The following is a 72,089-nucleotide window of genomic DNA, read 5'->3' on the forward strand; positions in this document are numbered from 1 at the left end:
AGAAAAGCAAAATCAACAAGAGATTGAAATTCAGGCTAAGCAGATGGAGGTGGCGGTAATGGAAAAACAACAAGTTACAGAGGCCTTTTTGGACGAGCCGCTTTTGGATTCTCCTTCAGAGGTTATAGTTGGATTACCTATAAATACAAGAGAGGCGGCTTTGGATTCTAATGTGATGATTTATCAAGTTACAGACCAGTATGGAAATCAATCAGCTGATATACAAGTCCTAGAAAGGCAACCAGGATGGAGATCTAAGCCACAAAAAGTTAAGAAAAGAAGAAGCAGGTTCTACAAAACTAAAAAATCTTAGACTAAACAACAGTCTAATGCCAGTTACTTAAGAGACGATTAAATACATGAAAATATAGTTGAGGCAAAGTATTGGTTGATACTATTTTGAGGAGAGTGACAGATCTCTGCAGTGCTGTGCTTTTGGGATGTGGAAGATGGCCTTTAATTGAGTGGATTGGATCTTTCTATTTTGGACTCTTTGACAAATGGATTACGTTTATGCTGAGCTACAAGGCAAGAGAACTATGGGATTGGGGCATGCAGAAGATCTGGTGGTTACCCTAACACGGTGGTTGGAATTAATAATCTAGATGAAAGACATTACAGAAGACACTATATGGAATATAAATATAAAGTCACTCGGGTGGTTTTTTATATACGAAAATATTTATTATTGATGGGGGCAGATGGTAATTGAAGATACTGAACATACTGTTGGAACTAGAATGTGATGTTACCCTAACATGGGTGATCGAATTAACAATCCAGTTGAAAGACATTATAGAAGATATCATATGGAATACAAGCTTAAAGTCATTTGAGGATTTTATTTACATATGGAAATATTTTTTTAGTGGTGTGGGCAGAAGAACAAAAATATTAAAAATATTATGTATGGTAGACCTGTAGGAAAATGGGTGGAGTTGGGTTAGTTTACTGATTGTTTAGTTTAGGAAAAGGGATGTTATGTTATATTAATATACGTAAAAGACTTGAATTAAGAGATATATGTATGGGGGAGGAGGAAATGGGTAGATTATGAGTTGAAATTGCCAAATTAGGATTTATTATATAATTTTACAGCTGAATGTCGTTCTGAAATGTATAGTATGGGGGGATATAATAATATTGTTAGAAAGAAAGGGTCAGTATATGGGGGGTGGTGTAAAAGGATGGTAAAGTATTACACAATGTGATATCAATTTGGATTTTATTTTGGAGAAGCCATGGGGGGAGGGGAGGGGGAGGGGGGTTAGGGAGGAGGGGGGAAGAAAAGGGGGAAAAAATTGTATTTGAAAAACTTTTTCAATAAAAAAAAAAGAAGAAATGATATAAAGTAAAAATGAACGTCAAATAAGTTAATACTTAATTATCTGTAAATATTGATGTATAGAAAGAATAGACCGCTGTATATAGCTGAAAAGAAAATGATTTTTTTTGTTGTGTTACTTCTTGTTGTTTGTACATGTTTGATTTTAATGTTGTTTTAATGTGTTTAAAATAAAAAACTTTTTAATAAAAAAAAAAAGAATTTTTGTCCAAAGCCCATGCGTTCTAATTGTAATAGTATGAACTCCCAACTGACCCTGTCAAATGCTTTCTGGGTGTCAATAAAAACTAAAGCGACCTGTTTACCTGGATGGTTTTCATAGTATTCGAGTACATTTAGCATAACTCTCAGATTATCTCGTAATTGTCTCGACGGTAAAAACCTGTTTTGATTGATATGTATAAATTCATTTAGGAAACCTTTTAACCTATTTGCTAAAATTGCTGTAAATATTTTATAATCTGAGTTCAGGAGGGATATTGGTCTATAATTTTTTATATCTTTCGGAGGAGGATCTTCTTTAGGTATTAAACTAATATTGGCCTCCCTCCATGAATGGGGAATTTCTGCTTTTCCAAGCACCTCATTATATAAATCCTTCATATGTTCCTCCATTACTTCAAACAATGCTTTATATAACTCAGCCGGGAGAGTCCATCTGTGCCTGGTGTTTTTGAATTCTCCTGCTTCTTTACTGCTTTTTCAATCTCTGTCAAAGTTATTTCTTCTTCTAAAATTTGTTTTGTCAAATTAGATATCCTAGGTAAATCCGAATTCTCTATATACTTTTTCGTCTCTCCTGCCGAAATTTCCTCCCTCCTATATAATTCCTTATAGAAATCCACCGCAATTCTTTCTTTCCCTCCCTTATCTCTTATTAGGTTCCCATCCTTATCTTCTAGTTGTTCGATTCTTCTGCTCTGTTTCTCCTTTTTTAATCTAAATGTTAGCCATCTTCCTAATTTATTGGCTGACTCAAAATGTTTCTGCTTTGCCACCTTTATCTTATCCTTCATCACATCAAGATCCAAAAGATTAAGTTGGTGTTTCAACAATATTATCTGTGTTAGGATATGGTATAAGTCTAACAAGTTGTCCAGGCAATATACAGGTGAAACTCGAAAAATTAGAATATCGTGCAAAAGTTCATTTATTTCAGTAATGCAACTTAAAAGGTGAAACTAATATATGAGATAGACTCATTACATGCAAAACGAGATAGTTCAAGCCTTGATTTGTCATACTTTTGATGATTATGGCTTACAGCTCATGAAAACCCCAAATTCACAATCTCAGAAAATTAGAATATTGTGAAAAGGTTCCATATTCTAGGCTCAAAGGGTCCCACTCTAATCAGCTAATTAAGCCATAACACCTGCAAAGGGTTCCTGAGCCTTTAAATGGTCTCTCAGTCTGGTTCAGTAGGAATCACAATCATGGGAAAGACTGCTGACCTGACAGTTGTGCAGAAAACCATCATTGACACTCTCCATAAGGAGGGAAAGCCTCAAAAGGTAATTGCAAAAGAAGTTGGATGTTCCCAAAGTGCTGTATCAAAGCACATTAATAGAAAGTTATGTGGAAGGGAAAAGTGTGGAAGAAAAAAGTGCACAAGCAGCAGGGATGACCGCAGCCTGGAGAGGATTGTCAGGAAAAGGCCATTCAAAAGTGTTGGGGACTTTCACAAGGAGTGGACTGAGGCTGGAGTCAGTGTATCAAGAGCCACCACACACAGACAGATCCTGGACATGGGCTTCAAATGTCGTATTCCTCTTGTCAAGCCGCTCCTGAACAACAAACAACGTCAGAAGCATCTTACCTGGGCTAAAGAAAAAAAGAATTGGTCTGTTGCTCAGTGGTCCAAAGTCCTCTTTTCTGATGAGAGCAACTTTTGCATCTCATTTGGAAACCAAGGACCCAGAGTCTGGAGGAAGAATGGAGAGGCACACACTGCAAGATGCTTGAAGTCCAGTGTGAAGTTTCCACAGTCTGTGTTGATTTGGTGAGCCATGTCATCTGCTGGTGTTGGTCCACTGTGCTTCATTAAGTCCAGGGTCAACGCAGCCGTCTACCAGGAGATTTTGGAGCACTTCATGCTTCCTTCCGCAGATGAGCTTTATGGGGATGCTGACTTCATTTTCCAGCAGGACTTGGCACCTGCCCACACTGCCAAAAGTACCAAAACCTGGTTCAATGACCATGGGATTACTGTGCTTGATTGGCCAGCAAACTCGCCTGACCTGAACCCCATAGAGAATCCATGGGGCATTGCCAAGAGAAAGATGAGAGACATGAGACCGAACAATGCAGAAGAGCTGAAGGCCGCTATTGAAGCATCCTGGTCTTCCATAACACCTTAGCAGTACCACAGGCTGATAGCATCCATGCCACGCCGCATTGAGGCAGTAATTGATGCAAAAGGGGCCCAAACCAAGTACTGAGTACATATGCATACTTATACTTTTCAGAGGTCCGATATTGTTCTATGTACAATCCTTGTTTTATTGATTTCATGTAATATTCTAATTTTCTGAGATTGTGAATTTGGGGTTTTCATGAGCTGTAAACCATAATCATCAAAAGTATGACAAATCAAGGCTTGAACTATCTCGCTTTGCATGTAATGAGTCTATCTCATATATTAGTTTCACCTTTTAAGTTGCATTACTGAAATAAATGAACTTTTGCACGATATTCTAATTTTTCGAGTTTCACCTGTATGTGAACTTTAAATGTATTCTGTAACTGTAAGATGTAATGCTGAGTAATTGTACTGCTGAGTCATTGTAATGACTAATGACTGCTGACTGAATGCTGACTGCAATTATCATAATTGTACTGTTGAGTCATTGCCCTGCTGACTTCACTTATCTTAAGTGGATAATTACTAGTGTAAACTGTATATAAGGAGGAAGCCGAGCTATAGTCATTGTTGGACCTGCTCTCATCATTGCTTGACTTGCTGCTTGACTGGAACTGTTGATTGGAACTGTTACTGTCGTGTGTGAAGACGTGGATGGATCTGCTATCATCGTGGTTTGTTACCAGAGTGAACTTGTTATTCTAACCAACTACTGTTTGTATGGTAAGAAGATTTTTGTATCACTGGACTGATTTAACTGGCAAAGACTTGGATTGTTTAAAGACTATGAGATTGTTTTTTCACTATAAAGTAAACTTTTGATAAACCAGTTTGCACATCTCTTATTCATTGCTCTCAGCAACATTTCTCTGTGTTCTACACTCTGCTGGTTGGTAACACAACAATATCCTTAACAATCTGTTCTTTTGCTTCAGTGGTCAATGGGTTATGTTGCAATTGTTCCTCAGCCTTTGTTAATTGATTTAATATCTCACCCCTATTTTGTTCTTCTCTTTTACGTTTAATAGCCATGTGTTTAATGATAAGACCCCTTATGAAGGCTTTGGCAGCATCCCACACTATTTGAAGGGTCATTCCTGGTGTCCTATTTTCTTGAAAAAAGAAAGTCACTTCTGTCTTAAACTTTTGCATAAATTCAGATTCTTTCAAAATCTCCGGTCTCATCATCCATCTCTTCCTATTCTTCCCTTCCTTCTTTAAAACAGCTAATACTGGGTTGTGGTCAGCCCAATCATTCGGCGTGATCTTAACCTCCATCACTTGAGTGCTAAGCTCTTGCGACAACCAAATCATGTCCAGCCTGGACCACGATTTGTGCCTGAGATAATAATAAGTAAATTGTTCAACCATCGAATTATGCTCACGTCAAATATCTTTCAGTCACAATTCATCCCTCATTTCATTACAAATGGCTGGTAAAATCCTCTTATCTTGTCCTCTATTTTCCCCTTTTGGATTTTTCCCAGTTTTATAATCCCGTGTCCTGCTAATTATTGCATTGAAATCGCCTAAGAGACATACTTGCTCGTATTCCAGATCTCGAATTTTCCGTCGCACTTTCCGAAAGAAAGTTCCCTGTCTAGGAGCGTAGATTCCTATTAATAATACCTTACTCTGTAGTAATTCGACTTCCAATATTAACATTCTTCCTTCATCATCTGAGAATAGTTATTTCAGTGAGAGATATTCTTTTACATAAATTGCTACTCCTCTTTTTCTCTCCTCCGTGGCTGCTACAAATAATTTCCCTGCTTTTGGACATTTCAATAAATTCGATTGAGATAGCTTAATATGAGTTTCTTGCAAACATGCTATATCTACTTTAGTTTTAACAATTTTCGATAAGACACATCTTCTCTTTGTCGGAGCATTGAGGCCATTGACATTCACCGTCAATAGTCTCACTCCTTGGTCCATTTTTATCTATTAATCCCTTTAGGTTTGGCTGTCAGGTGAGTCTCTATTCCGTACTCTTCTACTCCTCCTTCCCCCTTCCTCCCATCTCGTTTCCCTTTCCCATAATATACTCGTACTCCTCCCTCAGTTCTCCAATCATCCTTCTGGTCCCTCTGGTCCTCCTTTACTAATTCTTTATCTCTTTCATGTTCACTAGATCCAAAGACGTTTTCACAGAAGTCCTGTGCATCTTGTAGATTCTCAATTTTAACCTTCCGATCTTGCCACATCACCAGAAGCCCTTCAGGGAGCAGCCATCTATATGGTGCATTATGTTTCCTCAATTGTGAGGTTATAAATTGATAATTCTGTCTCTGCTCCCGCACCCTTCTAGGTATCTGTTTTAAGATTGTAATCTGGCGACCTTTATAGGTAACATTCTGGTCCCTAGCCTTATGGAGAGTTTCATCCCTAAGCGCCTTTTTAGTAAGCCTCACATGAATTTCCCTAGGTAGATTGTGGCGTCTCGCGTAGTTAGTATAAACGCGGTAAGCTTCATCTATATCACAATAGACCGTTGGATTGGATTCTAATCACTTTAAACTCCACCTACCGGATTGGAATCCTCCCACCGGATTAGAATCCTCCCACCGGAAGCATCAAAGACACTCCAACAAAACACAAAGAACAGCAGAAACTACATGAGGAAGTAAAAGTCAATCTTTCATCCTACCCTTACTACTTTACATCATTACTCATTGATTAAATTATAGAATTTTTAATATTAATGATTTATTAATTACTTGATTAACAATGCTTAACTAATTGACTGTCTAGATCAGGCTAACTGAAAAAAATAAACGACCTTTGCGATCATATTATAAGCAACTGCATTCTCTTTGCTGATGATGTAAAACTATTCAACACCACCGACAATGCTGCTACCCTACAAAAAGACCTTGACTATCTATCAGAATGGTCAAACACTTGGCAACTCCAAATCTCAACCAACAAATGTTCTGTCCTACATATTGGCAAAAAAAATCAAAACACTAAGGTCCGCTGGGCGGATACGACCTTGTAGATGACCCTCACTCTGTTAAGGACCTTGGAGTACTCATCTCAAATGATCTAAGTGCCAGAGCTCACTGTAACAACATTGCCAAAAAAGCATTAAAAGTTGTTAACCTAATCTTGCGTAGCTTCTTCTCTGGTAATATTGAAAACCAGGGCATACAAAACTTTTGCTAGACCAATTCTTGAATACAGCTCATCTATCTGGAACCCGCACTGCATATCGGACATTAATACAATTGAACGAGTCCAGAGATATTTCACAAGAAGAGTCCTCCACTCCTCTGCTCACAACAGAATACCTTATGCCACCAGACTTCAAATTTTGGGATTAGACAATTTAGAACTTCGCTGTCTTCGGTCAGACCTAAGCGTAGCACATAAAATTATCTGCTACAATGTCCTACCTGTCAATGACTACTTCAGCTTCAACCACAACAATACACGAGCACACAATAGATACAAACTTGTGGTAAACCGCGCTAAACTTGATTGCAGAAAATACGACTTCAGTAACAGAGTCATTAATGCCTGGAATGCACTACCTGACTCTGTGGTTTCTTCCCCTAACCCCCAAAACTTTAACCTTAGACTGTCTACTGTCGACCTCACCCCATTCCTAAGAGGTCTCAAAGCGGCGTGCATAAGCACACCAGCGTGCCTACCATCCCTGTCCTAATGTTCCCTTTTATATGTATCCATTTCATGTATTCATAATTATGTTTATACTTATATCTGTTAACTATTACATGCTTGATGAAATAAACAAACAAACAAACAAACAAACAAATAAATAAAACCACTCACTTCATGATGGATCTGCCAAAAAAGCACAACATCCAAAATACAGGAACATTTCATTACAGAAAAAACACCAGACCAAAATATCCCCCCTCAAGAGAGGCAGATTTCTTTTCCAACCCATAGTTTGGATAACCAACGTTAAAAGTTGTTCAAGATGAAGAGATCACTGTTGCCTGTAACAATTATTTCTTAGTCTAAGGCAGGGGTGTCAAATTCGCATCGTCACAGCAGCATCATGTCACGTATTGTCAGAATATTCATGAACTGGAATGGAGACACGGTAACAAGGTCAGCCAATGAATAGGCATAGCAACTAAGTCAGCCAATGGGAGCTGATTGGTGATTGAAACCAGTGGTGGGTTTCAAATTTTTTTACTACCGGTTCTGTGGGTGTGGCTTGGTGGGCATTGCATGGCTTAGTTATTATGTATATAAAGAAGTTAATGAATCCTGCTGAATCAGTTTACCTGTGTGTGCTTTCTGGATTTGATTTTGCAACAAACTCTGACACGTATCGGGACTTTTTTCCCCTTCGCTAAACCAGGTGTGGGCAGTGTGTGACGCGGGCCAGGAGTTTGACAGCCCTGGTCTAAACCATCAAGCAACAATCCTGAATTTACAAATCCCCATACAGTATCTTATTCAGTGGTGGGATTCAATTTTTTTAACAACAGGTTCTGTGGGTGTGGCTTATTTGGGTGGGTGTGGCTTGGTGGTCATGTGACCGGGTGGGCGTGGCTTGGTGGTCATGTTACCGGGTGGCCATGGCTAGCTGATCATGTGACCGGGTGGCCGTGGCTATGTGTATAGGGACTACTCAGAGGGCTGAAAAAAGTCATTTCTGACCAGTCCTCGCACTTTTGACTGGTCCTCACACTTATGACCATCCTCACATTTATGCCCTTTGCAGCATTCTTAACAGCCGTGTCACTCATTTCACAACTGTTTCTCTTTACCATGGTGACAAGATAGGCCGAAAAACGTAAAATGTGAGGACAGACGTAAGTGCGAGGACCAGTCAAAAATAGCTTTTTCAGCCCTCTGAGTAGTCCATATGCCCAAAAGGACTACCCAGAGGGCTGAAAAAAGTCATTTCTGACCGGTCCTTGCACTTTTGACCGGTCCTCGCACTTATGACTGGTCATCATTTATGCCCATTGCAGCATTCTTAACAACCGTGTCACTCATTTCACAACTGCGGTGCTTCATGTGACCGGGTGGCCGTGGCCAGGTGGTCATGTGACATCGCTTCTTTGCCCTAGTGACAATTTGCTGCAATGGTCATAAGTGTGAAAAACGGTAATAAATCACTTTTTCCAGTGCCATTGTAACTGTTGTAAATCAAGGATTACCTGTACAAAAATAAAAAAAGCTTCTTTGCTTGCAAAGCAAAGAATACCAATCCCTAAATACCAATTAGATTAGAAATACCTGCAAACTGGAGTTACAAATCAGGGAGGGTGCCAGAGCACCTTGAGGAATTAAAATAGTTAAAATGCAATGATAACTATCAGCAGCCTACTCTTGCTCATAAAGTGAAACCCTTTAGCAAAGAGGTCATTTAAGCTCTCCAGAATGAAGCAAAGGAGCAAACAGAGTATCTGTTGCTTGTTAAACCAATTACCAGAACAAATAGACACAGAACTAGTCAGATTTCCAAAGCTGCTTCTTTTCAGGAACAGAGATTAACATTTTTCCTTCCAAACAAAGCTGAATAGGGAAAATTATCTCATCACTAAAAACATTACCAAGCACAGAATTAAACTTCACCAAAAACCAGTTTTAGACCAAAAGTCAAAAAGGGTATGTAAACTCACGTTTGAATGTCAATCTTTCTAGCTAGCCAAGAAGCCTTGCTGAATGTCACTCATCTTGGTTCCTTGTCATTAAAAGCTTCTGCTCCATTATTCAATTATTTCTTCAAAGTGCTGGTCATTGCATCCCGGCTGGAAGAACTCCAACAGGGGAGTATTTCCTCCCAACAACGGTGTAAAAAGCTTAAAACAACCATTCCCCTTTAAGAAAGTCAAGCAAAAAAAAAAAAATCTCCGAGAACCTCTGGAACCGGAAGTGACAGTAAGTCTAGGCATACTGCCGGAGAGGCAGTTTCTGTAAGCAGGGCAATAAAGATTAGGCTAGGAAACAACACCGAATGTTGTAATTCCTTACAGGATTAACCCTGTAAAGTGGAAAAAAACAAAAGGAGATTTCTTTTAACAACCGGTTCTCCGAACTGCTTAACTACTTAACTACTTAACAACCGGTTCTACCGAACTGGTGCAAACTGGTAGAATCCCACCACTGCATGGCTCCCCAAATCAACAGAGACTGTGGAAACTTCACACTGGACTTCAAGCATCTTGCAGTGTGTGCCTCTCCATTCTTCCTCCAGACTCTGGGTCCTTGGTTTCCAAATGAGATGCAAAAGTTGCTCTCATCAGAAAAGAGGACTTTGGACCACTGAGCAACAGACCAGTTCTTTTTTTCTTTAGCCCAGGTAAGACGCTTCTGACATTGTTTGTTGTTCAGGAGCGGCTTGACAAGAGGAATACGACATTTGAAGCCCATGTCCAGGATCCGTCTGTGTGTGGTGGCTCTTGATGCATTTACTCCAGCCTCAGTCCACTCTTTGTGAAAGTCCCCAACACTTTTGAATGGCCTTTTCCTGACAATCCTCTCCAGGCTGCGGTCATCCCTGCTCCTTGTGCACCTTTTTCTTCCACACTTTTCCCTTCCACATAACTTTCTATTAATGTGCTTTGATACAGCACTTTGGGAACATCCAACTTCTTTTGCAATTACCTTTTGAGGCTTTCCCTCCTTATGGAGGGTGTCAATGATGGTTTTCTGCACAACTGTCAGGTCAGCAGTCTTTCCCATGATTGTGATTCCTACTGAACCAGACTGAGAGACCATTTAAAGGCTCAGGAACCCTTTGCAGGTGTTATGGCTTAATTAGCTGATTAGAGTGGGACACTTTGAGCCTAGAATATGGAACCTTTTCACAATATTCTAATTTTCTGAGATTGTGAATTTGGGGTTTTCATGAGTTGTAAGCCATAATCATCAAAAGTATGACAAATCAAGGCTTGAACTATCTCGCTTTGCATGTAATGAGTCTATCTCATATATTAGTTTCACCTTTTAAGTTGCATTACTGAAATAAATGAACTTTTGCATGATATCCTAATTTTTTGAGTTTCACCTGTATACTGGCACATCTGGGAAAACCCGAATCTGAGAGTTCCGGGATTTCCCTCAGTAAATCAAAACCCCAAATCCAGTCCCTGCAACTATCAGTCCATCACATGGCCCAATCATCATCATGAATATAAGACTGTCATCTAGGTAAACTAGGACTCCCTTATACAGGTGTTCATGCAGCACCTCATTGATCAGCTGCATGAATACTGCAGGGGCCCCCTGAAGCCCAAAAGGCATGACTCTGAATTGGAAGCTACCCAGCGGGCAGTTAAATGCTGTTTTCCATTTGTCTCCCTCCTTTATGTGGACTCGGTAGTAGGCTTCCCTTAGATCTAGCTTGGTAAAGTTTTTGCCTTTTGATAAGTGGTTCAGCAAGTCCTTCATTAGGGGTAGGGGGTAGGTGTTTTGTATGCAAATTGCATTGACATTGTGAAAATCAACACATAAACTCAGCCCCCCCCCCCATCTTTCTTCTCTTTAAACAAAATAGGGGCTGCCACTCTGGATTTTGCAGTCTCAATGAATCCTCTGACTAAGTTGGTATCGATGTACTTCCTCAACTCAGTCATTTCTGCAGGCATCATGGAGTACATTCTAGGTTTTGGTAACTTGGCCCCAGGTTCTAATTCGATGGCACAATCAGTGGCTCAATGAGGGGGAAGTATATTACATTCCTCCTCACTAAATGCCTTGGCCAGGTCTTTATATTCCTTAGGAATCTGGGGCTCGCCTGGAGGGCAGTCTGAAGCTGCTGCTGTGGCTTCTGGCATTTGGCTCCTATAGTTTGGCAGTCTCTTGGGAGGAGGGACGGGGAGCAGTGGGCAAATGCCAATTATCATCTTCTGGGACCCATCTTCCTATTTGATGGTAGGAGCCCATTTGTCAAGCCACACAAGGCCTAATATGACGGATTCTGACATCTTTGGTGCTACTATAAATCGTATAAGTTCATGATGTAACCCCATTTCTAATTTCACCAGTTCTGTAATTTGGGTGGCTGGAACCCCTCCAATTAATGTTCCATCCACCTGTTCAAACTTAATTGGGCATTTTAGGGCGTTAGTTTTTATTCCCAGTTGTTCAACAATTAGATGTCCAATTAAACATCTAGTGCAGCCTGTATCTATCACTGCTGATACTTCTTCTTCCTCCCCAGTCTCAGGCACCACTAATTTCACTTTAACTGAAAAAAGGGGGTGGTGGCTGCACTCACCATTGGGTCATCATCATCGTTTGGCTCACTGGGAGGGGCTCCTTTGGCCGGAGGTTCCCACTGTCTTTGGTGGGGAGGGGAACCTCTATGGCTTGTCGGGCAAATCAGCTGGTGACTGGGGGCTTTTCTGAAGTCCTTCTGCCTCTGGTGGCCATGGAAGGACATGGTTGAGGAACTGGCACAGGAGCCAGACACTCAGAAGCTCGATGCCCTGTTTGGCCACAATGGTAGCACTTGATAGCCCCATAGGTTGAGAAGGAGGGGCCTCAGTAGGTTTCAAAAGAGGACATCTAGCCAAAGCCCTCCAGGGTGGCTTCTCTGCTGAGGGCTTGCGGTGTGGGTTGATTTCTCTATCCAAAGCTATGGACATAGTATACCAGTCCTGCAGCTGCTCTGGCACCCCTCGGACTCCACATGCTTTCCTGACTTCCTGATCAATGGCTTCTTTAAAATAGTGTATGAGTATGTGGTCTGGCCAATGGGCAAGGTTCCCCATGACCCATCCAGAACATTGAGGAGGAAAAAGGGGAAAATCTTGCAGAAATAATGGCAGAATTATTGGTAGAAGCCGTGGTGGGGGACAAGCAAAAGGTACTTGCTGGAATGGATGAAATATTTAGAGTATATACAAGATATGCGTCAAGAAATAAACTACCTAGAGAGGTACATGTGAAATTTACCAAGAAAACATTAAGAACAGAGATACTTCAAAGAGCAAAAGATAACCCACTGAAATGCAAAGGAAGAGAAATAATAGTTCTGAAACAAGTTCCTAGAAGAGTAAGAGATACCAGAAGACAATACCAATTTTTGACAAGACAACTACCATATTTTTCGGAGTATAAGACACACTTTCCCCCCAAAAAAATTGGGTGGAAAAGTATGTGTGTCTTATATAGTGAATATTGCAGCGGGGGGAGGGGGGATGGTGGGGCTGTTCTAGAATGGGGCACTAGAATCAGCTGTTCTAGAATGGGGTGCAGTGGGGGCGGTGAATGGGCCACGGCGGCGGCGAATGGGTTACAGCAGCAGCGAATGGGTTACAGCAGCAGCGAATGGGCTGCGGCAGTGGCAGCAAATGGGCCATGATGAACGGGCCATGATGAACAGGCTGCTGCGACAGATGGGCTGCAGCGAACAGGCCGCAGTGAACAGGCCGTGCTGAACAGGCAGCATCAAATGGGCATCGGCGAATGGGCTATGCCAAATGGGCCACACCGAATGGGCGGCAGTAAACAGGCTGCGGTGAATGGGCTGCGCTGAACGGGCAGCAGCGAACGGGCATTGGCGAACAGGCCGCACCAAACAGGTGGCAGCAGTGAATGGGTGGCGGCAAATGGGCTGCGGCGAACGGGCTGCAGCAAATGGGCCAGATGAATACTGGATGGATGCTGGGAGGCAGAGACAGATTTTTTTTCCTTGTTTTCCTCCCCAAAAGCTAGGTGTGTCTTATACTCTGGTGCATCTTATAGTCTGAAAAATATGGTAATTAAACAGGAAGTAAACTTCAGATGGTTGATACCTGAGGGAATCTTGTTGACTGGGATGGACATAGATTGGATACTATAGAGAAAGCAGAGCAATTTATGACGAGCAATTTGGATCATATGAGGAAAAGAAAAAGAGAGAGGAGATAGAGGATAAGAAACAAGAAGAAGCATCAGGAGGAGGAAATGTACAACAAAAAGATGAAACAGAATTAAAGGAGAGAGCAGAACGAGAAGGTGCAAGGATTAAAGAACAGAGAGCAATAAGAGTGACTAGAACAACAAGACCTATCTACAAGTAAAACTATGGAAGAGGAAATCAAACTACTGTTGATTAATATAAATGGACTGAACTCTCCTACGAAAAGGAAAAGGACTTTTAATAAACTAGGAAAGTTAAAATTAGTTTTTGTCTCCAAGAGGTTCACATCAAAAAACAAGACAATAAATTATTGGAATATCCTAAAATTGGGAAACTATACTCCTCATTAGCACAACAAAAGAAAAGAGGTGTGGCCTTACATATTAAAGAAACAATAAAAGCAAGACAAATTTTTGCAGATGAAGAGGGGAGAATATTGATGGTGGAGGTAACCAGGGGTGGGATTCAGCTGGTTGGGACAGGTTCGGGTGAACTGGTAGCTACGACGATCAGCTGAGAGCGAACTGGTTTGCTCCGATGATCAGCTTGGCCTGCCCACCTGCCCCTGCAGTATACTGACCTATATTTCCTTTGTTTGAAGCCCATCTGATTGGCGCGGCAGAGTGGATTGCTGCGCCTCAGCTGTTTTACTCACTGGGACTGCAGTAGAAGAGCTGTTTTCAAATGCACTGCATGTGCGCGGAGCACATGTTTGACGCGCATGTGCTCAGCGAACCGGTTGTTACACCGGTTGAATCCCACCACTGGAGGTAACAATGAACTACAAATACTTTTGGTAGCAATATATGCACCAAATAATAAACAAGAAATTTTTTATGAAAAATTGCATAAGAAAATTATGGAATTGGAATATGAAAATATTAGTGTGGTAGGAGATTTCAATGCAATTGTAGATGCAGAATTGGATTATAAAAGTAGTAAAGTAAGTAAAAAAGCTAGAAAAAAACTTCCAAAAATGTTTCTTAAAATGGCGGAAGAGATAGGTATCCAAGATGTATGGAGAGAAATAAATCCTAAAAGAAATCAATATTCATTTTATTCAAATAGACATATGTCCTGGTCAAGAATAGATATGATATGGATGTCACCCGAGTTAAAGTCAAATATGCAAGAAATAGAAATAACGTTATAGCCGAGGTGGCGGTGGACACCCCCAGACTTGTTATTATGGGGGATTTCAACCTGCCATCTATCGGTGAAACGTCTGAGGTGGCTCGAGAGTTCATGGCTTCCATGACGGCCATGGACCTTACTCAGTTAACTCATGGCCCCACTCACACAGGGGGACACACTCTGGACTTAGTTTTTGTCTCTGGTCAGTGGTTGAGTGGCCTTGATATAGGGGATATAGCCATCGAACCCTTGTCATGGTCTGACCACTCGCTCCTTCGACTGGACTTTCTAACCGCTGCACCCCGCCGCAGGGAGGCGGAACCGACCAGGTGGTTCCGCCCCAGGCGCCTGATGGACCCTGATAGGTTCCAGATGGAGCTTGGACCATTTCCTGAGACTCTGGCTCATGACTCGGCTGAAGACCTGGTGGCCGCCTGGGATAGTGCGGCTGCCGGGGCCTTGGACCGTGTCGTGCCTTTGCGGCCTCTGACCCGGCACCGAACTCACCTAGCTCCTTGGTTCTCCGAGGAGCTTAGGGAGATGAAGCGCCGGAAAAGACGCCTGGAGAGTAGTTGGAGGACCAGCCGCTCCGAATCCAACCGAACACTGGTGAGGTCTCATATTAAGACCTACCTAGTGGCGATAAAAGCGGCGAAATCTAGCTATTTTGCCGCTCTTATCGTGTCATCAGATAATCGCCCGGCCGCCCTGTTTAGGGTGACCCGCTCCCTCCTCCATCTGGAAGTGCGGGATGACCCCTTGCAGGGCCGAGCTGAGGACTTTGTGCAGTATCTGTATGACAAAATCGCTCAGATTCGGGAAGGGCTGGCCTCTGACTGGGTATGTCCGGACGGGATGACTGAGACAGGTCTTGAGAGTGTTATCTGGGGGGAGTTCGATCCTGTGGCTCCCGAGGACATGGACAGGGTCCTGGGACGGCTGAACGCAACCACATGTTTATTGGACCCGTGTCCCTCCTGGTTGGTACTGGCTTCCCGGGAGGTGACACGAGGCTGGCTCCAGAAGATTGTTAACGCTTCTTTGAGTGAGGGGGTCCTGCCGGCCGCTTTGAAAGAAGCGGTTGTGAGGCCCTTCCTCAAGAAGCCCTCTCTGGATCCGGCTGTTTTGGCTAACTATCGTCCAGTCTCCAACCTTCGCTTTGTTGCGAAGGTTGTTGAGAGTGTGGTGGCGCAACAGCTTCCCCGGTACCTGGATGAAGCTGTCTATCTAGACCCGCTCCAGTCCGGCTTCCGGCCTGGGCACAGCACGGAAACGGCATTGGTCGCGTTGGTGGATGATCTCTGGAGGGCTCGGGATAGGGGTTGCTCCTCTATCCTGGTCCTGTTAAACCTCTCAGCGGCTTTTGATACCATCGACCATGGTATCAAGTTGCACCGGTTGGCGGGGTTGGGGGTGGGGGGCACCGTTCTGCGGTGGTTCTCCTCCTACCTCTCTGACCGGTCGCAATCTGTGTTGACAGGGGGGCAGCGGTCGACCCCGAGGCACCTTGCTTGTGGGGTGCCACAAGGGTCGGTCCTCTCGCCCCTTCTGTTCAACATTTATGTAAAGCCGCTGGGTGAGATAATCCGTGGCTTCGGGGTGGAGTTCCATCAGTACGCTGATGACACCCAGCTGTACATCTCCACCCCAGGCCACCCCAACGATGCCCTTGAAGTGATGTCCCAGTGCCTGGAGGCCGTGCGGGCCTGGATGGGGAGAAACAGGCTCCGACTCAACCCCTCCAAGACCGAGTGGCTGTGGCTTCCGGCGTCCCGATATAGCCAGCTGACGCCATCGCTGGCTATTGGGGGCGAATCACTCACCCCCACGGAGAGGGCTCGTAACTTGGGCGTCCTCCTGGATGCACGGCTGTCGTTAGAAGATCATTTGACGGCCGTGGCCAGGGGAGCTTTTTATCAGGTCCGCCTGATACGCCAGTTGCGCCCCTTTCTAGATCGGGACTCCCTACGCACAGTCACTCAGGCACTCGTCACTTCCCGCCTGGACTACTGCAACGCTCTCTACATGGGGCTCCCCCTGGGGTGCACCCGGAGGCTCCAGCTGGTCCAGAACGCGGCCGCGCGGGGGATTATGGGAGCGACGAGGCGCTCCCACGTAACACCTCTCCTGCGCGAGCTGCACTGGCTCCCGGTGGTCTTCCGGGTGCGCTTCAAGGTGTTGGTGACCACCTTTAAAGCGCTCCATGGCTTAGGGCCGGGGTACTTACGAGACCGCCTTCTGCCACCAATAGCCTCCCACCGGCCAGTACGCTCGCACAGAGTGGGCCTCCTCAGGGTGCTGTCCGCCAGACAATGTCGGCTGACGACCCCCAGGGGGAGAGCCTTCTCTGTGGCGGCGCCCACCCTCTGGAACAACCTCCCCCCAGAGATACGTACAATAACAGACCTCCGGATTTTTCGTCAGGCCCTGAAAACCCATTTATTTCAACTAGCGGGGCTGGCCTGAGTTAATTTTAAATTGATTTTAAATTGGGTTATTTTAATTTACGGCCAGTAATATTTAATTATTTTAAATTGTTTTTAAATTTTGTATGTATTGTTTTTTACTCTGGCTGTTCACCGCCCTGAGTCCTATTCTGGAGAAGGGCGATATAGAAATTTAAATAAATAAATAAATAAATAAATAAATAAATAAATAAATAAATAAATAAATAAATAGAAGCAAGCACTTGGGCAGATCATAATCCAATTGGAGTTAAGTGGAAAGGACAAAAGAGAAAATGGAGATGGACATTGAATCAATCAATACTAAAAGACAAGGAATTTATACAAAGTATGGAAAAAGATATGGACTTTTTTTTCCAAAGAGAACAGAGAAGAAGAAACTTCATTACAAAATGTATGGGATACTGCTAAGGCATACATTCGGGGACTAGCTATAACATACACAGGGGAAAAAAAACAAGAAAAAAACAAAATCAAAAGATGTTAGCAGAAGAACACAAGAGACTGGAATTAGAACTACAGAAAGAACCAAACAAGAAGATCTTAAAAAATCAAATGGAACTAATAAAACATAAAATAAACTTACTAGATAAAGAAGAATTGGCACAAAATATCAAAAATGCTCAACAGAACTTTTTTGAAAATGCAAATAAGCCAGGAAGATGGTTGGCATATAAATTGAAAACAGAGAAAGAGAAGAAATTGATACATAGACTGGTAGATGAGAAAGGAATTTTATACCACCAAAATGAGGATTTTAAAAAATAATTCAAGACTATTATAAAAAGTTGTATGAGCAAGAGAAAGTTTCAGAAGAGAAAATTAAACAATATTTGGAAAAAGCAGGACTACCTAAAGTACCAGAAACAGTGAAAGTCATGTTAAATGAACGAATAACAATGATGGAATCATCAGAAGCGATTAAGAGACAAAAGAGCAATAAAACCAGTGGTGGGATTCAGACGGTCCCGTCCGGTTTGGGCAAACTGGTGGTAAAAATTCTGACTGGCCACACCCCTCCCCACCCGCCCCACCCCATCACTCCTCATCTCGCTGGGGTGGAGCAGTCCTTAACAAGCTCCGAACCGTTGGTGCTGCTCCAAGCCCAGCTCTGGCTGCAGGCATGCGATTGTGAGGGCAAGCTTTTCCCAGGGAAAGCTTTTCCCTTTTCCCTAACTCCCCAAAATTTTAAACAGTTAGAGCCGCGGGGAGGCAAGGCACACTCATCTGTTTCCCTCTATGACTGGCCTGGGAAAAGCCTGCCCTCACAATTGCATGCCTGCAGCCAGAGCTGGGCTTGGAGCTGCACCAACGGTTCGGAGCTTGTTAAGGAGGACTGCTCCACCGCAGCCGCGCGTTTTCCAGTCCGGGCTGCTTGGAGTGAAAAGTATGCAATATGCTGCCGCCCCCTGGCATTCCCTTGAACGAGCGCTGGAAGAAAGGGAGTCCGATTGTGAGGGCAGGCTTTTCCAAGGCCGGTCATAGAGGGAAACGGAGATGAGTGTGTGTTTCCCCCACTTTTCTGTCTCCTTTCAGCCTCCCGTGGGCTCCTTCCTTCCACTCTGTGTGTGCATTTCCCCCATTTCTCCCTCTTTTCTGCAGCTCGTACAAGCCTTGCCTCCCCCCCCTGCACCCCATGTGTGGCTCCACGTTTCTGCTGCCTGAGCCCTAAACTGCCTGCCTGTCCTTTTCTCTGCAGACTCCTATCCTCCCTGCCTTCCCCACGAAGCCTACCTTTCAGCCTCTCCTTCCTTCCTTTGCTGGTCGCCTAATTTTTGGTAAATTGCTCTGACCTCATAATCTTATTTCTTGTGTTATGTCATTCTTTCTACTTATATTTTGGTATACCAATCAAATAAATTGTCTAAACTGTTTGAATGTGATTTGTTTCTTGGAACAAACTATACTTTTGTGGTTCTATAAAATCAGAGAACATGGATTAAATTCCTGTGCCTTAATCTGGATTCAGATTGATTGAGTTTAAAGCTTAATTCCTTGTCAGTATGGTTAAAATATCAGTTTAAAGAATATGTTAAACATCTGGGTGAAATATTAGAAACAAAGCTGGGGTTTATTTGTATCAGTGCTAGTGCAGAAATAAAATGAGAGGCTTCTTGAAGTTCAAATAGAAAATGGCATCCATATCTTATGTCAGAGTTTAGGCAGCATGACTTGTATTATGAGATAAACCCAGGAGTGACTTCCGGTTGGTGAATCCCAGCGATATGGCGCTGTGACAGCGATCGCTGCTTGGAGCGCCACTTTTTTGTTGCGTTTTGGGGTCCCTTCGAGGCGTGGGAGCTCGGAGAGCTCCGCGGACGATAGCGGGGTGTCAGCAGGCAGAGCGGTGAGGAGCAAGCACTCTCTGCTGGACCGACTACCGCTGTCAAACTAACGCGGCGCGTCTGCTTTAAATGGCAGACTTGAAGCTGTGATAGCCAACAAAAGACAGGAAGCAAGAAGATTTCGGTGAAGTTGGTGCCTATGATCATTCGTACTACTCTCCCTTAAACACGCTCGGAGTGAGTTCAATTGGATTGTGCTGGCTGCGTCGGATAAGAAGGATCCTGGAAGGAATTGGCGGTGATTGTGAGGTTGGAGGAGATTGGTGGGAGACGAAATCGCAGACGTGCTGGTGAGACTGAGGACACTTTTAGAAAGGGAGACGGAGCCTTCAGTGGATTGGATTGATACTTTGTTTTGAGCAAACAAACTTTGGAAAGTTAAGAGTGTGGAATAGACTAATTGAATAAAGGAACTGGATTTTGGAAGTGCGGTAGCTGTCAGGACTAATAATAAGACTGTCTTGAGCTGAGAGACTGAGAAGGAGCACTTGGGGAAGATAACATGGCTGATGAAATCTGAATGACAATGCAAATGGAGAGTGATTGAACTTAAGAGCAACGCGAAGCAGATCATACAGCATACAGCAAAGCGTGCCTGCTGCATCATTGTAAAAGAATTTTTTTATATTTTTGGTTGCTTTTCCCCTTTGCTCTTTTATGACTGAGAGAAGTTATTGAGCAATTAATCAATCAACGAGTTGGGCAAATAACAACAACAAAAAAAAAAACATTAGAAAATTTATATATCTACAAGTATATATCTATATTAATATTATATATATTACATATTCCATTTTAGATAATCTAAATTAATTGTGAACTTATTTAAAACTTATTAAGTACTTTTTGGATTTTTTTATTAAGGAATTTATATACGCTATAATCTTTTATATTCTATAATTGGACTTTTCCTTTTCTTCTCCTCCTTTCTTCTTCTTTCAATTATTGATTCTTAATTTTGATTAGCTTTTTATAACTTAAAATATTGAATATTGAGATTGCATAATTAATTATCTATATGTGTACTTAGATTGCTTAAGATATATTAGAAAGTCATCAGTGCTTAAGTGTTAAATAAGAGTAGGTAAAGATAATTTGCTTAAGTAGTGGTAGCAGGTGAGAGGGTTATCTTAGTTCAAATTAGTTTAACTAATAGTTTAACTATTAATTGATTAATAAGTGACTTATTACAAGATAGATTTGTGCAACAGATAAAAATTTGAATTATTGAATTATTGTATTACTAAACAATATTGAATAGTGGAACGGAAGGGAACGATTTAATATAAATTCATTTGATAGAGGCAGTTAAATATTGGTGGATGACAATCTGGAAAAACATTGAAAATATAACAAGAAAACAGAAAAAGGTATTAAAAGAGATGATGAGCTTCTCATCCACAGTGACAAAAACAGGAAAGAAAACATCCTCAAATCCCACGATCACAACGACATCACCTGCTACACAGAAATTGACTGAAGGTTTCTCTAAAATGGAGAAATCAGGAATGCTACCCACAATGCAAGCAATGCAATCAACATTGACAGCAATACAGGACACGATGATTATGTTACAAGAAAAAATGTCTAGTAACCATACTGAACTGAAGACAGATATTAGGGCATTAGATCAAAAAATGATTGGTATACAGGAATCGATACAAACTAATACACAGAAGATTAAAAAGATGGAAGTTAAAATGGAACAACAGGAAAAAAATTTAGATACGGTTGACCAAAAACTGATGGAACAGAACAGGGAATTGGCAGACTCAATTACCCAATTGGAAATGGATCGAGCCTCCTTCTATCTCCGTTTCCAAAACATTGCGGAAGATAAGGAAGAAGATCTGTGCCAGGTGATGGCAGAATTAATTGCTGAGGTGTTGCAACAAGATAAATGGGATATTATAAAGGAAATTGACGAGGCGTATAGGGTCCAGACAAATTATGCACGAAGAAATAAATTGCCAAGGGAGGTGCATATAAGATTCGCAAGGAAGAAGGTAAAGGATATCCTCTATAGTATGGCAAGAGATGAGCCAGTCATGTATAAGGGAAAGGAGGTGATCATATTGAAACAAATTCCAAGGAGGGTAAGGGAGATAAGGAGAGATTATAGGTTTCTGGCTACTCAATTAAACAAAAGGAATATTCTCTTCAGGTGGATCTTACCAGAAGGCATGTGGATCACGTGGCAAGGGAATAAAGTTAAGATAGATAGCTTAGTAGCAGCTCAAGAGTTCCTGGATCAATTACGAGCGTCTGAAGAGGATCAAAGTAGTAAAGAGGAGTTAGAGGCAGAAACATCGAAAGAAGAAGCAACCCAGCAGATAAGAGAGAAAGAAGGGACATCGAAGGAAAAGGAGGAGGAAGATAAGGATAGTAAGGAGACAAAGAAAGACCAAAGTCCACAAAGAGTCACACGTGCCAAGAAGTATTAGGATAGTATACAAAAATTAAGAGATGGATGATTGGAAATTGATATCGGTTAACGTAAATGGCCTAAACAATAACAAAAAGAGGAATTTTTTTTTTACAAAATTAGCTAAACAAAATATGGATATAGTGTGCCTTCAAGAGGTCCATATTAAAAAGGAAAATCAAAAATATTTGGAATATAAGAAATTGGGGAATCTTTATGCATCCCTAGCTGATAAAAAGAAAAGGGGAGTAGCATTGTACATCAAGAAGGAAATAAAAGCCGAACTAAAATATGCAGACCCGAAGGGAAGGGTATTAATGGTGGAAGTTAAAAGAGGCAACTGTCCAATCTTATTAACAGCAATTTATGCCCCGAATGAAAACCTAGGAGACTTTTATAAAAAATTAGGAGAGAGATTAAGCATGATGGATAAGAGCAAGATTTGCATAATTGGCGATTTTAATGGGGTAATAGATTCGAATAGAGATTATAAGGGGACCAAAGGTAAAAAGAAAAAGAGGAAAAATTTACCAAAACCATTCTTTGATATGGTAGAAGAACTCAATCTAGTGGATATTTGGCGGGTTCTGCACCCATATCAGAGGCAGTATACATATTATTCTAATCCTAAGAAATCTTGGTCTAGGATTGATATGATGTGGATAAGCAGAGATATAGGGTTAGATATTAAGTCAACAGAAATCATGCCCAACATTTGGGCAGACCATAATCCATTAGAGGTTAAATGGGAATGTACGCACAAGAGAAGAAATACAAGATGGAGATTAAATAATCAATTTCTAAAGGACAAGCAAAATGTTGAGAAAGTAAAAAAAGAATTAAATCTATTTTTTGAAGTAAATGAAAAGGAAGCAACATCTCGAGGTATCATATGGGATACAATGAAAGCGTACATAAGAGGACTAGCAATATCGTATAGTGCACATAGGAATAAGGAAAGAAGAGAGAGGCAGAAGGCACTGATAGAAGAATTAGGGAAAGCCGAGAGGGAACTACAACATAAACCAGATAATAAGGATGTTAAAGAAAATTGGATGGTTATACGGCACAAATTAAACGTTATAGATCAAGAGGAATTGGCGTACAAAATGAAACGAACCAAACAATATTATTTTGAAAATGCAAACAAACCGGGCAGGTGGCTGTCCTATAGGTTAAAAAAAGAAAAAGAGAAAGGCATAATTCATCAATTGGAAGACCCGGAAGGCCACCTCAACAATAAACAGGAAGATAAATTGGAGATTGCCCGAGAGTATTATGCGGCTCTGTATGCGGAAGAACAAATTCCTAATGAAAAGGTGGTCCAATACTTGTCAAAAGAAAGTCTTCCAAAAATCGGGGAAGAGGATAAAGAAATACTTAATAAACAAATAACGATGACAGAATTAAGGATGGTAATATCAAAACTTAAAAAGAACAAATCCCCAGGCCCAGATGGACTTCCAGGGGAATTTTATAAAAATTCGGATTTGGGAGAAATTTTGTTACCAAAGTTGTTAGAAATTTATAATGAGGCCCTAACAGAATCCAAAATTCCAGAATCATGGAGAGAGGCGTATATTACTCTCCTCCAAAAAGAAGGAGAAGACCCAAAATTAATTAAAAATTACAGACCGATATCCCTCCTGAATACGGGCTACAAAATCTATATGGGTATTTTAGCAGGAAGGCTAAAAATAATTTTGAATAAATTAATACACAGTGACCAAAATGGATTCCTCCCTGGGAGGCAAATCAGGAATAATACAAGGATGATAATAGACATATTGGAATACTATGAGGAACACCCGAACAAAGAAATGGCATTGGTCTTTGTTGACGCCCAAAAGGCATTCGACAATCTTAATTGGCAATTTATGAAACAACAAATTATCCAAATGGAATTCGGATCAAATTTTGTCAATACGATATCCACAATCTATCAAAAACAAAAGGCTAACATATTACTGAATGGAGAATTAACTAAGGCTTTTCAAATTAGAAAAGGGGTCCGACAAGGGTGCCCTCTATCCCCACTTCTATTTATCTTAGCACTAGAAGTATTCTTGAGAAAGATTAGGAACAATAATGAAATAAAGGGTCTGACAATCAGAAAAGAGATATATAAGACACAGGCATTTGCAGATGATGTGGTGTTAATCATGGAAGAACCATTAGAATCAGGTACTAAAATTCTGGAAGAATTGGGCAATTACGGGGAGGTAGCAGGCCTTAAATTAAATAAATCCAAAACTAAATTATTAACAAAAAATATGACGGAGGTAAGGAAAAAAGTACTGGAAGAATCAATGGAGATCCAAACCGCCAAGAAGGTAAAATACCTGGGGGTCTGGATTTCATCAAGGTGCTCGGCCCTCAGAGAGGATAATTATTTACCATTGATTAGAAATATTAAACAGGATCTGGAAAAGTGGGGAAGACTACAGATATCATTATTAGGCAGAATCGCGGCAATAAAAATGAGCATATTACCCAAGTTATTGTATCTATTCCGAACAGTTCCTGTTAAATTAGATAAAAAATTCTTTCTGGAGCTCAATAGCATCATCAGGAAATTTATTTGGGAGGGAAAGAAACCAAGGATAGCAATTAGGAATTTACAGGACAAGAAGGAAAGAGGGGGTTTCGGATTACCTAAATGGGAGTTATATCAAAAAGCTGCAAACCTAGTATGGCTGAAAGAATGGGCAACCCTGAGAAATAAAAGACTGTTAACTTTAGAAGGGTATGATCTCCAGAAGGGTTGGCATGCATATCTCTGGGATACTGGGAAGAAGATAAAAACTTACTTCCATAGACATAAAATAAGGGAGATCTTGATACAAATATGGGGAGAGATGAGACAGAAGCACTATAGGAAAATTCCGAGATGGCTTTCCACCATGGAGGCTATAATATATCCAAATGTATTAGAAATGGGTAAAACGGTCAGATACAATGAATTATTAGATGGGGGAGGGAACCTTAAAACAAGGGAAGAATTGATGAAACAAGGTATTTCTATAGACTGGTGGCCATATAACCAAATTAAATCCAGATATAAAAAAGATAAGGAGGAATTTGGCATTGAAATGAGCATAAATGGATTTGACAAGATATGGATGGGTACGGACGACAAAATTCTAGCTAAATTATATAATTACTTATTGGAGTACGATATGGCAGAGGAAGTAGTTAAAGAACCGATGTTAGCATGGGCCAAAAATATAGGACAGAATATAAATCTGAACGAATGGGATTCAATATGGAATAATAACCTTAAAATGACAAAGGCGACGGCTTATAAGGAAAACCAATACAAGCTGTTTTATAGATGGCATATGGCCCCAGCTAGGATAGCGAAGATCTACCCCAATTCGAGCCCTAAATGTTGGAAATGTGACCATCAGCAGGGTACTTTTTATCATTGCTGGTGGACATGTAATCAGGCACAAAAATTCTGGAGGATGATATGGATGTGGATTAGAGAAATAATAAAAGAAAATTTTGATTTCGACCCAAAAGCTTTTCTCCTGGGAATTTTGAAAACTGAATATGCAAAAAAGAAAAAGTATTTAATTATACATATTCTGACAGCCGCTAGAATTTCCTTTGCCCAGTATTGGAAAGAAAAACAAATACCACCTCAAGAACATGTTATTGGAAAAATATTGGAGTGCGCCGAAATGAACAAATTGACTTCAGAAATTAATGACAGAGAAGATTCAGAATTTTATAGCGTGTGGGACATGTGGTACGAATGGATGGGGGAAAGAAATAAAGAAGGTAATAGAGATTAAATATTAACTAATTAACAAAATCTATATGAATAGTATTATATTTAGTCTTAGAGAGTTGAGCACTATTATCTTTAAGTGTTTTGAAATTAAATCTAGCTTCAAGAAACAATATCAATAAAAGACAAGCAATAATGCATGTAGATGTATATATGTATATAATTGCACCAATGAACCGAAAATGTACCGATTGTATCACTATATGTTATAATAAAAATCAAATTTTAAAAAAAAGAGATAAACCCAGGAGCAAAACACAGCACACAGCACACAGAGCCTTTAGATAATTAACAGTGGTTTTATCTACAGCTAAATATATACAGACTTATACGTGGTAAATACCTTATCATACAGCTACTGACACAGAGAGAGCAATGAGATACACAACGAGAGAGAACATGAGGAGAAGGAAACGCCCTCTAATGGCTTCCCTTATATAGGCAGCTTCTTACCCAGCTTCTTAAAGTGGCAGTATCCCTGCTGCCTCATTCCCATTGCATCAGCTTTCAGTTGCCTCCGCTTACAACCTTCCATCAGTTTACAGCTATTAAATCTACATACCCTGACACTCCTCCCATTTAAAGCTGTACAGCTGATAATCCGAACTCTTTAACACATTTCTTACATTTTTCTACAGATACAGGTTTAGTTAACATATCAGCTAAATTACATTCACTGGAACAATGCTGTAATTTGATCAGTTTCTCCTTTACAGCTTCTCTAACGTTACAGTATTTAATGTCTACATGTTTACTTCTATTCCTAATGCGATCTCCTGTCGCCATTGTTATACATGCAGCATTGTCCTCAAATACTGGGACAGCATCTTTTACATTTACATTCATATCTTTCAGTAATTGCACATACCATATTATCTCTGAACAAACCTCAGATAAGGCTACAAATTCTGCCTCAGCGGTTGAAAGTGCCACAGATGGTTGTTTTCTGGATTTCCATCCAATTATGGTGTCAGCAAACAACACTACAAACCCTATCTTGCACATTATTTGCCCAGTCACTATCCACATAGCATTTTAAACTGAGATCATCAGATGGCTGTATGCATAATCCTAAATCTATTGTTCCTTTCAGATACTGTAATATTCTCTTTACTGCCAGCCAGTGGTATTGCTTTGGTGCCGCTGTGTACCTGCTTAATATACTAACTGCATTGGTGATATCAGGCCTTGACCACTGTGATAGATATAATAAACTGCCTATAGCAGATTGGTATATTTCCTTATCACATTCTGTGTCATTTTCTGTTACCACAGTGTTCTGAAAGTTAGACAACTTAGGGGTTGTTACCAGTGGTGGGTTCCTCCCGGTTCCTCCCGGTTCCGCCGAGCCGGTAGCGGTGACGATATGGCGTTTTGCTTACCTCTACACCTAGATAGATCTTAACTTCCCCTAGGCTTTTTAGTCTGAATTCATTTTCCAATTGTTTAGCAAATTGTTTAGTGTCTGTGTACACTGTTTACAAATAAAACATATATCGTCTATGTATGCTAACAGCAAACACGTTTCTCCTTCATATTTTGTCACTTATAAACATGGATCCGCTTTGCTACTCCTAAATCCTAGGTACTTAAGAGCAGTATCCAAGCATTGGTTCCAATTCTTGGCTGATTGTTTCAATCCGTATATGGCCTTATTCAATCTACATACATAACCAGGTTTTGCACTCTCATAACCTTGAGCCTGAGCCATATATATCTCCTCTTCTAAGTCAGCGTTCAAATAAGCTGTAGAAATATCATAATGATATATAGAATATTTATATGAAGCTGCTAATGCTATTGCACGCCTTATTGTCTCAGTTTTCACAGTAGGTGCAAAAACTTCATCATAATGAATGTTCTTTCTTTGTGTGAGTCCCTGTGCAACTAATCTCGCTTTATATTGTAGTTCGTTATTGTGTAACACTTTTTTCTTGTAAACCCATGTGCACCCTACTGCTTTTTTCCCTTCTGGCAGTCTTATGGGAGTAAACACCCGATGCACATCCATAGATTTCATTTCCTCATCCATATCATCCTTCCATTTCTTTTGTTCTACTTTGGGCAATAACAATATTTCATGGTAACTTTGAGGTTCATATCTAACACTGTATACTCTCACCTCACTTGCAGTGAACCGTTCAGGAGGTACACCTTTGTTACTCCTCTCTGATCTCCTTGGAATTATGTGTTCCTGTGTTGATGTTTCAGGCCTCTCCTCTTCTATATCTATGTCATCTGTACTTTCCCTTTTTATCATAAATTTATCCTCATCTACATCTTTATCTGACTCGGTCTCAGCTTCCGACAGCTTTGAACTCTGTATTGGCATGAACATCTCATGATTAGCGTGTATCTTGTTCCAGTTCTGCTCTGCAAAACTAGCAGACCTTGAGATTACAACTCGTTTAGTACCATCTGTAAATCTGTACCCCTTCGTTCCTGGCTCATACCCAACAAATAGAAGCTTTCTGGCCTTTGTCTGACCTTTTCTCCTAGTAGCTTTTGGAATATGCACCCAAGTATAACTACCGAATGTTCTTACATGACCTAAAGATGGTTTCCTACCATGCATCAGGAAATATGGTGTTTCCTGTATTGCCTCGCTCCATAACCTATTAACGATATAATTCGCTGTTAATATGGGTTCTCCCCAGAATGTCTTACTCATGCCTGCATAAGCAATCAAAGCATCTTTCATTGTCTGTAGCACACCATTTTGTCTCTCAACCACACTTTTTCCCAAAGGCGAATATGGGTTTGTTTTTCTATGCCTTATGCCTAGACTGCTTAACCACCTTTGAAACTTCTCAGACATAAACTCTGTCCCCCTATCTGTTGGACTCTGACATACATTACATCCATGCTGTCGTTCTACAAATGTTACCCATTTCCTGAACTGTTGCAATACTTTAGTCTTTTCAGTAAATAACAATATCCATATCTACTGTAATCATCAACTATGTCTAATGCATATCTCACACCTCCTAAAGAGGGTGTCATAGGACCAATCAGATCAGCATGAACTAATATTAATACCCTGTTTGTAGTTCTAGCACTTTTCTTACTTACAGGATACATTTTAGCTTTTGATTCTTTACATACAGAACTGTTGTGGCCCGCCAGCAGCCTGCACAGATTGTTGCTGATCCCGACGACGAGGAGGCTGGTGTGGTGCTGCGCCAGCAGCCTGTGCAGCCGGCGCTCAAGTCAGACAGCGAGGAGGCTGAAGAAGATGTGGTGCCAGAGGCAGGGATTCAGTCAGGGCCTTCAGAACCTCCAGAGGCTCCTTTAAGTGAAGAGGATGAAGAGGAGGAGCCTCTTCTCAATGCACGGGCATGCGGAGCTGCCAAAAGGCAGGAGTGGCTCCTCAGGAGGAGGGCTCCTTGAGTGTAAGGCTTGGGGCTAATTGGCCACTCCCTTAGCCTATTTAAGAAAGAACGCAGCTTGCAACAAGCTGCAGGAAACAACTTTAGTTCGCTAATCATTGCGTTGGGATTTCTCTGCAACCTTGCTTCTGGGCTTTCTGCCAACTCCAGTAAGACTCTGACTATCTTATCTGTGGAATTCTGGCAGGCTGTTAAGAATGCTTATTAACACTTCTGGTGGCACCGCAGGCGTTGGAAGACGTTCCTTTGGGATCGTCAGCCCCGTGATCTCGTAAAACTGCCAAGACAGCGTAAATCTGCTGTCTAGCAGTTTGGAAACTTTCCCCTTGGGAGAAGAGGGGGAGGTGAGCAGCCGGGCGAAGGTAGAGCTCCCCAAAAGCCCCAGGAATAATTCTGGAGCTTGGAGGGTGAGAGCTCCCTAGAAGCCTGACAGAGCTCCAGATCTGGGACTCTTCTGCTTTTAAGCAGAACAAGACGCCGCGACCACCCCTGCAATCAACAATTAACAGTGAATTCAAAAGCAGGCAGAGCAAAGACAGGAGTTACAGGAATTGCAAGTACTGAACTTTAACTCTGTATCTATATTTCTTCCTTCTGAGGCTATTTTGTAAAACAAAGAGGAAAGGAAATGGCGCCGGAACTCTAAAGGGGTGTGGAAAGTGAAAGTTAAGAGGAAAGTGTTTGTCAACGTTGACAGCCCCGTTTAAAATTAATGGATTTTACCTTAAAAGAACTAAGATTTCAAGACTAAAGAACACAGTATTGACTTTTAACAAACCATAATACTTTCGAAGGAGTGGAATTAATTGGATTTATTGGATTTATCGATTTGGCTGTTGAAAAAAGTGCAATTTTAAAACTAGAAAATGGATTCAAAACAAATAAAAACTGGTCTTTCTAAAAGTGCTGGGGGATCACCGGCTCAACCATCTAAATTGCAGACTTTGTCAGCCCCAGTGGATCCTCAAATACTGACACTTGAAGCCCTTCAGGAGGCTTTAAAGAGGCAAGCCTTGGTTTCGGAAGAAAAAATTACCTGTTTTTGAGGAAAAAAATCAAAGATGTGTCTGAGATGGCTGAAATTAAGGAGGTAATTCAAATTCGAAATAAAGAAATAAGAGAAGACATTGTTTTGGCGCTTCAGAGTCTGGCAGGACATATCGAATCATTGGAGGAAAGGGTGGAAGAAATTAATCAGTTCAATTTGAATTTGGAGAATAAAATGGGCGAGGTTCAAACTAAGATGGAAAATGCAGACGCAGAAGTTACAATGATACAATATAGAGCAATGGAGTTTGCCCTGAGAGTAAGAGGTTTGAGAGAAAACAATCAAGAGAATTTGAGAGAGATTTTTGCAGAAGCTTTTGCACAAATAACTGGAGATTCAAAGGTAGAGTCTGAATGGCAAACAGATAAAATTTACCATACAGATGGGAAGTTCCAGCTGGATTAGTGGTGAATTATTCAGGAGAAAGATATCGTCTCAATACAGTTTGGAAGGCAAGAGATTTTTACACCAACGTACTAAAGGCTGGATGCCCACCGTCTTCAGAAGCCGGGAGAAGAAAAGAAGCAGAGGTGGCAAGAAAGGGGGGGAAGGAAGGAATACAGGCACAGGTTCAAGGAGGGGCCTCGATTACTCAAGAAGATTTACTGCAACCTTCGGGCATTGTTCAAGCTCTGGAATCATTTGAAAAAATAGAAGAATCAAAGGGTCAAAGACAGACTCGAGCGGCAACCAAATGTAAAGAACAAGAATTAAAGACACAGCAAACCCCAGATGATAATCCAAGAAACTACAAAAACAGAAGCAGTGGGAGGAGCAAGGCCTAAGATGAAAATTCAGGAGGATTTTCAGCTGGTGTTCCAAAAGCTTCAAGGTGCCAAGAATGGCAACTAGATTTTTAACGTGGAATGTTAATGGTTTAAATTCACCGCAAAAGAGAAAGAAAATATTTCATTATTTGAAACAGTTTAAAAATGAAGTAATCTGTCTGCAAGAAACACATATCAGAACAAGAGACCAAAAATACTTGATAAATGCAAGATTGGGAACACACTTTGTTGCATCTGCTCCAGAGAAGAAAAATGGTATAGTTATATATTTAAAGAAAGACTTAATGGCTAAATTAATTTATTTATTTATTTATTTATTTATTTATTAAATTTTTATACCGCCCCCTCTCCCGAAGGACTCGGGGCGGTGAACAGCCAAAATTAAAAACACACAATACAAATATTAAAATACATTAAAACAGAATTAAATTATCTTAGGCTTCTCCAATTTAAAACCCCATTACCCATAAAATTCACCAATTAAAAATTTTTTAACCCAGCCCGGCTTGCTGAAATAAAAACGTCTTCAGGGCCCGGCGGAAGGTCCGGAGATCCGGGATTAGTCGTATCCCTGGGGGCAGCTCATTCCAGAGGGCGGGTGCCCCCACAGAGAAGGCTCTTCCCCGGGGGGTCGCCAGCCGACATTGCCTGACAGACGGCACCCTGAGGAGACCCTCTCTGTGGGAGCGTGTTGGCCGGTGGGAGGTTATCGGAGGCAGAAGGTGGTCTCGTAAATAACTGGATGCCCAAGGAAGATACATAGCAATTGAACTTTTAATAGAAGGGGAAAAAATACTTTTAATTGGAGTATATGCACCTAATCAACAACAAGAAAAATTTTATAAGCTTTTACATACCAAATTAATACAATGGGATTATAAATCATGTATATTACCGGGTGACTGGAATGGAGTACTGGATACCCAAAAAGATAAAAAGGGGTCTTTGCAAAACATCCAAACGCATGCTAGATTGCCTAAATCCTTTTTCGATATGATGGATGATATGGAATTGAGAGATATCTGGCGAGAACGGAATGCTGAAGAACAAGACTTTACATTCTTCTCTGATAGGCATCAATCCTTTTCTAGGATTGATTTTATATTGATTACTAATGATTTTCTTTTTAAGGTGAAGAAGACGAAGATATGTCCAAGAATCTTAACAGATAATAGCCCGGTTTGGATGGAACTGGAATATGGAAAGGATCCCAGGAGGTCTTGGAGGTTAAATGAAAATTTGTTTAGATATGAGGAAAATGTGAAAGAATGTAAAAAATTAATGGAAGAATTTTTTGTTATGAATATGCATAAGGATACACCCATGGAAATGGTTTGGGATGCAAGCAAAGCATATATGAGAGGTATTTTAATACATTTGAATAATATATATAGACGCAGACAGGGAAAAAAATGGATGGAGTTAGAAGAGGAAATAAAAAAGAAAGCACAGGCATTAATATTGAATCCAGCAGATAAGAAAATAAAAGAAACAATTATTTTATTGCGAGGGCAGTTTAATATGTTGATGGCAGATCAGGTTGCAACTAATTTACAATATGCTAAACATAATACTTTTTGCAATGTGAACAAACCAGGTAGATGGTTAGCATATATGTTAAGGAAAAAACAAAAGTTACGTATTATAGAGAAAATAGATTATAAAGGTAAAGAGGTGTATCAACAAAATATGATTAAAAAAGCATTTCTAGAATTTTATACGAGGTTGTATGCTAGTGATAGAATCCAAGGTATAGATATAGATAGATACTTACAGAAGGAGAATATTCCTATAGTTACAGAAGAGCAAAGGGAAAGATTGAATCAACCCATAACTTCTGAGGAAATTCTCTCGGTAATTAAGCAGTTAAAAGTTGGTAAGGCTCCGGGAACAGATGGATTGACAGCCGTCTATTATAAAAATTTGCAGTTAGAAATGGTGGAACCACTTAAGGAATTATTTAGTAAAATACAATTTGGAGGAGATGTACCCCCATCTTGGAGAACAGCTTTTATTTCTTTGATTCTGAAGGAGGACCATGACCATAGTCAGCCAAAAAACTACAGGCCTATATCACTTCTTAACACAGATTATAAGATTTTTGCTAAAATATTAGCAAACAGGTTAATGTTTGTTATGCAACAGATGATTCATAATGATCAATCTGGATTTATAAAAGGGAGACAAATGAAAAGTAATGTAAGGCAAATTGTTAATATATTGGAGTATTTGAGGAAGAATAACCAAGTCCCTGCAGCGCTTATATTTTTGGATGCGGAGAAAGCATTTGATCAATTGAATTGGCATTTTTTAATGAAAATAATAGAAAAGATGCAGTTTGGAGATTATTTTACCCAATCTATTAAGGCAATATACCAGAAACAAACAGCACAAATAATAATCAATGTTAGTTTAACAGAAACCTTTAAAATTGAAAAAGGAACAAGACAGGGATGTCCCCTGTCTCCGCTACTGTTTATCTTGACTTTGGAACTTTTGTTGAATAAAATACGTGGGTCAGATAAAATAAAGGGAATTAAAATTAGGCATTATGATTACAGATTACGAGCATTTGCAGATGACTTGGTTGTTACTTTAACCCAACCAGTGCAATCGGCTATAGGTTTAATGGATATAATTAATCAATATGGACAAGTATCTGGATTTAAAATAAATACATGGAAAACAAAGATAATAGCTAAAAATATGACTATAAACCAAAAAGAAGAACTAGAAAGAGTAACACAATTCGAAATAGTAAAAAAGGTTAAATACTTAGGGGTTTATATTACAATTTCAAATGTAAAATTATATAAGTATAATTATGAACCGTTATGGCAAAAAATACAGATGTCAGCATTTTGATGCTGCCATAAAAAGGAGGAGACGAGGCTTGACTTTTCACCTACTTATTTTCTCTGTAGATAATATCCCCTAGGAGATGGGATGGGAGGGGGCAGTCCTGTGGGTTGAGGTCAGAAGCTGGGGAGACTGACTTGGAAGATGGCCAATAAGAAGATGAGAATTGGGGAATGGAAAGGGAAGGGTTTGGGGGTCAGAGGGTTAGTATCGGCTACGACGAAGTCGGGGCCAGATCTGTCGTACTCAATAAATGGAATATTTCAGCAAAGATTAATTGTTTGGGAGTGCAATTTATTTGAGATGACATCGAAACCTGACAACAGAAAGAGATGGACAATTGGAAAAAACTACAATTGTCCCTGTTGGGAAGAATAGTAGCAATAAAAATGAATGTTTTGCCTAAGTTTTTATTTCTTTTTCAAATGATACCAATACTCAAAAAAGACGCAAATTTGGGGGAATGGCAGAAGGGTATTAATAAATTCGTTTGGGCAGGGAAAAGACCGAGAATAAAATTAAAGATAATGCAAGATATACGTGAAAGAGGAGGTCTCAAAATGCCTAATTTAAGATTATATTATGAAGCAGCTGCCCTATCAGCAATCAGTGATTGGATTAATTTAACAGAAGAAATAATTTTGAATATTGAGGGATATGACTTGTTATATGGTTGGCATGCCTATTTATTATATGACAAGAAGGTGGACAAGACTTTTAAAAGCCATATATTAAGGAATGCTTTATTGCGTGTCTGGAAAAAGTATCAATACAAACTAAATGATAAGATACCTGTATGGGCAGTACCCAGACATGTGATAGAGAATATAAATGTAGAACAAAAACAAGATGTGATTACATATAAAGAGCTTCTTAATATGGAAAGAGGTACATTACAGTTAAAGTCTTTGAATGTATTAAAAGAAGAAAGGATAATTCAAACTTGGTTTCAGTACGGACAGTTACAAGCTAGATGGAAAGAGGATCAGAAAATTGGTATCATGCAAACGGATGAAAACTTGGTAAAACAAATCAGAGACCAGAGTCAAATGCATATAAAAAGGTTGTACAATACACTGATAGAAATAGATTCAGAAATGGAGTTAGTTAAAGATTGTATGATAAAATGGGCACAAAATATTGAGGAATCAATAATGATGGAAACGTGGGAAAAAATATGGGTTAGAAATGTAAAATTTACACAAGCTCAAAATCTGAGAGAAAATTTTTATAAAATGTTTTATAGATGGCATCTAGATCCTAAAAAGTTAGCTCGTATGTACCCAAGTTTACAATCTAAGTGTTGGAGATGTGAGTGTGATGATGCCACGTATTATCATATATGGTGGACATGTAAAAAAATCAAAGCATTTTGGATAAAAATATGGTGGATTATGGAAATCATTCTTAAAAAGAAGATAAAGTTTACCCCACAGCTGTTTTTGCTGGGTATAATTACAGATTGTATGGTTATAGAGACTAATTTGATTTTAAATTGAATAACTGCAGCAAGACTTTTGGTGGCACAGTATTGGAAGAAGGAAGATTTGCCTACAATTGAAGAATGGACACTAAAAGTAGCAAATTTAGCAGAGATGGCCAAAATTTCAGCATATTTGAAGGACTATTCAAATGAAAGATATATTTTGGAATGGAGAAGATGGATTGACTATATTCAAAACAAATATCGGACTAAAAAGTTTCAAATAGTTTATGAATGAAAATAGAGATTTTAGAAAAGTACTTATATTTAGTCAAGTAAAAGGGGAGTTAAAGCACAAAAGGAAGATAGGAGTCTATAGATGGTTAGCTTATGTTAGTATATGTTTGTTGAATGCTATACCCTGTATTTTGCTCTGGGAAGTCGGGAGGGAGGGTTGGGGAGGGAGGTGGGAGGTGGGATGGGAAAATATTTGTAAAATTCTCTAAAACTTTTCAATAATAATAAAAAAAAGAATGCTTATTAACAGCCGGCATTTGCTAAAACTGCGTTATTTGAGTAAACTAAGTTTTGTTCAGAGTTTGTGTGTGCTGTGTTCTTTGGGATCCGTAGCTGGGGCAGAACAGGAACAATCCAAATATGCATTACATTTCTTTAATTTCAGCCCCTCAGCTATGTCCGGCATTTTCCTCAACACGTTAAAACTTGCATGCCTTAATCTTCTATGTAACAGGTGTCATGTGTAGAAACATTTTTAAGTACACGTGCACAATTATGTTCTTGCATTCCCAGAACATAGACCATCCTTTTTAAAACTTTGTGCACATACCTGTCCATTCTTCTTAATTGTATATAATCTCCCAGCAAATATTATTTCATACCCCTGCCTGTCTAACATGGATATACTTAATAAATTATGCTCTAAAGCAGGTACATATAACACGTTGTACAATGTAGCATCTATTTCTGGTACATACACATTACCTTCCCCTTTTACAGCAGCTTTCTGTCCATCAGTCAGACTAACCCATGTTTTCCTTGCTGGTTTCAAACCAGAAAACACATGTGGATCATTAACAATATGTTGGCTTGCCCCACTGTCCAACAACCACATATTCCTGTTGTGTTCAGTCATTGATGCTGCCAGGGAAAACGATGCTGGAGAACTGCTCCACGTTCGCTGATTAATTCTGCTCCCTTGTTTCACTGCCCCTCTGTTCCTCCTCTCAGGACAGTATCTCTGGAGATGTTCAGTAGAACCACATGTGTAGCATCTCTTCGCAAAGTTAACTCTTTCAGCTGCTCTGCCGGCATCCTGGACTCTTGCAGATGCTGGTTTGTACTGAACGCTCTTTCCTCCCTTTCCTGGTCTCCTCCCCAGCTGTTTCTGCTCCTCCTCCAACAACCAACCAGTCAAGTATGCCATCATTAAGTCCTGTTCTTGCATGGACTGAAGACTGTTCACAAGAATGTCCCATGAACTGTCCAAGGAACTAAGCATCACATACACTTTGTGTGCCTCCATATATTTCATTCCCCTTTCTTCCAACTCGAGGAATGTCCGTCTCATGTTCTGCAAATGTGTGGACACACACTCTCCTGGCTTCAGTTGTGCCTTATACAGCCTCCTAGTCAGCAACACTTTACTGCCTGCAGTCTCTCTCACATACACGCTGCGCAACGCCTCCCAGCACTCTTTTGCAGACTGGAGACCCCTCACGTATATTAGCTGACTATCTTCCAAGGCAAGGATTATGCTGCCTAATGGCTTTTTGTTTTTTCTCTGATCCCCATCATCCAGGACTGCTGGTGAATTAGTAACAATCATCCACAACTCCTCCCTCCGCAGGTACATCTCCATCTTCACATTCCAGGAGAGGTAGTTTGTCTCATTCAGCCGAGACACCAGGAAACCTCCTCCCATTACACCGACGGAGGCCATGCTGCCTGCTAACCACGATTTAAACCACTTACTCTGGTGCAAGCTCACACTGGGATTCTCTTCTCTCTAGGCTCACTAGTCACTAGTCACTCTGGCCTTCACTGTGGACTGGGCCCATAACCTGTCAGAGTTTAGGCAGCATGACTAGTATTATGAGATAAACCCAGGAACAAAACACAGCACACAGGACACAGAGCCTTTAGATAATTAACAGTGGTTTTATCTACAGCTAAATATATACAGACTTATACGTAGTAAATACCTTATCATACAGCTACTGACACAGAGAGAGCAATGACATACACGACGAGAGAGAACATGAGGAGAAGGAAACGCCCTCTAATGGCTTCCCTTATATAGGCAGCTTCTTACCCAGCTTCTTAAAGTAGGTTCTTTCATCATTTCTGCCAGCATCTCTGCCATAATTTCTGCCAAATTTTCCCCCTTCTCTTCCTCTATGTTTTGAAATCTTAGATAATAATCAGATCTGTCTATTTCTAGCACAATAATTGTCCTTTCGTGATTTTTGTCCACTGATATCATTCTTTCCTCAAGTTCTCCCACTTTTTTCTCTGTCTGATCTGCTTTTTCCTCTATTTTTTGAATTCTTTCTTCAGTTTTCCCCATCATCTCCTTGACCTCTTTTAAGTCTTCTTTCAGGTCTTCATGAAACATCTGTATCATATTTTTAAGCTCCATAATTTCTGATGTTTTCTGTGACTCTGCAGAGGAAGGACTTGCCGTTGAATGCAGATGTGCAGTAAATTTCTTCATTTCTTGAATTTGATAGCCACTTGATTTGTAATCCACAAATGGTTCAATTTGTAATCCAAATATTTAATCCCCCCATTGGGTGGATTAGAAAAAATACAGGTAAAAATAAGACCACCACAACCACCTCAAAAAGAAGAGAAAAATAAAAAAATAAAGAGCATTTATTTAAAGAGAAAAAGGAAAAAATAAAAAAAAAGAAAAAAGAAAATCAATTATCCTTCTTCAGGCTCTTCTTGCCTTAATCCCAATTCTCTGTAGTGAAATCCATTCAAAATGCCTCTTTCTGAAGTTGCCCAAAAAAAGCAGAGAAAAAAAAGCAAACAAAAAAGAGAGAAACAAAAAATCCCAGGTCCAAAAGTCTTCTATTCCCACCAATATATGGTAAACAATAAAGTCAAATCAAAAGTTCCAAAAAGTACTTCAAAGATAGCGTATACACAAGAAAGTTGGAAAATAAAAAAAGAAAAGAAAAAAACCCATGTAAAATAGAAATCCAAAAAGTAAAACAAAATCAACCAGCCAGTTTGTTGTTTCAATCTTTCAAAAGGTTCACTATTTATCTTGCATTAAAAACATCACTCCCAAAGTCTCTCTTTTTCTTTAACATCTGTTTTTTATCAGTCTAACACTGTCAAGGTCAACCTTATTTTTTCCTTCAATCTAAAGTCTTTTCTCTTATGCCACCAGATGGCACTGCAGTTTTAGTTTCAGTTAGCAAAAATAGAAAAATTAAAGTTTTCAAAATACTCCGTTCAGTTCCAATACATTTAAATTCATTTGTCCATATAAAAAAAAAAATTCAATCAGGTTCTCTATCTTCTCTTGTTTTCAAATCAAATCCTTTCTTTCAGTTCATTCTGTAATTCATTCTTTTCTTTAGATTTACTTGCTTTCCTTGCCGCTCTAATACCAGAAGTGGAGAGCTGTCATAGACCCGCTCTCCCTCCCCTCTTTGCTCCATTTCACTTTTTCACTTTCTATTTATTTCAAGTGGGTATGAAAAGAAACTTTAGTATAAAGAGCCAATTTCTCACCCAGATGATGCACTTTGTCTTTAGCTCCTTGTTCCAGTTGAGGCCACCCCAGCTTCTTAGTGGCACAGTATGGCCGCTTTCTCAGTCGCTCGGTATGAGAGAGTGTATCCAACTAACCAGGGATTTTGCTAAATCCCTGTGTTCGTCCATCCATGACTCTCTTATTCACCGACCCTACGAGTCGGCTTAGGTCAATGAAGACCCCCAAACAGCTGAGATATCAAGGGTTCCTCCAGGAGCGGAGGAACTCGTTGTCTCGCTGGGACACTGGCCACACACCCCTTTCCTCCAAGTTTTTCAAACTCTAAATATGATTTTGGTGAATAGTTTAAGCATTTAGAGACATAGAAAATATGGAAATCATGTACTTATAAAATATCTCTTTATATAAACACTGGTGGTGCATTAAGAATATGGCAGCATTGATGGAGAACTCTGGAGATTAATCTGACAGGTGGGGTGCAGACATTTCATTTCAGATTTTGGAGGTGGGTTGCATGAAGGGTAGGGTATCTTAGAAATATCTAAAGGCAATCCCTGGTGTAGATAGCATTTACACGCATCTTTTAAAATATTTTAAAAAAAATCTTAGGGCAAAGAAGCACCCTCGAGTTGGCCATACCCACCCAGTCACATGCCCACCAGTCACATGACCAACCATGACCAACCAGCCATGTCCACCCAGCCACGCCCACCCAGTCACATGACCACCTAGCCACGCCCACCCAGTCACATGACCACCTAGCCACATCCACCCAGTCACATGACCACTTAGACACACCCACCCAGTCACATGACCACTTGGCCACACCCACCCAGCCATGCCCACCTAGCCACGCCCACAGAAACTGTAGTAAAAAAATTTGAATCCCACCACTGAATAAAACACCATGACCAGATGGGCTTCCGGCAGAATTTTACAAACATTTACAAGATACTCTAGGCCAGTGATGGTGAACCTTTTCGGCACTGAGTGCCAAAAAGGTCACACGGAAACATCACACGCATGCACTTGTTGGGGCTGTGCTCCGGAAAAGCTGAACTTCCGGGTTCTAGCGCATGCGTGCCTGATGATCAGCTGGCCGGTGCGCATGCCCAGGCCGATTTTTGGCACTGCCGCATGCATGAAGGGATCGGGCTCTGGAAAAGCTGAACCTCCAGGTTCTAGCGCGCATGTGTGCCTGATGTTCAGCTGGCTGGCGTGCATGCGCAGGCTGGTTTTTGGCACTGCCACGCACGTGAAGGGATCGTGCTCCAGAAAAGCTGAATTTCTGGGTTCTAGCATACATGCATGCCCGATGATCAGCTGGCTGGCTTGCATGCGCAGGTGAGTTTTTGGCACTGCCACACGCACGAAGGACAGCTGTTCGTCGCGTGTACATGCGTGCCAGAAACCCAGAAGACAAACAGGCAAGGCCACACGTGCCAGGTGACATGGCTTCGTGTGCCACTTTGGGCACACGTGCCATAGGTTCGCCATCATGGCTCTAGGCCCATCAATGTTGGAAGTCTATAATGAAGTATTGATTGATGGGAAGGTACCAAATTCGTGGAGGGAAGCAAATATTACTTTGATTCCGAAAGAAGAGTCAGATTTAATACAGATAAAAAACTACAGGCCAATATCTTTACTGAATGCTGACTATAAAATATACGCTTCAATAATGGCAGAGACTAAAAAGGCTTCTAAATGAATTTATAAATTCAGACCAAAATGGCTTCTTACCTAAGAGACAGATTAAAATAATATGAGAATGATTTTAAATACATAGGAATATTATGAAACACATCCTGGAAAACAAATGACGTTGATCTTCTTAGATGCACAGAAAGCATTTGATAACCTGAATTGGCAATTTATGTTGTTACAACTAAAATCTATGGACTTTGGTGAGAGATTTATTAACATGATAAAGGCAATATACCATAAAGAAACGGCAAAAGTGATTGTAAATGGAGATACGACAGAGAATTTTAATATAAAAATAGGCACAAGACAAGGATGTCCATTATCTCCTTTACTGTTTATATTGACATTGGAAGTGTTAAATAGAAACGTTAGACAAAATAAAGAAATTAAAGGTATGGACATAAAAAAGGAACAATATAAACTACAGGCATTTGCAGACACCTTGGTTTTTATCCTGGTCTCTTTTTCATGGTGGCGCAGATGGTGCAGCTTTTTACATAACTGTCCACATCTTTCTTCATGCCAGGCCACCAGAATTGTCTCCTCACTAAGTGTAAAGTCTTTTGGAATCCAAAGTGGCCCGCCGATTTGACATCATGGCTTCTCTGGAGGATTAAGATGCATAGGGACTCGGGGACGTAGAGTTTCACCCCCTTCCATGCTAGGTCCTCCCTTTTTGTCAAGATGTGTTGGTTGTCATGGAACCAGGGGTCTTGTAAGTTTCTACAATAGAAGCGGTGACATACCCAAATATTGTGAACATGGGAAATATTGTTAGATATAAAGACATTTTGACAGATCGGGGAGAACTGAAACAAAAACAAGAACTAGAGAGTCAAGGGATTGAGATAGATTGGTATACAAGACTGCAAATACAATCAAGATATGAAGCAGATCGTAGACAATATGGCTTTAACTTGGGGAAATCAGAACTGGATGACATATTGACAGGAACAGATGAGAAAATGATTAAGAAATTATATAATTATTTATTGCATATTAGACTAGAAGATGAAGAAGTAAAAGAAAAAATGATAGCATGGGCAAAGAATTTTGGATACACCATAGAATTGGATAAATGGCAACAACTTTGGGAAAGAAATTATAAATTAACAATGGCAACAGCCTATAAAGAAAACCTGTATAAGATGTTTTATAGATGGCATATGCCACCAGAAAGATTAGCTAAGATGTTTAAAGATAAATCAGCTAAGTGTTGGAAATGTCACCAGTTGCCGGGATCATACTATCATATGTGGTGGTTGTGTAAAGAAGCAAAACAATATTGGGTGAAAATACAAACATGGTTAGAGGGAATGTTGCAGCAACATATAGAGTTAAAACCAGAGATATTCTTATTGGGAATTTTACCAGAGAATTATAGTAAAGAAGATACATATTTGATTATTCATATAATAACAGCGGCTAGAATTGTATTTGCACAAAACTGGAAAGCAGATAAAATCCCGTTGGAAGGAAAAATTATAAGGAAAATTTTAGAATGTGCAGAAATGAATAGATTAACATTGAGAATAAAAGATAAAGAGGAGTTGATGTATTTCAAGACGTGGGATAAATTTTATGATTGGTTAGAAAAGAAACATGAATAAAGACATAGAGATAAAATAGATAGAGAATAGATGGGAGAAAACAATTAGAAAAATAGATACCCAGATGATGTCAAGTAAAAGGAGAAAGGGGAGGGGGGGTAAAAGGGAAAAAAGTGAGATATTATAAAAATGTACACAAATGATGAAATAAAAATAAATAATAATTGAATAAGAAATTGAAATGAGAATAAAGATAATTAGGAAATCGGGGCTGCTTGAATATCACTTTAGATTGAACTGAAAAGGGAAACAACAGGAGAGAGAGGAAGGAGTAGAGAGAGAGGAAGGGAGAAGAGAGGAGAGGAGAGAAGAGGAGAAAGAAAGGGAAAAGGAGAGGAAGAAGAGGGAGGGGAAAGAGGAGTAGAGGAGAAGGTTAGAAGGGGGAAGAAGAGAGGAGTGGGGGAAGGGGAAGTAGGAAAGAGAAGGAGAGGAAGAACAAAGGAAGTAGGAGGAGAAACAGGAAGGAAGAGAAGGGGAGGAGAAGGAGAAAGGTTGGAGTAAAGGTAAAGGGTAAAAGAGCAGCCCCGAAAAAGTAAAAATGAAAAATGAAAGTTAAAAGAAAAGATGAATGAAAAATGATGGAAATGACTGTACATGTAAATGTGTTTATGAAAAATAAAAATAAAAACTTTATTTAAAAAAAATAATTTGCATTTTGACAGCTTGACATACAAGTTTGCCGCTAGTAACTTTTTCAGTACCTGGCGGACTAGGGCAGGGGTCTCCAACCTTTAACACTCAAAGAGCCATTTGGACCCATTTCCCACAGAAAACAAAACACCGGGTGCCACAAAATCTGGATGGGCGTGACCAACTCAATGTCACTCACTACCACCCAGTCATATGACACCCCCCACCCCAGCCATGCCTACCCAGGTTTTGTGGCTCCAGGTGTTTTCTTTTCTTTGGGAAACTGGTATCTCTCTCTCCCCCCTCCCAACTCTCCCTCTCTGCCATCTCTTTCTCCCTCTCTATTTCCCTCTCCCTCCCTCCCTCCCTCCCATCTCTTTCTCTCTCCCCCTCTCCTATATCTCTCTTTCTCCCTCTTTCTCCCTCTATCTCCCTCCCTCCTTCCCTCCCTTCCATCTCTTTCTCTCTCTCCCTCTCCTATATCTCTCTTTCTCCCTCTTTCTCCCTCTATCTCCCTCCCTCCTTCCCTCCCTTCCATCTCTCTCTCTCCCTCTCCTATATCTCTTTCTCCCTCTTTCTCCCTCTCTCCCTCTCCCTCCTTCCCTCCCTCCCATCTCTTTCTCTCTCTCCCTCTTTCTCCCTATCTCCTCTCCTTCCCTCCCTCCCTCCCTCTCATCTCTTTATCTGTCATCTCTCACCCATCTCTCTTTCTCCCTATCTCCCTCCCTCCCTCTATGTTTCTGTCGTTCTCTGTCTCTTTCTTTCTCTCTCTCTCAGTCTTTTTCTTCCTTTCTCGCTCTCCCTCCCTCCCTCCTTTCCTCCCTCCCCGGGGACCCCCAAAGACACTTGGCAGGCAAATTAAGGGATGACACCCCCCATCACCAAGGCAGCATCCGCTGAATCCTTGCAAAACTGGGCAAAGGCAGAGAGAGGGGAGCAGACAGAGACAAATCGACCCAAATCTCTCTCTCTCTGTGTGTGTGTCTCCCGGTGCCCAACAGCAGCAGGAAACTGCGGGCAGCTACTTCCGGCTTTGTTGGTGCTGGATGCACGACTTGCTCTCTGCCCCTAGAGAGAGAGTTGCCAGGGGCGAGTGGGGCAGGGAATGGGCTCCAGGAGGAGGAGGGGACCCAGTCTCCCCCATTGTGAAGTGCGCTTTCACTGTGCTGTGCAAGGCGCTGCCAGAGCAGCAGGCAGGCCATGGAGGGGATATTGGGTCTTTCCTCCCATCCCACACCAAAAGGAAAGCCAGCCTGGCTTCTCCGAAGCCCCCCTACCATCCCCCTTCTCCTTGGTCCCTTCTCCCTACCCCCCACTCAATCCCACTTCAGGACAGAGGAGTGTGCGCCGGAAATGCGTGTTGGGGCGACCCTCCAGTGCTCAGCCTGCAACTCTCTGCCTTCCTCCAGGCCCAGCTTGCTGAGGAGGGGGGGAAGCAGCCCTGATGCCTCTGCTACCACCACCCCCCGGCCCCAGCCATTGCTGCCTGGCTTCTTCAAAGTCACGGCACATTTCAAAGGTGGCAGCTCGCGTTGGAGGTGCCAAACAGTGGGACAGCTGTGAGAGCCAGGCCAGGTCTCACCACTGTCCGACTCGCCAATGGGGGCGCTTCTGCCAGGACAGCCACACACACACCCCACTGGGCTTTTGTGCTCAGCGCTCGGCCAGGGAGGGGAGCACTTCCTCGCGCAGCCCCCTTCTTTCTCTTGGCCCCGCCAACAAGGGAGGAGGAAGGCCAGGCTTAGGGGATGGCCCCCACCCTGCAAGATCTGCCCCCCCAGCCTTCTTTGCTGGCGGCAACAGCAAATGTATCAGGCAGAATCCTGTTGCCACACAAAGGCAAGTACAGGGGCACTTCACTCCCGCACTAAGGCGACAGGGCAACATCTCTTTCATCCCTCTGCCACGACAGGGCCACAGGGAGTCACAACAGAGGGGTGAAAGAGCCGCATGCGGTTCTAGAGCCACAGGTTGCCGACATCCGGACTAGGGGTATGTGGTCCTCCATGGTCTCAGTGAAGATGTGGATGTTCTTCAGGTAGACGAGGACCCCCTTGTAGAGGTGCTCATGCAGCACCTTGTTTATTAACTGCATGAATACCGCTGAAGGCCCCTGAAGCCCAAAAGGCATTACTTTGAATTGGAAGCTCCCTAGGGGGCAGTTGAATGCCATTTTCCCTTTTTTTTTTTATTTTAAAAAACAAACTTTATTAGATTAAAAAAAATTGTATAAAACATTCACAACCTTAAAATACAATCAACAGTATCAACAAACAACAAAATATATATAATGTATATAAGTACACATATATACAAAAACTTATTTTCCTTTTTTTCCTTAATGACGGTGTATAATCATTACTTTTAATTTCTTACTAAATGTTGACTTTACTTTCTTTTCCATTGGTTTATCCACTCATACCAACTGTCCCATATCTTAAAATAATGTGAGTCTTCCTTATCTTTCAATTTCAACGTTAGTCTATCCATTTCTGCACATGTGTAAATTTTTTGAATTATTTGCTGCTCCGTTGGCAATTGATCTGTTTTCCAGACTTGTGCTAGGGCTAACCTAGCTGCCGTGATTATATGTAATATTAGGTACTTTTTTCCCTTTCTAATGTTTTGTTTAAGCATTCCTAACAAAAAAATTTCTGGTTCTAACTCAATATCCTCTGCAATTATTTCTGATATCCAAATTTTAATTTTTATCCAATATTTCTTAATTTTTGGGCAAAGCCACCAGACATGAAAGAAGGTTCCCTGTGCTTGCTTACATTTCCAACACGTTGGATTAAGATTTGCATACATCCTCGCCAATCTCACAGGGGCTAGATACCATCTGTACCACATCTTGTAGTGGTTCTCCTTATATGCTATGGATTTTGTTATTCTATAGTTGGTTTCCCATACCCTTTCCCATTCTTCCAATTGTATGTTTTTGCCAATATTCCTTGCCCAAGCTATCATTTGTCCTTTGACTAGATTTTCTGCTAGGTTGAATTCTAATAAGTATTTGTAAATCTTTGAAATCAAATTTCCATCTTTAGCTCCTAATAATTTGTCTAGTCGGCTGGGATTTATTTCGATTCCTCCTTCCTCATTATCTTTATTGTATCTAGTTTGTATTTGTAGGTAGGGCCACCAATCTATTTTTATACCTTGTTCCCTGAGTTCCTGCTGTGTTTTTAATCTTCCTTGGGGATCCAGTAATTCTTTATATCTTATTAATTTATGGGGGGCTAGTGTATTGGGGTGCGTTGCCGCCTCCAATGCAGATATCCAGCCGGGAACCTTCATATAATGTTTATTTTTAATTTCGAACCAAGTGCCAATCAGTGAATTTCTTATTATGTGGTTTTTAAAATGTTTATAGGTTTTGTTCCCGGTGTTCCACAAGGTGGCATGCCACCCCTTTAATAGATCATGGCCTTCCAATTTTAATAGTCTGTAATTATCCAAATTGACCCACTCCTTAATCCATGTTAAACTCGCTGCCTTATAGTATTTTTCCCACGCTGGTAGGCCAAAACCCCCTCTAGATCTATCATCCTGTAATATGTTTAAATTTATTCTTGGTTTTTTCCCCTCCCATACGAATTTTGATGTTATTTTATTCAAATTTGTAAAAAAGTTTTTCTCTAATTTAACTGGAATGGTTTGAAATAAGTAGAGGAGCCTCGGGAGTATATTCATCTTTATCGCCCCAATTCTTCCTAGCAATGATAACTTTAGTTTCCCCCATCTTTCTAAATCATTTTTAATTTGTTGTACTAATTCTCCATAATTATTATCTTTTATAGCCACATTCCTAGTTTTCAGATTAATACCTAAATATTTTATCCTCTTAACTGCTTGTAATCCTGATTGTTTTTCTAACTCTCCTATTTGTTTTGCTGTTAAATTTTTAGTTAATATTTTAGTCTTATCCTTATTGACTTTTAAACCTGCCACCTTACCAAATTGCTCTATTTCTTCTGTTAATTTTAATTCTGTTTCTAGTGGATCCTCTATGAAGAATACAAGGTCGTCAGCAAACGCTTGGACCTTGTATTCTTCTCCTTTAGCCTTTTCATTTCATTTTATTTTATTAAAAAGCCTTGAGTCCTTTTATATTTTTGTTGAGTCTGATTCTTCTAAGTAGATTTTCTAATGTTAGGATAAAAAGTAGCGGTGAAAGTGGGCACCCTTGTCGTACTCCTCTACTTATTTCAAAAACATTTGTTAGTTCCCCATTGACTAATATCCTTGCTCTCTGTTTTGTGTATATTGAAACTATCATCTTTTCGAATTTCTCCCCGAATTTCATATTCTTTATTTGTTGTGTCATGAATCTCCAGTTGACCCGATCAAACGCCTTTTGTGCATCCAGGAAAATCAGGGCTACCTGTTTCTCTGGATGCACCTCATAGTATTCTATTACATTGATCACTGTCCTTATGTTGTTTTTAATTTGTCTTGCCGGCAGGAATCCGTTCTGGTCCGAATGTATTCTATGGTTTAATATTGTCTTTAATCTGTTTGCCATCAAATTCATAAAAATCTTATAATCGGAATTTAGTAAAGAAATCGGCCTATAATTTTTTATCTGTGTTGTATCTGCCCCCTCCTTCGGGATTAGCGAGATATATGCCTCCCTCCAAGATTCTGGCAGCTTTGCCTCTTTCAATGCCTCATTGTAGACCTCTAATAGTATCCAATTCAGTGATTCCCCTAATCCTTTATATAATTCTATTGGTAACCCATCTGTTCCCGGAGTTTTATTGTTATTTTGTTTCCTAATTGTTGCCTGTAGTTCCTCTATAGTAATCTCTCTATTGAGTATCTCTTCCTCTTCTTCAGTTACTACTGGCATTCCCTCCTCCTTTAAATATTGGTCTATTTCTATTACTATCTCTTTCTTCTTTTCTAGATTCTGACATAACTTACCATCCTTATCCTGCAGTTGATGAATTGTTCGTTTCTCTCTTTCTTTTCTTAATTTATAAGCCATCCACCTCCCTGGTTTGTTCACCCATTCAAATGGATTTTGTTTTACAAATTTCATTGTATTGACATATTTTTCTTGCTCAAATAAATCAATTTGTGCTTAGCTGCCATCCAATTCCTCTTCTGGGTTATATAGTCTCCATATATCTACTAAGTTTAATTCTTCTGTTAAATTAAAAAATGTTTTTGGCAGCAAATTTTTCTTTTTTTTATTATTCTGATCGCTGTTATAATCCTTTTTTGGGTCCACAATTGCGTTCAGGTCTCCCAACAGACATACATTTTCTATATTTTGTTCTATAATCTTTTCATGCAGTTTTCGATAAAATTCTTTTTGTTCACCATTTGGCGCATATACAACCACTAATAACATACTTTTACCTTTAAACTTTACTTCAATCATCAGGATTCTTCCTATCTTATCTGCAAATTTTAAATTACTTTCTATCTCTTCATTAACAAAAACTGCTATTCCTCTTTTCTTTTCGTCTGCTAAGGATACAAATAATTTCCCTAATTTTTTACATTGTAAAAATTTTTCATCTTGTTTTCTTATATGGGTTTCATGAAGGCATACAATGTCTATTTTTTGTTTGATTAACTTCCTAAATATTTGATTTCTTTTAGCTGGCAAGTTAAGTCCGTTTATATTTAATGATATAATTTTAAGATTCCGGTCCATTCTTTAAAATTGGTCTTTTTCTTTTTTGTTCCTTTACTTCCTATCCTTTTTCTTAGCTTGGTTTTGTGCTCTTGTCGTTACTCCTTCTTCTTCTTGAATTTCCCCCTCTTCTTCTTTTTCTTTTTCCTTAATACTCTCCTCACACGGGGTTTCTTGGTCTTCTGGTCTTTGCTTTGGTTTAATTCTCTTTTCCAATTCTTCTCTTCTGCCATTTGTTCTTTCTAATTCTATCACCTGATCGTGTAGGGTTTGTGCCTTCTCTAAAGAGTCAACTTTTATCTTTTTCCCCTGCCACGTGACCAACACTCCCTCCGGTATTATCCATCGAAATAATATTTGTTTTCTGTTTAGTAGTGCCGTGAGGAATTCATAGTCTTTTCTCCATTCTCTAATTCTTTTTGGTATTTGTTTTAATGTTATGATTTCTTTCTGTTTGTAATACATTGGTTCTTCTTTTGTTATTCTAAAGACAATATCTCTAACTTTCCTCCACACAAATCGTACATGGACCTCTCTTGGCAATTTGTGTTGTCTCACGTAGTTCGTATGTACCCTAAATACTTCATCCAGTTCGTTAATAATCTCATCTTTATCTCGCTGTAGAGCTTCCGCGATCATTTCGGCCATTATTAGAGTTAGGTCCTCATCTTGTTCTTCTCTCACATTTTGGAACCTTAGATAGAATGCCGCTCTCTCCATCTCTAACTGTGCCACTTTATTCTCAAGGTCTTTATTGAGGCCTGTCATTTTCTCATCCAATAGTTCTAGCTTCTCTTCTGTTTGCTCTGTTTTTTTTTTCTATGGCCGTAATCCTTTGGTCATTTTTTTGTATTATCTCTTGAATAGAGTCCATTTTTTCACCTAATTTTTGTATATCCTCTTTGACCGACTTTTTGACTTCATCCAGATCTCTCCTAGCTTCCTCATGGTTTCTAGACAAGCACTCTTGCATTTTTAACATAGTCTCCTGTATTGTCACTAATGTAGTCTGGACAGTCTGCATACTCATGGTGGAAGTTTGCTTTTCAGTCGAGAACATCCCTTCTAAGGTCTTTTGTGTTGCTGGGGAAGCCGTTAATCCAATTGGTGTTGAAGTGGCCTTCTTTCCTGTTTTTACTGTGGTTACTGTGGTGGATGTCATTTCCTTCAAAATTTTGTATTGTTTTTCTAGAATTCTGTCTATTCTTTCCCAAATCAGCATTCGCTTCTAACTCAGTTTTGTAAACTACTATTTCCTAATGTTCTTGAATAAGTCTAAGTATATTTTATTCCTGTTTTATTTAAATATGAAATCTCAATCTATGACTTACAAATTGTATTTTAACTAGGCTATTATTGTATATCACTCTAATTGATTCTCACATGAGCTGTATCTTAATCTTAATCTTAATGAAAGTTCTTCTATTCAATAGACTATAAATAGTATAAAGTGTTATAAGTGCAATAGATACTTTAAGATTGTACTAACTTGTACTATAGTATTAGATCTCTAGACAGATTAATTAATTTTCTAACTAGCTTAATATTAATAAAAATCTTAATCAAAACATGTATAAGAAAGCAACAGACAAAATATTATTGCATATAAACAGTGCTAAACAATTATATATATAAATTGATTAAGGTTTAAGTTGTCTTATAAATAGTTAATACTTAATTAATATTTAATACTAATTTATAATTATTATAAATATTAAATAGTTAAATAGGTAAGTTATTAAACAGTTATTAAATAGTAGTGACTAATATATAAATATATAAATAGTTATTATATATAAGATAAATATAAAAATACAGGGATTTTTTTTTCAAGAATTAATCAATGCAATATTCCACTGTAGTTGACACTAGTCCCCCTCTGGTAACTCTCCAACACCAACCGTTATAAATCCAGATGAGATAGAATCTTCTTTATAAGATCAGAAGAAAGCAGAAGCCAAAAATGGAGTTCAAAGTCTTTCACTCTCACTGTCCAAAATGGCGATCCTGCAACTTTACTTTTGTCCTTCTTTATTGTTGCCTATATTGTCCTTTTCCGTCAGTGCAGCTTTATTAAAAGGAAAGCCAACGTCCTGCTCCAAATCACTTCCCTTCTCCCAACTTCAGATCCCACATTCTTTCAAACGTCCTTTTCTATTCCTCCGTATATATCCAACAGGACAGGTTTCGCTGTGTCACTTTGGTCCCCTCGCTGTTTGCCGTCTGCACCTTTCCGAGTCTCCCTTTCCTTCCGCTGCTCCTCCGGACTCTGGGTTTGTCAACTCCTCGCAGTTATTGCCTATAGCACTATTTCTAATGTTTAATTTCCTGCTCGCACCGCCAATCTTCACCCCGTACTCACTCTTTTGCTTCCCGATTTAGCACTTGGGGCATTAGATCTTTGGGTCGGCCATGTCGGCCGTCTTCTTCTGTGTTCGGAATGAGGGTTCTTCTTGGCGTGGCGGGAGACCGCACCTCTCCTCACCAGCTCTGCCGAAGTCACCCTCTCTTTACCGGTCAACCCAAGACCCATTTTTCCCGTAACGGGCACTGTAACACTGGAAATTCGACACGGGATACGGAGCTCTCCTCCCTCGTGTCGCCTCGATCCACGCCTCAACCGGAAGTCCTGAATGCCATTTTCCATTCATCTCCCTCCCTGACTTGGTAATATGCTTCTCTGAGGTCTAGTTTAGTAAAGACCTTTCCCTTGGTTAGGTGGGACAGCATGTCCTTCATGAGAGGGAGGGGGTATAGGTTGTGCACGGACATGGAGTTTATTTCCCTAAAATCTACACATAATCTCATAGTTTCATCTTTTTTTCTCTTTATTTTTTTTTCATGTTTTATTTATTTTATTTATAATAGTTTTCATCTCCATTGAACATTGCATGAACTGGGTGCAATTCTTAAAAAATTCATAGTTTGCATATTTGTTGTTGTATTCCTTACAATGACATTAATAATATAACTATTTATCAATATAATTTACAATAGTACATAACATCGTCATAAACGTCTCTCCATAGTAACATTTTCTTTTCTTATATCCCCTCCTTCCTAACTTCTGTTTCTATTCTCTAGCCATTGATAAAATACCTCCCACATCAGAAAATATTCAGTATCTTCTCTGTCCTTAATGATAAGTGTTAATCTGTCCATTTCTGCGCATTCCATTATTTTCTGAATTACCCTTGCATCTGACGGGATCTCCTCACTCTGTTGTGGTCCGCCAGCAGCCTGCGGAGCTGGCAGCGGAGTTGGACAGTGAGGAGGCTGAGGAGGAACATGGGCCAGTCCTGGAGTCTGGGGAAGCCTCAGACGAGGGCTCTGTGTCGGAGGCAGAGATGGGGCCAGGGCCATCTGGGAGTTATGCACGGACTCCGGAGCCTCCAGAGTCAGACATCAGAGAGGCAGAGGAACAGGAAGAGCCTGTTCCTAGTGTGCGCATGCGCACAGCTGCCAGAAGCCAAGAACAGTTAAAACTAAAGTGACGACTCGGGAGTAAGGCCTGGAGAGGATTGGCCCCTCCCATAAGGCTTAAAAAAGGAGCAAAGGCACGTGGGCCCTTTGCAAGAAAGCAACGTTGTTAATTCTGCTCCCAGTCAGCATCTCTGTTTGATTCTGGACTCCATGTGGCTTTGCCAAGTAGATCTTTGGCAGCATGTCAAGGTTCACCAAAGGTTGGTGATTATCCCAAAGGACTTTTTGCAACTAATTGGGACTCAGCTGTGAATGAATGTAATTCACAGGTGTTGCAATAAAAGAGGTTTTTGGGACTACTCGTGTGTTTTAATGACTCAGGAAGCCTAGGTCACAACACACTCTTCCATTGTTGCGCAAATACAATCCTAGCTGCAGTCAGTATATGTAAGGTCAAATATGTAGTCTTTTTTTTCTGGTAGGATGCCCAACAAAAATGTCTCTGGTCTCAGTTCGATATGCTTTGTCATTTTTTCCAACCAGGTATGTATTTTTGACCAGTATTTTTTAGTTTTGGGACACGTCCACCGCATGTGGTAGTATGAGCCTGGTGTTTGGTTACATTTCCAACATTTCGCTGATCTGTCTTTATACATTTTAGCCAACCTTGCTGGTGCAAAGTGCCATCTGTAAAATATTTTATACAGGTTTTCTTTATAAGCAGTTGACATTGACATTTTTACATTCCTATCCCATAGTTTCTGCCATTTATCTAATTCTATTGCGTGTCCGAAGTTTTTAGCCCAAGTGATCATTGTCTCCTTTACCTGCTCACTTTCTAATTTGATGCTCAATAAGTAACCATATAGTTTCTTTATCAATTTCTCATCTGTTCCAATTAATATCTGGTCTAATTCTGTTGGTTCTTTATTAAATCCGTATATTTTTGCATCTTTCTCATAACGTGATTGTATTTGCATTTTTGGCCAACATGCAATTTCTATTCTTTGCCTACTGAGTTCCTGTTTAGTTTTTAATTCCCCTTCATCATTCAAAATGTCATTGTATCTTACAATTTTTCCCATATTGACAATAATAGGGTGTACCAGTGCCTCCATCGTGGAAAGCCAGATTTGAATTTTCAAATAGTGTTGTTCCTTTATTTTAAGCCAAACAGATAGCAATGCATTTCTAACATAATGTCTCTGGAAATAACTATGTATTTTGTTCTTCCCATACCAAAGGAAGGTGTGCCAACCTAATTGGAGATCATGCCCTTCTAGCGTTAATAGTTTTATATATCTCAGATTGATCCATTCTTTCACCCACATGAGCACCGAGGCCTGGTAATATAATTCCCGATCTGGCAGTCCAAATCCCCCTTTTTTCTTGGTTTCCTGCAACATTTTCATACCTATCCTTGCTTTCTTCCCTCGCCAAACAAATCTTAATATTATTTTGTTTAATTCCTCAAAATGATTTTTCTCCAATTTTATTGGTATAGTCTGAAATAGGTATAGAATTCTTGGCAAGCTGTTCATTTTTATGGTTGCTATTCTTCCCGACAGTGAAAGTTGTAGGTCCTTCCACTTCTCCAAGTCCTGTTTTATTTGCCTGAGTAATTTCATATAGATATCCTCTTTAATTGTTGTACATTTTGCTGTTAATTGTATACCTAAGTATTTCACTTTTTAGCTATCTGTATTGTTAGATATTGACAGTTTATGTTTTCCCTCTGGTCCACTGTTTGAGCGGGAAGAATACTTGACACTGGGTCGTCGGCAGTGGTGGGATTCAATTTTTTAAACAACCGGTTCTGTGGGCGTGGCTTATTTGGGTGGGCGTGGCTTGGTGGTCATGTGACTGGGTGGGTGTGGCTGTGTGTATAGGGACTACTCAGAGGGCTGAAAAAAGTGATTTCTGACAGGTCCTCGCACTTTTGACTGGTCGTCACACTTATGACTGGTCATCATTTATGCCCGTTGCAGCATTCTTTTTTATTGAAAAAGTTTTTCAAATACAGATTTTTCCCTCTTTTTTCTCCCCCCTCCTCCCTAACCCCCCCTCACCACCCCTCCCCCTGTGACTTCTTCAAAGTAAAATCCAAATTCATAACAGATTATATAATACTTTACCATTCCCTTACTCCATCCCCCAAATACTGACCCTTTCTTTCTAATAATATTATTATATCCCCCTTTTACTATACATTTCAAAATAACATTCTACTGTAACATTGTGTAATGACTTCTGATTTAACATAGTAATATTATTATAACTCCCAATTTAACAATAATCTACCCTTTTTCTCCTCCCCCATACATATATCTCTTAAATCAAACCTTTTATGTATATTAATATAACATCTCAAAACAACCTTCCATTTTAAAACTATATAATTCAAAGCAGCCTTCCACTATAAAACTATATAATAAATCCTAATTTAATTTAACATTTATTCAACTCATAGTCTGTCCATTTCCTCCACTCCCATAAATATATCTCTTAGACATCTCTTTTCTTAAACTAAACCATCAATAAACTAGCCTGTCTCCACCCACTTTCCTACAAAATAACAATTCTTAATATCTTTATTCTTCTGCCCACCCTACTAAAAAAAATATCCCTTATATAGATAAAATCAATAACTTTAAACTTGTAATCCATATAATGTCTTCTGTAATGTCTTTAAACTGGATTGTTACCTCCTTCACCCATATTAGGGTAACATCACATCCTAATTCCAGCAAAATGTTCGGAATCCTCAGTTGTCATCTGCCCCCATTAATAATAAATATCTTCATGTATGTATATAAAAAAAAAGGAAAGAAAACAACCACCCGAGTGACATTATAATTGTATTCCATATAGTATCTGTAGTGGTGGCTTTCTTCAAGATTATTAATTCCAACCATCATAATGGGGTAACAACCAGATCTTCTGCATCTCCCAACGTAGCTCTCTTGCCATATAACTCAGCATAAACGTAATACATTTATCAAAGAATCCAAAATAGATAATTCCAATCCAACAGTTTAAGGCCCTTTTCACATCCCAAAAATACGGCATTGCAGAGGTCTGTCACTCTCCTCAGGATAATATTAACCAATACTTCGCCTCAACTGTCTTTTCATATATTCAGTCATCTTTTAGATAACTGGCTTCACTGTTGCCTAGTTTAAAAATTTTTGTTTTTGTGAGACCTATTTCTTTTTTTTTTCTTGACTTCTTGTGGGTTTGATCTCCGGCCTAATTTCCTTTCTATGAGTTGTGTATCAACTGTTCGATTTTCATTCTGATCTATAACTTGATCTTGTTGGTTTTGCTTTTGTAACTTAGATCGCCATTCAGGTTTCTTTTCTATAAGTTGTGTATCAACTGATTGATTTTCATGCTTGTCTGTGATTTGATGAGTCTTCACATTAGAGTCCAACGCCGCTTCTCTCGTATTTATAAGTAGTCCATCTGAGACATCTAAAGGATCCAAAGGCAATTCATCTACAAAAACCTCTGTAGCTCGATGTTTTTTCATTATTTCCAACTCCTTCTGCTTATCCTGTATTATGCATGAAGATGTTAAACTCATTTTCAAAGTCTTATAATAAAATTCTTCCGCTTTTTCAACAGTATTTAGTTGATATCTTTCTCCTTGATATCTCAATATTATACCAACTGGAACATCCCACCTAAATAAAATATTTTGTTTTTTAAGCTCAGTCACTAGGAATCCAAATTTCTTTCTATCTAATAACATCTTGGGCGGTAACTCTTTATATATCCAAATCTTTCTTCCATACAGTTGTAAAGTAGAATTAAAAGATTTTTGCACAATATTATTTCTTATTTCTTTGTCTGTAAAATAAATCACCACATCTCTAGGCAATTGCCTTTGCTTTGCAATCCCAGAGTTTATTCTATAGACTCTATCAATCCTGCAAAATACTTCCTCAGGATGAACCTTTAAAATCCCAGCCAGAAATTCAGCAGATATTTTCCTTAAATCATCTGTTATTTTCCTGTAATCCTCTCACTCTAATCGCAAATTCTGTGAACCTGTGTTGCATCATTAAAACTTCTTTTTCAATCCGTTGTTTTATATTTTCTACATTGCAAGTCTTATGATCAGCTTCCATTTTAAATTTTTCTTCTAAGCTATTGTCTTGAGTATTTATCAAATCATTTTCAATTCTTTGTATTTTATTGTCCAAATTGTAAATCTTGTCATCAATTTCCTCCATTTTAGACTCTAATAACTTGATATTTGTATCCAACTTTATAGCAATTTCTGAAAAACCATTAGTCACTGTTACAATCTTTCGTTGCAAATTGTCATACTTTAATTGTATCAATTCTTTAATTTCCTGCTTGAATTTTTCAAAATTCTGGTTCACAATCTCATCTCTTCTTACCATCTCCTCCAAAAGAAATTCAATTAAGTTAAAATCATTTTTCTGAGTCTGTAGGTTTAAAACTTGTTCATGTAGTTTGTAAATGGGGGAATCCCCCCCCCGCTGCTTGTTTGTCTGGCTTTGTTAATTTAAACGCCATCCTCCCCACAGACAAACTCTTTTTTAAGAAAAGAAAGCTTCTTTCCAAACAAGATCAGTATCAGATCTCCAGGAAAAAAGAAACATAGAAGTAGAACTTTTTCTTGTCAATTGTAGCCAGCAGTATTTATTCCGCTACTTTGTAGCTTGTTAAACTATTGAAACGGAAGGACTTTCTCTTTCAACTCTCCCTTCTCAAACCTCAGCAGTCGCCATTTTAAATTTCTTTTTTCCTTTCTTCAATATCATTTATAAAATCAATGAAAATACTTGCGATTTAGGGTCCCAGGTCCAAATCTCATCCTCTTTGATTAAACAATCTGCTAGTTTTCTTTAAAAGGCTTGTTCTCGTCGCCTGGCTCTGCAAAAAGGCAGAGGTCTCCCGAAGCCCGGAGCGGCGGCGGGGGAAATAGGGAGCCTCATCTGCTTCGTCCCCAAGAGTAAAGAAAAAACTCTGGGGGCTTCGCAGAGAGCTCTACCTGCCCTCACCTGCTCTGTCTCACATTTCCTTATGGAAATGGAGTTTTTCGAGCCACCTTTCAGATGTAAAGGCGGCTCTTTACAGGCGACAGGGCTGGCGGTCCTGAGGGACCGTCTGGCAGTGACAGAGAGCAAAGCGCCCCGTTGCAGCATTCTTAACAACCATGACATTTCACAACTGCAGTGCTTCATGTGACCGGGTGGCCATGGCCAGGTGGTCATGTGACATCGCGTCTTTGCCCTAATGACAGTTTGCTGCAATGCTCATAAGTGTGAAAAACGGTCATAAGTCACTTTTTCCAGTGCCATTGTAACTGTTGTAAACAGACCCAGGAAACTACAGACCAATCAGTCTAAACATCAATACCTGGGAAGATCATGGAAAAGATTATAAAAAAACAGATCTGCGAACATCTAGAATCAAATAAAGTTATAACTAGTAGCCAGCACAGGTTTGTTAAAAATGGATCATGCCAAACCTGTCACTGTGTTTTTTTATTTCCCAGCTGAGCTTCATTATTTTTGGACTAATAGACTTACTGTAGTTTGCCAAGTTCCTTATCAGTATTTTACTACGCATGTCCGCATTCTTTCACATTCCTTCACACACTCTTTCCTTTGTTCTCTTGCCAGCAAGGTCCGGCTGAGAAATAGCCGGCAAGAATTATTTCAAAAATGTAGCAATTACTTTTCTTAGTTAGTGAGGTGTTTTATTTTCTTTATAACAAATAAATGAGTTTTATTAGAAACTTTTCTTCGCGTTTCTTTTTCAGAATATTGCAACAAGGAATAAGCCTCGATCCATCCTCTAAACCAGGGTGATTTTTCCCAGAGCCAAACATGGGATTAATCAACGCCCTGACATCTGGTAGCAGAGGACGGTTGATTTATGGCTTTTTTCCTTGTTTTGTTATTTCTGATAAGAGCGCATAGGCAATTAGTTTTTAGCTACTGAGGTACGCTAATTATCTTTGCTAAGATGCCGAAACAGAAGAAAAAGGAAAAAATGAAGCACAGAGCTTTATCCTCTTTGGAAGAAGAACAGGAGATAGTAACGCCCTCAAGATTCCAGCCTCTTGCTATGGCTACGCAATTGGAACAAGAAGATGCCATGGGTGAAGAAGATCTGAAAATGCTTTCGGAAACACATCAAAGGACAGATATCAGAACAGCTGCTTTTGAAGATAATGAACTGTGACTGAGGTCGGTAGCCTTTACTTCTCAATTTGCATGCTATGAATCTATTCTACCAGAGCCCACAGATTACGATGTGCTTGGTGCTAGGCCAAGAAAGTTTCCACAAACGGCAAAGCTTTTTCACCCCCACGAAGAGAGAGAAGTAATTCATTATTCTCCTCAAAGCCTTGAGCTCACCCAGCGTGAGATGGCCATTAAATCCTACCGTAAACATGTAAAATATTATGAAAATGAACTTTTTCAATTTAAGAGAGATTTGTTTATGCTTGAGCAAGATAAGGAAGAATCCTGTGACTTAAATTTTTCAAAAAGCGCCATCTTGTCTTCTTCCTCAGAGCCAAAGACACTCCCCCTGGTGGATTCTGTGTCAGGCCAATTAAGACAGAGGGCACTGCATACGTCACATGAAAGTCTCCCTGATCAAGTTACATATAAACCTGCCACGCAATCATTCCTTGTAACTGGGCTGCCCGAAGCTAAAGGTGCAGCTCCATCTGCTGGCGAAAGTAATTTACTACAGGAAGCTGAAAGAGAAAGGAGCTTAGATGAACATTTTAAATTACTACAGCAGACCCTGGCAAACCTGTCTCTAACTCACTCAGAGATTCAAGCTGAAATGCCACAAGTGTCTCCACGGGCTCAAACTCCAACACCCCCTGGTGGTGATGGTGTCTTTTTAGATGGAACACAGGCATGCTTTATGCAGCAAAGGCAAATGACTGCATCTCCAGCAGGTCATGCCAATATTGCAGATCAAGCACAAATGGCAACTGGAATACAGCAGATTCCAGTGCATCAGCCACAGCAGCTACAAATGCCTGCATATGTGCCCCAGCCACAAGTGCAAATAGGGCCAACTCCTGGCCCACCTCCAATGGCACAACCAAGACCATTTTTAGGTCCACAACAGGCACAGCAAATACCACAGGCATTTTCTGTCTCTCCACTAACTGGTGAGTCAAAACTAAAAATGTCAGGACACAATTACAAAGCCTGGGTCAGTGAGATTACACTATTGCTTCTTAGAGAAGGCACTCACTGCATGGTATTTAATCCTCCTGCTCAACCTTGGACTTATGCAATAAGAGATTTAGAGATAAGGGCTCGCACAACATTATTGATGTCCATGGATACTGAACTGCAGGTCACTTTTCCACCAAATACAACAGCCCGACAAATTTGGACTGAATTGGAAAATTGCTACAGGCCTATCTCAATTGAATCTTCATGTTTACTCATGTCTGAACTCCACAGTTCGAGATTGAAACCTGGTGAACAAATTGGAGGGCATTTGACCAAATTGAAAGGACTGAGAACAGAATTGAGAGAAAGAGGCCATAACATTGAAGATATTCAAATGATCAGCATCATTATTAACTCTTTGAACTATGAATGGAAAGATGCTGTTACAAAAATTAACCAAGTCCCAATTGCTCAATGCACAGTGGACAATGTCTGTAGACTTTTAATTGAAGAAGAGGCATTCATGTTGGCCACGCCACACTTGAGAGGACCACCCGCATCAAGAGCAGGCAAATTTTACAGCTGCCCCCACCTAAAACTCAAAAGGAACTGAGAGGAATTTTGGGAGTTATGGGCTTTTGCCGTTTATGGGTCCCTAATTTTGCTCTCCTGGCCAAGCCTTTGTATTCATCAACTCGTGGTGCTGAAAAGGATCCTTTTGAATGGGGCAAAGAGCAAGTGAATTCCTTTGAACAATTAAAGACACTTCTCACATCCTGCCCTGCTCTTGGATTGCCAGATCTCACTAAGCCCTTTCGTCTCTATGTAGACGTCCATCATAATGTGGCTTTAGGGGTGTTGACACAACAGCAGGGATCCTGGCAACGGCCTGTAGCTTACTTATCTAAACAACTTGACGCCCCAGCCCAGGGATGGCCGCACTGTCTTAAAATGCTGGCTGCTGTCTCAGAACTTGTGAAAGATACAAACAAACTGACTTTTACTTCAGACGTAGCAGTTTATACATCACATGCTTTGCAAACTATTTTAGAAAATAAGGGACATTTGTGGTTAAGTAACCAACGGCTGCATACATACCAAGCACTCTTGCTAGAAAATCCTCAAATTACTCTTCATCAATGCGCAACCATCAACCCGGCTACCCTCATGCCTATCCCAGATGCATCTCTCCCACTGCATGACTGTTTATATGTTTTAGATCATCAATATTCCTGCAGACCAGACTTAACTGACACCCCTCTTTTACATGCCCAGCTTACTTGGTTCATGGACGGATCCAGCTTTGTAGAACAAGGACTTAGATATGCGGGCTATGCAATTGTTAGTGCAGAGGGAGTCATTGAAAGTTCGTCCCTTCCCGTGGGCACAAGTGCACAGGCAGCAGAATTATGGGCTCTTATCCGTGCATTGGAATTAGCCTCAGGCAAAACTCTTAACGTCTACACTGACAGTAAATATGCCTTTTTGACTATTCAAGCACATGCTGCTATTTATAAAGAAAGGGGCTTCACTGATTCTTCAGGCAAATTAATACAACATGCCTCTTTAATCAACAAGGTGATTCAAGCTGCACAGTTTCCCAAGTCTTTAGCTGTCATCCATTGCCCAGGTCATCAGAAAACAGACACCCTCATTGCACAAGGCAATCGATTTGCTGATAGAGAAGCTAAACTTGCAGCACATCAACCCATTGACAAAACGGATTCTCATCTCTATTTGGCACATGAAATTGAATCATACATTGAGAAATCCCATCCAACCTATACACCTGTGGAAAGGGAGAAAGCTGTAGGGGATCTCAAAGCCACTCTTGTAAGGGGATGGTACACACTTCCAGACAATCGCCCAGTGGTACCAGTTTCCCTCGCTTGGCCCCTAGTAATGGAAGCACATCAAACATCGCACATCGGGAAAACAGCTTTGGCCCAGCAGTTACAGGCTGCTTTTTACATCCCTAATTTGCAGAGCCTGGTGGCCAAGGTCACTTCTCAGTGTTCCACTTGTGCTCAAGTAAATGCCAGACAAGGACCACGTTTACCTGAAGGACAACAGTCCATCTCTTACTTGCCAATGGACTATTTAGTAGTAGATTTCACTGATATGCCCAGATGCCATTGTTATAAAGCTTTGCTCACTTTTATTGACACATATTCTGGTTGGCTGGAAGCCTTCCCTACTCGAAACAAGTTAGCTATACAGGTTGCACGCTTTCTTTTAAAGGAAATAATTCCAAGATTTGGCTGCCCATCTCACATCAGTTCTGATAATGGCCCTGAATTTGTACAACGTATAAATTGTCACTTAGCTGAAGCAGCAGGTGTAAAGTGGAGATATCATTGTTCTTTTAGACCTCAATCGGCTACAAAACTTGAAAGGGCTCATCGCTCATTGAAAGCAATCATTACCAAGCTGTGTCTAGAAACACATTTGCCATGGCTTCAAGTTTTTCCTATGGCCTTGTACATTTTTAGAACTACCCCACGAACCAAATACCAGTTGTCTCCTTTTGAACTTTTATATGGAAGACCCCCGGCTTTATTCAAACACCATTTTCAAGGTTGGCCTGACTTAGCTCAGAAAGGGGGAGTGGAAGCCAAAAGATTACTTTTGCAGTTACAACAACATAACAATCATGTTAATCAATTAAGGCATTATATGCAGGAGTGCAGACCACCCCCTATTACAACAGCAGGTCATGATTACAAGCCAGGTGATAGAGTGTGGGTGAAACATTGGAAAGATGAACCTTTAAAGCCTAGATGGAAAGGACCGTATACTGTTGTGATGTGTTCACCTCTTGCAGTTAAGTCGCTAGAAGGCAAATCCTGGATCCATTGGACGAGACTGAAACCAGCAAACCAGACTGATCCAGTGACATACCAGGTGACACAGACGGAGAAACCCCTCGTGCTGAGATTTAAGAAGAAAACACCCTGCTGAGTTCTACCGGGAACGAACTCTCTACGCACGGTGGTGATCATCAGCTTTGCTGGACCACTCCGGAAGCTGGTCCCTGGCACACAGCGGAAGATTCATCAGGAGGAAACTACCTTCACATTGCACATATACATTTTCTTAGCTTTAATATAACACTTTCTTACACATACTAATGTTAGTAGAAATTTGGGAGTGGGTTTTGTGGGTACTTGTTTTTCTAATCTTGCTAGTAATTTTGTTTTACATATATAAGGAATGTTTTTGTGGTAGACCTAGGATTTTTCTTGCTACTGCTATATCCCAACCCACACGCACCACTAACCCTCTCCCTGACATTGTGAGCTACACACCACAGTGATTATGTTTTGCTTATGGTTTTGGACATTATTAGCTCTTGCATTCTCCAGTGACCATATAAGGAACATTGATTCCCTAGATGGCTACACTTTAGGTCAAGTTCGCTCCCGCCAAAAACGCATTGTCTATGCACGGGGTCGTTACCTTAGACCTAAGTCAACTCCACCACCTAAGGTTCCCATCTTGACATTCCCAGCTGAGGGGGGAGTAGATAAGGAAAATGGGCCTCTGCAACAATTACATAGAGGAGACTATATATCACGGATTCTGGAATTAAGTCAAGATCTTGTTAATCAGTATAACCCTACCCTAGGTCAGAAATGCTGGTTATGCCTATCTGCTGACCCTACATCTTATCATGCTACTCCTGTAAAATCACAACTCTGGGTCAGAACAAAGGCTACAATTCTCCTTGAAAGGGACAGTAGAGATAAAGTACCCGTCTCACCAATACAAGGAGATTTTTATGAAGCATTCAAACAATTGGGAAAAAGTCATCTTCCTATCACAGGCCCAATTGCTACAGGTGTAGACCTCATAGGAACACCTTCTTTGTGTGTAAAGAGACATCAGAAACTTGGTAGGCCTGTAGGATCCCTGACAGACGAACAATGTCAGTCAGTAATATATTTTGGCCCTAAAATAAACTTGGTGGACATAAAATTAACAAAGGGAATTTTTCCCTCTGCTGACCGCAAATTTCAACAAAAGGTTACTTTCACAGCTCCACCAGAACTGAACTTTAGGAAGGAAAAGTGGGGTGGAGGGAATCTGTCCTTTGAAAGCTGTCCAAGACCATTTCGACCTCCAAGATTTCCCCTCTGGTTCAACTTAAAGTACAAATCAGGTTTGTGTATCCTTTTCCCACCTGGAAATACTACCTCTCGATATGTTTTTGAAGGACCAATTCTCAGAGATAAGCAGAAGGACCCTTCACTAGAAGTCCCATTACAACCTTTAGCAGGGATGTTTGTAGCAGGTACTTTAGGTGTTTGGACTAATGAAAACAACCGCAGAATCCATGCCTTTTCCATGAACATCGGAATATGCGTGGAAGAAAAAGGAGTGTTTTTTCTATGTGGAACAAATGCATATTTGTGTATACCAACAAACTGGACTGGAACTTGTACACTGGCCCACCTTTTTCCTAAAGTAGGTGTTGTCAGTGCAGAGCATGCTATCCCTGTTCCCCTTTTGGGACATGTCCAGAAGAGGGTCCCTATACTCATCCCACTGTTAGTGCTTATAGGCATGGGTACAGCTGTTGGGACAGGTGTAGCAGGACTCACGCACTCAGTAATCCAATTTAGGCAAATATCAGAGGAGCTCCAAGGAAGTTTGAATCAAATTGCTGGCACTTTGATCGAGGTCCAAAATCAGATAGATTCCTTGGCGGCAGTGGTGTTACAAAACCGACGTGCCTTAGACCTCCTGACAGCAGAAAAAGGAGGAACATGTATATTTTTAGGTGAAGATTGTTGTTTCTACATGAACAAATCAGGTGTGGTCAGAGAAGGTGCTCGGGAATTGCAGGATAGGGCTTCCAAGATAAGTCAGAGGTTACAAACTTCTGACATGTGGTTTTCTTGGGTGCCTGGATCCGGATGGATTAAACAAATGATATTTTTGTTCATATGTGCCATCGCTGGCTTAGCATTCATTCCATGTGTAATACCACTCCTCAGACAATTATCCATAAGAGCAGTAAAGGAAATTCAAGTTGAGAGGGAACTAGCTCTGACAGAACATTTTCTTAATCAACTTGGTCCCTCCCCTGTAGAAGAACCTACAGATTCTGAGGCAGATCCATATGTGGAAATGGAACCGGTGGAAAAATGGAGAGAATCTTCCTAAGATCTAGGAGAGTGGAAACAATCATATATAATCTTTTATATGCCTTTATTTCTTATATTTTGTTAGGATTTTTATATTATAGAATTGTTTATTGGAACTTTTTATACTCAGTAGTTACACTTATAAGTAGGTTGTGGGAGTTTATGCATAGACAAACTCCCAGAGGGGGGAGTAATGTGGGAAAGTGACAAATAAAGTAATAAATAAAGTAAAAGCGGGTCCAACTAGATGATCACTGAAGGACCCTCTTTGTTCTTAATATTGTAAAAGAGAAAATGCTTGCAATTGTATCCAGCACGTAGGCAGGCACATTCCTTTCAAGTAGGATTTCTACTTCAAGGCCTCTCAGTTGTCACAGATAAGGACAATCTGGTGATTTACATTTTTAAGGTCAGAGAAAGGAGATGTCCATATTGTTGTTTCAACAAGAGATAATTTGAATCTATGCTTCAGTAACTTCTGAGAAGAATTATAACTGTTTTGCAAAGATAGTAACAAACTCAGTAATTAGGAAATGTCAATTAAAAATGACAAATGTATATGACCATATGAATTGCTGACTTCACAGAATCCTTTGTTTGAAACTGTATAAATGCTTTGAACTGAAAATCATACTTCGGTCAGACCTCCATTTCTGGTAGCGATACCAAGGTTTGATCCTTTATTGCAATAAATAAATAAACTGATTCTGTCTGCCCTAAAGGGATGGTTCTGAATTCCTTCTTCCACAACACCCCCACCCCCAAGAGCTCTCCGTATGATAGTCTCCCAATTGAAAAGTTTTTCTCTTTCTCCTCTGCACCGGCTCTGCACGCCCCCCCACCCCCCAAGAACTCTCCGTATCTCCCCATTGAAAAGTTTTTCTCTTTCTCCTCTGCACCCCCATGCCAAGCAGCCCACCTCGATCCTGGGCAGATCCTGTTGGTCTTGGGGGCGGTGGGGTGCTGAGCCGGTGCAGAGGAGAAAGAGAAAAGCTTTTCAGTGGGGAGACTATCATACGGAGAGCTTTTGGAGAGCTTTTGGTGAGATCGGGGGCAGGTGCGTGTCTTGCCTAATTCGGCTGCAGTTTTTCCTTTCCAGACCAGCTCCAAGCAAGCGGTACAGGCAGGGCATGCCCCCGCCCCATCGCACTAAAAGCTCTCCATGATAGTCTCCCCATTGAAAAGTTTTTCTCTTTCTCCTCTGCACCGGCTCTGCATGCCTCCCCACCCCCCAAGAGCTCTCCGTATGATAGTCTCCCCATTGAAAAGTTTTTCTCTTTCTCCTCTGCACCAGCTCTGCACGCCCCCCCACCCCCCAAGAGCTCTCCGTATGATAGTCTCCCCATTGAAAAGTTTTTCTCTTTCTCCTCTGCACCAGCTCTGCACGCTCCCCCACCCCCCCAAGAGCTCTCCGTATGATAGTCTCCCCATTGAAGTTTTTCTCTTTCTCCTCTGCACCGGCTCTGCACGCCCCCCCACCCCCCAAGAGCTCTCCGTATGATAGTCTCCCCATTGAAAAGTTTTTCTCTTTCTCCTCTGCACCCCCATGCCAAGCAGCCCACCTCGATCCTGAGCGGCACCCTGCCGCCCCCACCAAGCCTCCCCCCCCCACGCAGCAGCCCACCTGCAACTTATCAAAAATTAGGAAGTTGAAGGCAGTCAGGAGGGCGAAGAGCAGAGCAGCTGGGCTTGGGCTGGGGCCAGGTAGTCCAGGAAAGCAGCAGGAGACCAATAATGCAGCAGCCAACAGTTCAGCCTCACACACATTGTAAGAGGAGCTGCCCAGTGAGCATGTGCATGCCGGGAAATGTACTTTCAGTTTCTGGTGCACACATGCGCAATGGCCAGCTAGTCTGATAAACTAAGCTTCGGGTGCGAACCAGGAAGAGGAATGGCCGACGCTGCGCGTGCCATAGGTTCGCCATCATGGGTCTAATGTCTGGATGCAGGGTTCGCTAAATGTCAATTAAATTTAATTCATTCGCTAAATCAAAGAATGCTCTTGGTAGATTTGTTCTTTTATTTTTGTTGGATTTATTACTTTTATAATCTTTGTCCGGATCTACAATGCCATTGAAGTCGCCTATAATGCAAATTTCGTTATGTGCCAATTTTCCTAGTTGTTCATGGAGTTTTTGGAAGTATTCTCCCTGTTTTTTATTTGGAGCATAGATATTCACTAGTAGCATTTTGGAATTACCTCTAGTGACCTCTATCATGAGAGTTCTGCCCTTTGTATCGTACTTTAATTCAGCTTCTATTCCCTTTTTTATATAAATTACTACCCCCCTCTTTTTTTTTCTGCTAGTGAAGTGAATATTTTACCGTATTTTGTGTATTCTAGACAAGCGGCCTCATCCTTTTTTATATGAACCTCCTGTAAACAGATTATATCTGTGTTTTGTTTCGCTAACTTTGTAAGTGTTAACTTCCTCTTTTTGTAATCATTCAATCCGTTAACATTTATTGGTATTAATTTTAGATTATTCATTCCTGATTTCCTTATCTGGTTCCTAGTTCCTGTTTGTTCTTACGGCTCTTACTGGTCTTGTTTTTTTCCCTTTGGCTTCTTCTTCTTCTGTCTTCTTTTCCTCCGCGATTTCTTCTTTACTGTTTCGTTTATGTGAGGTTTCTTCTTCTAGGTTAATTGCCTTGATTTCCTCTTTACTGCTCTGTTCTTCTTCCGCCCCTCTTAGCTGGTCGAGGAAATCTTGTGCTGAACTCTATTTTTATTTTCCTCCCCTGCCAAGTGATTAGCATCCCTTCTGGCAAGAGCCATCTGAATAGTATGTTCCTTTTATTCAATTGCATGGCTAGGAATCTGTAGTCCTTTCTTACCTCCCTCACTCTTCTTGGCACTTGCTTTAATATATTTCCCCTCTCTCGCCATGTTATACAAGATGTCTTTCACTTTCTTTCTCGCAAACCTCACGTGGACTTCCCTAGGGAGCCTATTTCTCCTCGCATAATTTGTTTGTACCCTATATACATTGTCCAATTCTCTAATAATTTCTTGCTTACTCTGTTGGAGGACTTCCGCTATCAGTTCAGCCATTTTTTCTCCCAGATCTTCCTCTTTGTCTTCTATGACATTTTGGAACTGTAAGTAGAACGATGCCCTGTCCATTTCCAGTTGGATTAATGAGTCTTCTAATTGTTTGTTCTGCATCGTCAACGTCTGGTCTACCGTATCTAGTTTTTTCTCATTCTGTTCAATTCTTTGCTCCGCCTTCTGGATCCTTTGCTTGTTATTGAATATTGAAACTTGAATTTCATTCATCTTCTTGTCCAATGCATGTATGTCTGTTTTTAATTCAGAATGGTTATTTGACATTTTCTCCTGCATAGCCATCATCGTTTCTTGTATTAACGTCAATGATAATTGGTTGGTTTGCAGTGATGGTGTTGTTGTGGATTTTTCCGTTTTAGGTAGGCCTTCCGTTGATTTCTGCATAGCTGGGGAGGAGGTCATAGTTATAGTGGGATTGGAGGGTGTATTTTTCCAGTTTTCAAGATCGTTGATGACATACTCGTCATTTCTCTCAGAATTATTTTTTGATCTCTAATTATTCTCTCAATGTTTCTCCAAATTTTCATTCACTGGTTGCCACCTTTTTTGTTCAATAATTTCATTGTTTTAGGGTATTAATATTTTTTCTTAGTTCTCAACTTTGAAAAGGATCTAGTGTTCCTTCAGTTTCAGTTTGACAGACTATGTCACTTCCAGTCGGAATCTTGGCTAAATAGCACATAAATCACAATATTAGTAATGTCAATTAATTAATTGTAGTTAATTACTTATTTACACTTAATTAATTTAACAGCTAGTAAAGAATTAATTAATAAGAATTGATTATGTTTATAAGAGATTCAGATCCCCTAAGAACAGCCAATATCTATCGTTTCCTAGTATCCCAAATCACTCTACTTCCTAAAATATACAGATGTCATCTATCTCTTGATTTCCTAGGTCTTACTTAATTTTTAAAATTAATTTCAAATACAAAATGGTATATGACTATAAATGGAATAGGTTACTATAAATAAATTCTACCGGTATAAATAAATACAGTTAAGTGCTTAAAAGATTAAATATGATTAGATATATATATGATAGAATATAGAAAAATATCTATTGTTGTAGGTATTATAGGTATTATAATTATAAGTATTATAGGTAAAGAAAGATCAGAGTTTGGTGAATATAAAAATTTACAGTATTTGTTGAAGTTAGTAATAGTATATAGAAGGATAGATTACTGCAGAAAAGCGTATCTGGAAAGGAGCAGAGTATTTTTCTTTACTGCTCAGCCTCCTGATTTCTCCAAGTCTTTCTTCTTTCCAAGTTTGGAGGTCTGAATCTGCGCTCTATGGTAGATCTCAGTGCTAGATTGTCTCTAAGCCAGTCTTTCTAGTTGTTGCTCTATCCAGTCACTGAGATGGCTGTGTTTCCTGTTCTTCTCTGTGGTCGGGTATAGTCAAATCTCCCACTTGCCTCGTTTTCTGCTGGATCAGTGCTGTAAACAACAAAAAAGAAGAATTTTTCTGGGTTCCTTTTTCTTCTTGCTTGCTGAACCCGCCAAACCTCTTTCTTTGCACAGAGGGTCTCACGCCAGTCTCACGCCAGTCTCTCCGTTCACCATGCTGGCTTGTCGGGCTCCGTCATCTTTAGATCTCCTTCTTTGATCTCGATCACCGCTCTTTTCCTCACTGAGCCCTTATCGCCCGGCTCCTCTGGCCCCTTCTCCGATATCCCCTTTGGTTTAGGCAGGAAAGGTACGTTCTACTTTCAACACTGCAGCCTCCGAATCTCCTAGCTCCCGTCTCGTTGCTGGCTGTTACAGCTTCGGGTCGGCCATTAAAGGCTGACTCACTCGCGTTAGATTGACAGAGCTGCCCGGTCTTGCGAGAAGCGTTTGCAGTTCGCTTTCTCGCTCACCCGGCTCTCTCTATTGTCCGCGGGGCTCTCCAGGTCCCGCGCCCCCGAAGGGATCCCCAAAACGCGGTGACAGACGGTGCTGAGGAGTAGCGATCACTCACTCGGCACCATGTCGCTGCAGCTCACCAACCGGAAGTCTGCAATATCCTTTTTATTCCTAACCAGTGTAGTTGTTTGGGTGCTGATGTGTGCTGACAGCATTGGTTATATCAGGCCTTGACCATTGGGATAAATACAATAAACTACCTATAGCAGATTGGTAGCTAGCTAGCTAGCTAGCTTCCCCCCCCCTGCCCCGTTCCCAGGCTCACCTGGATGGCTAAGCCACCAGCGTGGCTCCATCCCACATGGCGCTCTCCCCGCTCTCCCTACCACATGGCAGCCATGGCGCAGCTCTCTGCTTCTGTCTTCCTTCGCTGATCTCTGCTCCTCCTTGCTCACCTAGACTAGACTGGCCCAGCCTTGGCATGCTCCCACCTGCTCCAGCAGCAGAAGCCTCAAGGCACAGGTAAGCACGGCCAGGCGGGTGCCCCCTTGAGGAAGTGGGGCTGGGAAGGGTGCTCGTCTCTAAAGCCTCCCGTTTCTCTCACCCTCCACCTCCTACCTCTTCTCGAGGCCCGAGAAGCCTTGAGAACAGCCCTCCACAATGGAGCCCTTCCTGGGGAGCAAAGGGGCTGCAGACTTTCCATGCGCCTCTGTCAGCCTGAGTGCCCTGCCCTTCAGATCCCAATGGGACCAGTGCCTGGCAGCGCTCCTGGAGGGTGGGCAGATGTCCCGGGGCTGCACCGCAGCAGAGCAGCAGTCTCAGCTCCAGTGCAGCATCTCCCGAGGGCCGCCCATCAGCCTTACCTTCACAGGCAGCCACGCACTGGCTCTGTTGGGATCTGAAGGGCATGGTATTCAGGCCAGCGGAGGCACGTGGAAGATCTAGAAGGTAAGGCCAATGCTGGTGGTGGGGGAGCAAGACCTACTGTGCTCGGCCGAAGAGCCGCCTCGGGGGGGGGGGGGCAGACATGGCAAGGCTCGCTCGCCTTTTGGGCCTGGCATGCTCAGCTTCCACAGGGCCTTCGGCCTTCCCCTCCACCTCGGGTCCCGCTGCCGGCATCCAGCCCATGATGGGGGACATGCCGCTTCCGGGCCAGGCTGGGCCGGCCAGTGGGTGGGCGGGCAGCCCTCAGGGGAGACGCTATGCTGGGGCCGAGACTGCTGCTCCACTGCGGTGCACATGTGCAGCCCTGGGACATCCGCCCACCCTCCCGGAGTGCCGCCACCACCACCCTGGAGCTCGCCTTTCACCTGCCGCTGTCGTGGCTGGAGCTCGCCATCAGGATCAGGATCAGTAAATTCTTGCTTTGCTCCTCAGGAAGGGCTCTGTCGTGGAGGGCTGTGTGCCCAGACCAGGCACTTTCTCTCAGGCCTCCCACCTTGAATGTCTTGGGTGGGTCTCACTCTCCTAGCCTTTGAAGGAGGAAGGGAAGGAGGAAGGGGAGAGAGAGAGAGAAGAGAGAGAGAAAGAGAAAGAAAGAGAAAGAGAGAGAAAGAAAAAGAAAGTCAGATGGAGAGAGAGACAAGAAAGAAAGAAAGAAAGAAAGAGAAAAAGAAAGAGAAAGAGAAAGAAAAAGAAAAAGAAAAAGAAAAAGAAAAAGAAAAAGAAAAAGAAAAAGAAAAAGAAAAAGAAAAAGAAAAAGAAAAAGAAAAAGAAAAAGAAAGAGGGAGGGAGGGAGGGAGAGAGACAAGAAAGAAAGAGGTAGGGAGGGAGAGAGACAAGAAAGAAAGAGAAAGAGAAAGAAAGAAAAAGAAAGAGAAAGAAAGAAAGAGGAAGGAAGGGGGAGAGAGAGAGCGAAAGAAGAGGAAGGAAGGACTACAAACCCTGGCACTAGACGTGGCTTCAGAAGATGCTTTGAAACAGCACAGCAATCTAGGGATGGAAGGGACCTTGGAGGCCATCTAGTCCAACCCCATGCTCCAGCAGGAAACCTTATATCGTCTGGATTATTTTGGTGCCTCTAACAGAGAGGAAAATTGCTAGAAAAGAGAAGGAGTTTACTAGGACAAGGCTGCCATGCATAGGAAGGCAGAGATAGTCCTTGACTTATGACCACAATTGAGCCCAAAATTTTGGTTGCTAAGCAAGAGCGTTGTTAAGTGAGTTTATTTATTTATTTATTTATTAGTTCAATTTATATGCCGCCCTTCTCCGAAGACTCAGGGCGGCTTACAATGCACTTATAGCAATAGCCTTCATTCTTTTGTATATACCTGCTTATTAGGGCTTTTGGCACCCCATAAGCGGTGTTTCTACAAAGTCAGCTTATTGCCCCCACAATCTGGGTCCTCAATTTACCTACCTCGGAAGGATGGAAGGCTGAGTCAACCTTGAGCCTGGCCAGATTTGAACTCGCACTAATTGCAGGCAGCTGGCAGCTAAGTGCTACATAACAGCACTTAGTCCGCTGCACCACCAAGGTTTCACCACATTTTACTCAATCCATGACCTCTCCTGGCTCTAACAGTCATTTGCAGGCTAGGGAAGAACATCTGAAGGCGTGTGTAATGTTCTAATGCACAGAAGTTATAGTTAAATGTGAGGCAGAAAGTGGACTCTGCGTGTGTTTTTCCAAATGCAGTAAGTGAGGTTGAATGTGTATAGTTTTAGAAGAGCTGTGTGTGTGTATGTGTACATACACATACAGTATATATAGTAAATAATGTATCTTTTTGTGTGCCTATACACATTCTATACTATGTAATATGTATGTGCACATATGGCATATATACATAGGATTAAATAGTATATTTTGGATGTTCAGTATTAGTAAATA

Source organism: Pituophis catenifer, unplaced genomic scaffold (genome assembly GCF_029215685.1).
Source record: "Pituophis catenifer annectens isolate HBS135680 unplaced genomic scaffold, rPitCat1.0.hap2 SCAF_5, whole genome shotgun sequence".
NCBI lineage: Eukaryota > Metazoa > Chordata > Lepidosauria > Squamata > Colubridae > Pituophis > Pituophis catenifer.